This window comes from Gastrolobium bilobum, unplaced genomic scaffold (genome assembly GCF_033153095.1).
Source record: "Gastrolobium bilobum isolate Gb01-03AN ecotype WA unplaced genomic scaffold, APGP_CSIRO_Gbil_v1 utg8265, whole genome shotgun sequence".
NCBI classification, from domain to species: domain Eukaryota; kingdom Viridiplantae; phylum Streptophyta; class Magnoliopsida; order Fabales; family Fabaceae; genus Gastrolobium; species Gastrolobium bilobum.
In genome coordinates this window covers 658,586-709,646 of record NW_026899064.1, presented here as the reverse complement: position 1 = coordinate 709,646, position 51,061 = coordinate 658,586, and the positions used below count along the sequence as shown (strand labels likewise).

Below are 51,061 nucleotides of genomic sequence, written 5' to 3'. Positions count from 1 at the left end.
TTTTATTAATTATTTCCCGAAAAGCATATTTTGTCCGTAATGCTCCCACCATTCAAAGTTCAAACAACTCACGAACGGTAGCTGCAGCCTGCAAGCCTATATCTAAACTTCAAACTCCAACACGATAACTCTTAATTTATTAAGTAACAATAAAAGAACAAGCCAATGTTAGTTCACGACGTTGCTCCACACTCATTCTTTTTGTTCTCTTTGACAAAAAGAAAAGAAAGAAAAAGCTTGAAGCTTTTCAACAATGGATTGGTCTGCCATAATAAGTCGCTGGAGAAGCCATGCAACTTTAAGAGTCCTTGGCCTAATCTTGCTGGGTCAACTAGTTTCTTTCTCCATTGCCCTCATGAGCCTCAGTTCCTCTCTCATAGCCCAACTTGGTATTCTTAATTTGGTTTCTGATTTTTTTTGGGGGGGTTTTATCAGCTATTTTTTTTAAAAATTTGACATGAAGATTACATGTTTGACTGAATAATGCTATATTCAGGTGTTGATGCACCTCTAACTCAGAGCCTGTCTACTTATGCATCTTTAGCTTTGGTTTATGGAAGTATATTGCTTTATAGGCATCACAAACCTCTGGTATCTACTATATATACAGATCTTTATTGCATTGCTTTGTCCATTAATAAAAAAAAAAAAATTTCCTTTCAAACTTCTGAAAGTGAATTTAAATTTGGGATATTTGAGATCGTGCACGTATATTTATGTGCTGCGCAGGTTTCTTGGTATTGGTATTTACTATTAGGTTTTGTTGATGTTCAAGGGAATTATTTGGGTAAGTAATGCTGATCCATCTCTCAAGTCTCAATCATTCACATATATTTTTCCGTGGTCATGAAATTATGAGAGCTAAAGTCATATATATATATATATATATATATATATATATATATATATAGAGGTAGGATCCTTTGACACCAGTGTTAAATTTGAAGTGTGACACTTTATCTGAAAGTCGTTAGATCAAAAAAGATCAATGGTGTCACAGGCTTACAAATGAGAGTCGTTGATCTTTTTTGATCTAACGGCTCTCAGATGAGGTGTCAAACTTCAAATTTGACACCGGTGTCAAAGGATCCTACCTGATTTGTAAGCACGTGACACCATTGATTTTCTTTAATTTAACGACTCTCAGATGAGGTGTCAAATTTAAAATTTGACACCTCATCTGAGAGCCATTAGATAAAAAAAATTAATGGCTCTGATTTGTAAGCATGTGACACCATTAATTTTTTTTTGATCTAATGACTCTCAGATGAGGTGACAAATTTCAAAGATCCTACCTCATATATATATATATATCATGACAAATTTGAAATTGGAGTTGTCTACTAGTGATAGTAGATTCTCTCATGTGTTAATTAACATGACCATATCATATTAGAGAATCATAATTATATATAGGTGGATCAATATTGATAAAGGAAGAAACAAAAATAGAAATAAGTATTTAGAAAATCATCACCGATGATTTTTCTTTCTACGGTAAGGATTTTGACATGATCATGAGATGATCCATTTCCTTCCCTAATAATTGTTGGCTTTTGTTTGAAATTTAAGGAAAACATGATAATAATAAATAAAGAGGGAGTTATATTTATAACTTATTTTTTTTTATAACCTCTTACACACATTTTTTATGGTTGTTGAATGAAAATACAATCAATTGTTATAAAATGATATTAAGCGAGAATTGTTAATTTGATTTTGACCCAACAACTATAAAAGTGTTATAAGAGATTGTAGAGAAAATAGGTCATAAATATAACATTTCTCGTAAATAAATAAAAACACTGGGACAACAAAATCAGGACAAAAGCTTCCTTAAATACCTACATCAAGGAAGAAAATAATTTGAGCTAAATGAGGAAGCAATTGTGGCATTTCATTACGCTTTTATTCCCTTTGTTTCAATATCAGAACAAACATTTCTTTTGTACTGGGCCTTAGAGACAGCCTGTGTGCACCGATGATTTTCATCAACAAAAGGGGAGATAGAAAAAAATAGAATAACGAACGACGATTTATGAGGTCCGTGAGGTTGAGATATATGTGTAAATATCGGTGCCATTTATTTTTGTGGCGAAGCATTTACTGCAAAACCAACACGCAGGTTACAAATTACATACGTTTCTCGGGGTCCAGCCCCAAAAGTATAATTTGTATTCCTTTTTTTTTTTTTTTTTTTTTTTTGGAGTTAATTGTATTCCTTTTCTTCTTGTATGCAAAAGACGGTTGGGTTTTGAGTCTTTTTGACTTTGAATTTTCCCCCTGCTCATTTTGGTTTGTGTGCAGTTAACAAAGCATATCAATATACGTCCATTACTAGTGTAACATTACTCGACTGTTGGACAATACCTTGGGTCCTTATACTCACATGGATCTTCCTAGGCACACGATATTCCCTATGGCAACTAAGTGGTGCAGCTCTATGTGTGCTGGGCCTTTGTTTAGTCATACTTTCTGACACTTGGGTTGGTGGTGGAGGTAACATTTAAGCTATTAGTATTTAGAACTAAGTATTTCGATTTCTGGGTAATAATAATCAAATTGAGTTTTCCAAGCAAGAATTATTGAGTCCAAGTCAAAAAATTTCAGGTGGATCAAGACCTATCTTGGGCGATGTACTTGTGATTGCAGGGACACTTTTCTACGGAATAAGCAATGTTGGTGAAGTATGTGAATCCTCGACTACTATTTAAATAACATTTTACTAAAGTACTTTTATGCAGTATAAGGTGTAACCTTAATTAGATGGCCAAATAATCTGCAGAAATAATTTTTGGGAGTGAGAAATATAGTTCCACATTGGTTGCATGGGCAATTAATGTGAGGTTTATAAGTTCCTTGGGCACTCTCACCCTTTGAGCTAGCTTTTGGGGTAGTGATCTCAAGGTTCTTAATATGGTATTAAAGCGTTCGAAATCTCATCGCCTCTCACTTTTTTTGTAGTAGAATTTCCACATGTAGGTGGGCTTGTATGTTGTCCATCCTTCAAGCCCAGTGGACTCTCGTGTGAGGGGGCGTGTTGAGAAATATAGTCCCACATTGATTATATGGGCAACTAATGTGAGATTTATAAAGTCCTTGGGCACTCCCACCCTTTGAGCTAGCTTTTTGGGTAGTGACCTCAAGGTTCTTAACAGGGAGTGCAATATCTCAGAGTTGTATTTGACTTTAACACGCTAGTCTATTTACATTTCATAACTTTTCTGGATTTGCTAAGTTGCCTTCCAACAAATTGCAGGAATTTTGTGTTAAGAGGAAAGATCAGGTTGAAGTAGTTTCCATGCTTGGTCTTTATGGATTCCTAGTAACCATTGTTGAAGTGTATCCTTGGTGGTCGATCATTGAGGCTGATACATCATACATGATTTTTGTAACTTGCCTATGACGTTTTTATACACATATTCCAAATATTCGAATTTGAACTTCCAAGGAAATGTAATGCAAATATAACTTGAGTTTCTGTCTCCAAAATTTCAAAAAGTTTCCTTGATTCATTGGTCTTACAGATCTGTTATAGAATTGAAGACTCTGGAATCTGTCAAATGGTCTACAGATATTGTAAGTATTCAATTCCCATTCTGTTTTAGGTATAATGAACAATCTTTTCTGGTTAATATTTCCCCTTCCCAAAATAAGCTAAGCCGCTGTGAAAATATGTTAAGAGAAACAAATTGAACAGTATTGTTTCAGAATATTGACATTGATAGCACAAAACATAAGCAGTGAGACAATGTCAATTCTTCTTTGCGAGACTCCAACTTGATAAAAAATTATGAAATTTCAAAACATGAATAATAGAAGAACTTGACTTTCTCACATTTATGTATCTGCGTATCCCTGCTTGTAAAGAATCCCAACTTAGAGATAATAATTTTTTGCTGTATAAGATAATTGATTCCAAAGGGCTTAAAATTTTCACCTTGCCCTCATATTTATAAAATATCAATCGAATTTGATATCCTCTAATTTCTAATTGTAGCAATATTATACCGAAAAATTATGCTTGCCTAGTTGAGTGTTTAAGCAAGATGTTAAAATTCTTTCTTAGGTACTTGCTTTTGTCGGCTATGCTCTGTCAAGCTTCATGCTTTACACATTTGCTCCTTTTGTTTTAAAGGTTAGTTTCCTTCACATGTACTTATTTGACGCAGTTCCTTTCTCCAGATAAGTACAGAGATTTGCATAAGGGGGATTATTTACAATGCTGTCCTGTTTAAGTTCTCGGATAATTTGATTTTAGATCCACTTGGAAAGCTTGTATCATCTGCGTATTGATTATATGGGGTTAAAAAGAATTTATTTTTTGATTAATTAAATTAAATAGATTTCGTCCCATGCAGTTGAGTGGAGCAGCAATGTTTAATCTTTCTCTTCTAACATCTGATATGTGGGCAGTGGTTTTTAAAGTCTTCTTGTACCACCAAGAGGTATTATTTTCTCAATTGACAAATTAGGTGTGGAGTTTTGGTCAACATTAATTCATTTATCGGTTGCAAGTTCCATATGCGAAAGCTTTTGCACTTTGTAGATATATATGTTAGTAGAGTAAATAATTTTTTGTTACTAACCAAATTTCACGATGCCCGTTTTAGTCCCTAGCAAATAAAAAGACCTATCGTGGTCTTTAAAAAATTCAAAATGAACCTATTTAGTTGAAATCGTGGTCCCTCACAAATTCAAAAAAGACCTATATTAGTTCCTAAATGACTAAAATGGGCCCATTTTGAATTTTTTAGGGACTACGATGGGCCTTTTTATTTGCTAAGAAAGCGGGTATAGTAAGATTTGCTGAGAACCAAAAATAGTATTCACTCATGTTATTATTGTTGCTCAATACAATGTGACAATGTTCACAGGTGGATTGGTTGTACTTCCTCTCTTTCGCACTTGTAGTTATTGGACTCATCGTTTATTCTGCAACGTACGTTCTCCATGTCCATGTATAGATGTTTTCCTTATTTAATTTTTGACTCTAGTTAAGTCCTTCCTCTAAAAAGAAAAGAATAACAATTGGGTGTGCTTTTCTTCATACTTACATATTTTGTTTGTAAATATCATCCATTGTCTTCACATAAGTGCTGTTACTAACTATTTGACATTTTTTAATATTTTGTTTAATTAGAGAGAAGGATACTGCTATTCCTGCACCTGCTACCGAGGATGGGAATCTGAACACACAATACCAAATGCTTCATGATGAAAGCACGGTCTCTGAAAATGGTTCTTTTGCTTCATGAGGGTGATCACATTTTGCACTTGAAATGGGAAAAGTACAATCTCGTATTCGTAGTATTCACAATGTTACAATATTAGGCAGTTCCTGTTGAGAAATCCACTGAGATTATTATTTCTTCGCTGCCCTTCCTCAAGGTGCTAATTGTGTTTCCGTTAGAATAGAAAGTAAAGAATTCTGTAGGTAAAAGAGAATAATACCCAAATAAGGGGTAAACATTGGGAATGCATGTTCAAGCTTCTATGCTTATAAGTTATAAGAACTAAAGAAATCGCTCAACTCAGTTCTTTTATGTAAATATATGTATTTAATTAGGTTTGTATTTACTTACTACTGCGATTACCAGCAGTCCAGCACAGTCAATGAGCCAAGCGATTAACGGATAATGTGTGAATAAATTAAAATAATATTTTAAAAATATTTAAAATTATAACAAATATATGCATAATTAATTCGAAAGAATTTTAATTTTTTTTTTAAAATAAGTTAGAATGAAATTTACTATTCTTTTAAAGAGAGTAGACTAAAAAATAAGCCACTCTCAAGATAACGTACTATAATTTTATATATAATAATACAGGAATGGATATGTTGAAATAAAATATATATTTTTATGTAAAATAAACTTTAAAAAGATTTAATTTGATCATATTATTAGTAGCTATAATTTAGGTAGAATAACGGATTTTTTATGTAATAAATAAAAAATAATTATTTTAAGAGTATAAGCAGTTAAAATTGGAAAAGACAAAAAATTATTGTAAAAAAATTAAAAGTGATTAATATTTTGAGTTTTTCTTGTAAAACACAAAAAATTGTTAAAACTATGGTAAAATCGCATGCCTTAACGTGGACGATGGTACAATAGAAGGATTATATATATCTTACCCTTAATTTTGGTAGTTGATTCAATTATTTAAGTCCCGACCCTCAATCCCTCTCCCTTTCTTTTCCATCCCACTTTCCTTCAAAGAATGCTAACATTGGAAATATATATTCTTGATATTGGACCATAACTTGAATAACACAAACGTACTGAGCTTGTTTCGTACGGGTGAAGAAACCTATTTCAAGAATGTGAAGAAAGAAGCATGACTCAGATAATGTGTGGTTGGCTAGTGCTTTTCCTAATGTAAGAACTTTTGAGCCATAAGGCCCATATGACTTTGGATTCGGGCTATTTGCACACAAGACTGGTAGATCCACTTCTGTATTGTCTTTCTCTGGGATGGATCCTAAGTGCCCTTAGGTGTCGCTCATAATCTTATAGTTGGATTGTGTATAAGCAAGCGTTACTTGTTTTCTTGTTAGTTTTGTCTGCCCTGCTTTTTTGCTTGATTGGGCCGGTTTGGTATTGTCTAAGTTCTTTGCTTGCCTAGCCTTTGTAGCATCTATCTAATTGAATCAGGTCTTTTTAACACAATCGTCAAAGTCTTCCCTGAACAACAACCAAGTGTAGCTTATCACTTAACCTTATTATTTGCAAAATAGTATTTTGGAAGTTACTTTTCACTATATCCTAAAGTTAATATTAATTTCTACGCACGTTCATTTAGAGAGTTTTTGTTGGAATATTTAACGGAGTCTCACATTAGTTGGTAATAGATTAGGTGAGTTCACATAAATAAAAAAATTCTTAAACATAAGACCTTAAGATTTTTTTTTTTTTTTTTTTTGATAACAAGACCTTAAGATTTTAGATTGAGAGATAATGTCAAACCAATTTATTATGATTGGAGTAGTTTACTCTATTGACAACCACCATGAGTTCTCCTTTTTTGCATTTGGTTGTCATGTGATTTTCACTTATATAGATTCATAATAGCTATTGAAGCTAGAAAATTGAATGTAGTTGAGAGGGTTGTAATCTACTTCTAATTTTTCAGCTTATATGTGTTGGCACCGAACAATTACAGTCTTACAAACACACAATCATAAACAAAAAGAGAGAAAGGAAAAAAGTAGACACAGATTTATCTTGACTCACCCAATGTGAGTTATATCTAGCAATATGCATTATATTTTACTCATCACACTCGTTAGAAAGCACTCAGTTTACAAGACGAATATAAATAGACTTAGATACTCTAAATAACGAGTTAATAATGACTATTCATGAGGCAAAGCCCAAACCATTCAAAAAGAAATAAAATAGAATAAATCTTAGGCCCATAATAGTACTAGACCATGTTGGCTTTCTCTGCGTCCCGCCAGCCAAGAAGGATAGTTAACTGAATGCGAAATATGAGTCAAAACCAAACAATATGGGATGAAATTAAATTATTCAGAAGTTTCTTACTTCTAATTTGCATTAAAAATGACGAAGAAAATATTGTCTTGTAAACCCATATCAATCAAGATATCAATATCACTAAAAATATGATCAATAAATTAATTTATGATATTATTCTATGATCGTAAATAAATTTATTATTAATAAATATTATAAGTGCCAGAGGAAATATAAAAATAAACCAATGCAAATTTAAATATAATTATATTGAGAAATTTAAAATAGTGTAATTAAAGAAATAGCTCAAGTAATTTAGATACCTTTATCCAATTGTGATATAAATCCACCATAATGAATTAAGCTCAATTTAAATTATAAAAATAAAATATATTCTACCTTTATATAAGAATTTATCTAGTTCAACCTAACTTCTTAGATCCAAGTCCTCCCGTTATCGCTAGATAACTGACCCCTATTGTCTATTTTGACAACAACTATTGTACCCAACTAGACTTAACTCCAAGCTCCAGAGTACAAGTCCCCAATTATCACTAGATGATTGCTCTTCTATTATTTATATCGAAAATAGCTAAAACAAGATAAAAAAATACAAATGAACAATTTGAGAGTTATCTTCCGAACTTTTAATAAACAAACAAATAGGTACAAATGAAACCTAAGAATAGGACTTAGTTAATATGTTCAAGCCTTAGATTAAGAAGAAAATTTTTCTATCTTCCTTTCTAAAATTTTGAAACTTTAAAATAATATAACCTAAAACATGATCAAGATTCATTTCATTCACTTATTACATGAATTCTAAGATTTTATCTTGTATATTTGATCTTTACAATTTTGTGATAATTTTGTTACTTTCATTTCTTCATATTTTATCGTATATTAAATTTTGCAACAAACTTTGAAAAACTCAAGAAACACTATTAGATGACATAAACATCGCTTGTTTATTATCTTCAAAACTAGATAAGTGTGGGATCTAACAATTATATCTTGATAATTGATTTTGTCTTTCATTTTTCATAGAAAGAATTCAAATATTTAATATTATTTAAGTTACATAAATAATATTGAGCTCAATGATTACTTGAATGCTATAGTTATTCGTGAACTATTATGATGATTATGAAATGATTCCAAATAATATACTTTATGCGGCACTGAGAGTTTGGGTGCTATTGTTAGGTGGCCGTTTAGGTTAGGCGAAAAAAATCACAATAAATGGGTTAAACAGTACATCCTAATATTAATATAAGATAACGGTCTTTTCACCCATATAATAATCGTTTATTCATTTTCAATTAATGGAGAACTCCTCACACTTCAATTTTCAACTAAATAATATGCTCTATTCAATTTTTCAACTCAAAATAGAGGATGTCCATACTCGATACCTTGGGGCCAACGAAGGTTTCATAAAATAGTAATAAGAAGATATTGTCTGATGACTCTGATGCATGACGTCATAGTTTCCAGTATATTTTGATGATATCGACAGATATATAAAAGTCACCATCAGTGAAAGAAGAAAGGAAAATAATTAAGAGCATCTCTTAAACTGACTTTGTTTTGTTACCTTAAAAAAAGAGAAAATGGCTCAAAGAACTCCAAGCAATTCTGGATGCCTGTCAAGATCTGACACTGATAGGTTATTTTTATTCGTTAGAAAAATATTTATCCTTTTAAATGACATAATTTGTATTCTTTCATTCTCATAAAGAGGTGAAACTCACACCTTTATTTTTTTTTGTCAACTCTGTTTCTTTCTTTATCTATCTCTTTCTCTCCCTTAAAATGACACAATTTTCCATCTTTTAAAATAACACATACTTTCCCCTTTATTTATTTATTTATTTATTTATTTTGAATAAAAGGGCTGATAGGTTTTTGACATGTACTCAACAAAAAAAAAAATTGGTGGGGCCTCTAGGAGAAAGTTGAAAGATAAATATATTTTCCAAAAAAAAGTGGAAAGATAAATATAATATTTAAGTTTAACCATGCAAGAGCATGGCAGCATGCCACCCTTTGCCATACTGAGTTAAAAACAATGTGTGAGGAACGAGGGGACCTCGTGGCTCGCGGCAGATTTCTTCTTAATATACGTGAGTCTTGACTGAAACGATGACTAAATAGAAACAATTAAAGTAATAAAGAGACATTTTTCGTTTTCAATTATAATTATTACAAAATATTCATTTTTTTTATAATAAGGTCTTAACTCTTAAGTATTACTTTACAAGAAAATCTTAGATTAATCAAGATTAAATAATTAAAAATAAAATATAATTAAAATTAAATTAATGAAAGGCTTTATAAATAGAAACTTATTTCAATCAATTAAATTCAAAATACATAATAAATCTTACTGCTCAAAATACGTCTTTTTACATGATGCACCTAAAGATTGGTTCATTAAGAATGGAGTTTGATTCGAGAAATCCGATTTAATTAGATTCATGACTCATTAAACATGGCCATGTGTTCAAAGAAATTGGCGTGTTTTAAGTTTCATTTATTGAAAGTTTGGTTGGTAAAAATTTTCATTAGTTATTAGGGTTAGTTAAATTCCAATTACTTTCTTGTTTTTAAGCTATTTGATTTTTGATTAATCTATAAAAATGTGTTTAAGAATCATTGTAAAAAATCAAATATTTTATTCTTTTGATCGATAATTATATCTAAGAACAAAATGTTTCTATATATCAATCCAAAACGTTTCTGTTTAGCCACTTTTTATTTCTTCTTCATACATCAAGGGTTGTAACTTGTACGTGACAATAATTTTATTTTCTAGCAATGTTTCCAAAAATAATTAATTTTTTATTACTATGCTTGGGAAGAGTTGCTGGAAAAAAATATATATTTGATAATACAATTTATTTCTATACCCAAAAAGAGAGAGTACATTTAATAAATAATTTTCTTAATAAATAATGTATATTTATGCTGATAACACATTCTATTATGTCTGTATTTAATAAATAATATACCAAAAAATAAAAAAGGAAAGAATAATTTCTTATTTCTGTCTCTCGGGTAACAAATTCACAATAGAAAAATAAACTAATTTTATCAAACATTATTTTTAATTATTTATATTCTCCAAATTAAAAATTGAAAAAATGTTTCTAACGTTTATCATGCAGACCTCAAAACTCCAAATTCACGATAAAAAAATATATATTTATTTTTGAAAAATTTGCTAACACTTACTCTCAAATTGGTACGTTACTTTTGTGTGAACAGAAAGAAGAAAAATGAAGATCGATTCTATCTATTCCGTTGGATATGAATCGCAAATTTATGCAATTAAATAAAGGAGTTATAGCACCCACTTTCTATTAAATCAAATCTATTTAATTCACCCAAAAAAAATCTATTTAGTGAATAAGACAGGTTAAAGGTTTTTTTTTTAAATAATAATAATTATATAAGTTAGATTTAACGTCATTTAAAAATAATTTTAGACTTATTGGTCAGCTTGTTTCATTAAATATAATATATTATAATATTATCATCTGTTGATATATTTAAATGTCTAATCTTACTAATCTACTCAAAAGTCTTACTGTAAAGTAAGTTTTTGATTAAATTTTTAAATCAAGTCAAACCATAAAAAAATTTCAAATCAAATAAATATGTAAGACTTAGTACTTTGAAAAGACGGGTCAAATTTATTTAATGCAAATCCTAACGTTTTCATCCATATCAATTCCTTATTTCGCATGGAAGGAAGAGATATAGGAGCAGTGACTAAAATGTCATGTTCATCAATTTTTTTATCTAAATATCATGCGAACAGTTTTATTTCTCAATCTGCCATAGGACTGAGTTCGTTATTCGGTGTAGCGAACTCGGTTTGCTGACGTGTCACGTTTCTAGTGGACACCAAGTTTGCTACACGGGACCAAGTTCGCTACCCTATGTAGACCTTCAAACTTTTTTTTTTTTAATTTGGTACTTGTTATCCACTAGAAATGTGAAATGTCAGCAATCCAAGTTCGCTACACCGTGTAGAGAACTTGCCCCGTGGCAGATTGGGAAAAAAGACTGATCGCGTGACATTTAGGTAAAAAAATTGATGAACAATGACACTTTGATCACTATTCCAGAGATATACATGTATGCGATTTTTCTAAGTTCACTTGTTTTGTATCCCTCCCTTACTTATTAAATAAGGGGTGATTACTAAATCACTAAATTCTCCATACAAGCATCAAGCTTACAACTCAAAATCCTTGTTGTATTCATATTGTCAGGCTTTGTTTGGAAGTTAGTTTGATGAAAGAAAAAAAGAAAAGGGAGAATTTTAGTAAATTCTTCTCTTGTTTATGAGTTAAAAAAAATGAAGGGAGGAATTGGAGATTTTTACTAAACCCTCCAAAATCTTCCTTCTTCTTAAAATTGAAATTCTCCCGATTTGGGGGGTTTAGGGAAAAAAATATTAAAAATTACTTATCTATCCTTAGTATTAAAATGTGAAAACAACACAAATGTGAATCATTTTTAAATGTGACATTATTAAAAAAGTCTCATCAGAATTTACCGACGAAAAATATTTTGTCAAAAATAGTTATGAAATTTTTGATGAAAATCATATACGTCAAAAATTTTCGTCAAAACTAAAGACAAAATTAGAGACGGAACCAGATTTTGCCATAATCACTGACATAAATCTTTTATGAAAAAAATTCAGTCAAAATTATTGATAGAATCTAAATTCCGTTGACATTTTCAACAAAAATATTTTCGTCCAAAATTTTGACAAAACACATTTCTATCGAAAAGTTTCAACGTAAAACAATTACGTCAAACTTTTTTACGAAAAACATTTTCAACAAGATTTTTCTTAAAATTTTCGACGAAAAATATTTCAAACCAAATTTGTGACTAAAAATATTTATGTAAAAAATTTTGACGGAAATTTTTTTTGTAAAAATTATTTACAGAATCTAAATTTCGTCAAAACATTACCCTCAAAATATTTCACAATAAAACGTATTCACTGAAATTTTTGACGAAAAATATTTTCATCAAAATTCTTTACGGAATTCAAATTTCGTTGAAAGTTTTCGACTGAAATATTTTCATTAAACTTTTTGACAAAATAAATTTTCGTCGATATTTTTAACAAAACACATTTCCATCAAAAAAATTCGACGAAAAATATTTTCGTCAATTTTTTTGATAAAAAAAACATTTCCATCAAAATTTTCAACGAAACATAGTTCTGTCAAAAAATTTCGACATACAATAATTTCGTAAAATTTTTTGAAGAGTCAAAAATTTTTACGGAAAAATATTTTGTCAAAATTCTTTACAAAACTAAATTTTGTCGAAAGTTTCGAATGAAACACTTCTCTAAAAAATTTTGACAAAAAAATTTCCGTTGAAATTTTCGTTAGAACATATTTCCATCGAAATTTTGAACGAAAAATATTCCGTCAAATTTTTTCACAGAATTCTGTTTTCGTTTATAACATTTGATGGAAGAAATCATTTTTGTCAAATCTTTTGACGGTAAATTTGTATTTGTAAATATTTTCATGGAATAAAAAATTTCATCGCTAGAACATAGTAACAGTTATAAATAGGTGCAATCTCAATTAAAAATGAAAAGGGGGGAACATGTACGGGCACGGTGCTCTGGATTTTAACATAGTAACAGTTTATAAATATATATGGCAATTTTCATATGTCTCCTCAATAGAAGATGAGCCTAACCGTTTTAGCTCACTCCTCACTACTGTAACTGATGAATTACTCTGCTAATAGATGAGGAGAGTGAAAGATTCTCTAAGCTGAGATCTATGTACTCTCACTGTGAAGAGATTAATAGGCTTTTGTAGATCAACCCATATGTATTAGGAATTTAGGATGTTAAAACCAGCCCGGAACACATTCTTTTAACATTTGTTCTCCTTATCAACGCGAATAACCAACCAGAGCTTAATGATAATCCGTCTAGTGTGGAATATTTGTGGTTTCTGTTGTGTAAGGGTGGAAAAAGAATGGTTTTGTGGTCTGCACAATGCTTAGATAGGGTAAAAGAGAGGATGCAACACGTGAATGGCGAGAATTAGTAATATATTATTTGCTTCTTTTCTCTCTCCAATGAAACCAAAACAAATATAGATTTTTTTAATGAAATACAATTTTCAGGGAATAATATCCCGGTAATGGCGGAAAGATGGATACTACTCATTAATTAAAAAAGAAGAAGTATTTATCCCGTATAAAGGATGCCATGGATGATATTTTAATTTGGGAAGATATTCTTACTACAAAAAAAATTCACTATGAATCCATTACCTCCATAACGATCATTGGATAAGTATTTTCTCTCTCTTCAAAAAATTTTCATCATTCTTTCTCTTTGATATAATGGTGATTATGAAAGTAGCGTGATGGTAGTAGATTTTTTTTTAGTAAGAATATTCCCCCCTTCCCCCCTTTAAATTAAGATAAAATAAATTGAGGGATGTTTTAAGATTACTTTTTTTTATTACCTCTTATTACAAAATCTTAACGGTTAATTTTCGTCAATCTAACGGTTATAATTTATTGAAAATTAATAATTAATTAATAAATGTGACACTATAAATTATAACCGATAGATTGCCGAAAATCAACGACTAAGATTTAGTAGTAAAAGATAATAAGAAAAGAAGGTAGTAAGTATAACCTCTTCCAAATTTAAAAGCATAAATTAAATTTTCTTTTAAAATTCTAATAAATGCATGCATAATTATTTTACGTAGAATCAAAAAAATATAAATCAAATGAAAACATTAAAATTATAAAAAATAATGCAAAATTATTTCGAAAATATATAATATAAAATAAAAAACTGATAATTACATGTATTGGAATTTTCTTTAAGCTGCTTGAGACAACTTTATTTCCGGCTACTAAATCATAACCATACAAAAATGAATCAATGGTGATAAAGGAAAAGAGCGAAAAAGAAAATCATAACTATTTAAAGGTGAATCAATTAATATAATAAAATAAATAAATAAAACGACGTAATTTCTGAGTGACTGGAGATAAATATATCTCAAGCAACTTGAGAAATATTTTTCTCATATATATATATATATATATATATGTATATATGTATATATATTGGTAAACTATTGTTATATATTAAATTATGGGGTAGGATCCTTTGATACTATTGACAGAATTAAAATTTAACATCTCATCTGAGAGTCACTGGATCAAAAAAATCAACCACTTTGATTTGTAAACATGTGACGCTATTGATCTTTTTTGATTCAACGACTCTCAGATGAGGTGTCAAACTTTAAATTTGACATTGGTGTCAAAGAGTCGTACCTTAATATATTCACAGTGAAATAATATAACATATAAGAACTAGTTTAAAAGTAAAATAGTATATCGAAATGTTGACATTTGATAAGTTAAAATGACAAAATACGCAAAATTTATAATTAAGATAACTTAATAATAAAAGTTGCAAATAAATATTATCTTACGGCAATTTAAAATCATAATGTGTATAAAATTCATATTTTATAGTTTAAATCATTGTTGTTTATTTGAAATTCTATAATACATTCTTGTTATTGTTATTAATAATAGTATCTAATTTTCCTAATTTGTTTTATTTTTATAATATTAAAAGAACTGGATTTACATTTGATTTATTAGATTGTTCTAATTTTATTATTATATAAAAGTTGTAAACATATATTTGATTAATTTTAATTTCTCTTTTGATAATTAATATGGATTGGTTGAATAACTAAATACAGTAGATGTATCCAATGTAAAAAAAAAAATCAAATAAAATACCTTTCAAGTTGCTAACAATATGTTTGGGACATTAATCGTACTGCCCTTTTTGCCAAAAAAAAAAAAATTTGTCAGAATGCCACCCCAGCTCGAAATTTTGCCAAAATGTCACATGACACATTGGTTGAGGCCACCAAACTTGGTATAAGTTGCAGCGAGTATGATGGTCAAATTGCTTAAAATTGTTCTGCAAAATTGGGAGACGTGTGGCAGACACACAAATATTCGCTCTCAATGGCAGCGAGTATTGACTCGGTGCCATTGACAGCGAATATCTGTCAGTCTGCCACGTTGCCATAATCTCGCTAGTGGTGCCAGCGAGTTCATTGGTGTATAATCCCCCATTTTTCCTATTTCATACTTCCCTACGTTCATATCTTATTTCTATCGTCTCTAGCAAACTTCTTCCTACTATTTTTTTTAATTCTAACAAAATGAGTTACAATAACGATTCAATTATTGCCATTGTGTGTATAATGGGAGGAGATATTTTCGTCCCAATGGTGAGGATTTTGAAGGAGAAACGAAAACGTTTCGCATGAACCCCCGACGTAGTTATAATGGGCTGATGAAGACAATATGCAAGAAGTTGAGATTACAACAAGGTCAATCGTTGTATCGGTTGACTGCTAAATGTGCCTCTGGAAAAGAAATGGGGAAAACACAATCTCGTAGTCGCAGGATTCGTAATGTTACAATATTAGGCAGTTCATGTTGGGAAACCCTGTGAGATGATTTTTTCCTCTCTTCCCTTCCTGAAGATGCTAATTGTTTTTCCTATTGAGATAAAACAATTCTACCTGCTTGAGACTTAGTTTTAGCTTGCCAACTAGTCAATCTTCCTTTTACTCTATCCACCACGCTAGCAAAAGTGGATTTAGTAACCCCACTATTCTGAATTAAAGCTCCAAGATACTTGCCGATATTTTCCACTCTCTTAAAACCACTGATTTGAATAATCTTGTCAGCTGTTTCAGCAGGAGTATTTCTAGAAAAAAACACACTGGTTTTCTGATCACTAATTTTTTGGCCAGAGATTTCACCAAACAGGTTCAAGCAGCGGAGAAGGATGTGCATCTGATCCTCACTATCTTATAAGAAGAGCATTAAATCATCAGCAAATAATAAATGTGAAACTTTCGGACCCCCTTTACCTGCTTTGTTAGGGTGCCACAAATTACCATCTACTGCAGTTTGAATTATATGGGATAGCTTCTCCATAGCTAACACAAATAAATACGGGGATATTGGATCCCCCTGACGAACCCCTCTACTAGGCTGAAATTCATCTGTAATGCTCCCGTTCCATAAAATGCTGGTTTTAGGATAGGAAACAGCAGTCATGATTAACTCAGAAAGATGCCCAGGGATTTGAACCTCCACTAAAACATTTCTGAGGAAGTTCCAATTTAGGCGGTCATAAGCTTTTTCCAAATCCACTTTGATCGCCATAAAACACCTTTTACCTCTCATCTTCCTCATAGAATGAACTAACTCTTGGACCACAATAATGTTATCCTGAATATGACGACTAGGCACAAAACTAGACTGGGCAGGAGACACCACCTTATCCATAATTGTTTTAAGCCTGCTGACAATAATTTTACTGACTATTTTATACACCACTGGGCACAGTGAGATAGGTCTAAACTGGCTAATATGAATCTGATTCTGCACATTTGGAATGAGACCCAAAAGTGTAGAATTAATTGAAGCCAGAATATTTGGATAATCCCAAATCTGATAGATCAGAGAGCAGACTTGCTTTTTAATCAAATCCCAATTTTTTTGGAAGAAAATTGCTGGATAACCATCTATGCCTGGTGCCTTTAAAGCACCAATATTAAACAAAGCTTGTTTAATTTCAAGGTCACTAGGACACCTCTCCAGATCATTTTTCTCCAAAATCGAAAGTTTAGGCCAGAGATTTTCAGAACTGATCCACCTTCTATCCAAAAAATCCTCATTGAATAGACCCTTAAAATAGTTCAGCGCCATCTCTTTCAGGTCAGCAGCATTTGTTACCCAAGCATCATCCTCACTTTTTAACTTAAAGATTTTATTAGTGCTTCTCCTCACCACTGTGCTAAGATGATAGAACTTGGTATTTCTGTCACCATCAGTGATCCACTTCTGTCTTGATTTCTGAAACCAAAACAACTCATCTTCAAGAAGGACCTTTCCAAACTGCTATTGACAATCTTTCTCCATAGCATGCAAGTGATCCGAATCATTAGCTTTCCTTCTACCCTGAATATAAGCAATCCTCTTGATAAGCCAATTTTTCTTCCTATCAATATTACCAAAGACTCTTCTGTTCCACACATTGATTTCAGGAATCAATCGATGAAGCATATAAGGGAGGTCAAAATTCAGATCCCAATTTGAGTTAAGAAACTGAACAAAATTTTGATGTTCTTGCCATGCAGCAAAGAATCTAAATGGCTTCTTTTTATCACTACTCTGGTCTTCAAAAAGCTTGATAAGGATTGGATTATGATCTGATAAGAGTCTAGGCAGAGAAGACACTCTTGCTCCATCAAATAACATTCTCCACTCTACATTAGCAACAACTCTATCAAGCCGCTTGTAAACTCTCTTCAAATTAGTCCACTTAGGACCTTGCCAGGTAAAGAAGGGGCCATCACAACCCATATCAGCCACCTTACAGTCTTCCAACACTGAAGCAAATCTCGCACACTTCACAGGATCAGCTATAGTACCTCCTTTCTTCTCATGAGAATAAGAAATTTCATTAAAATCCCCTCCAAGTACCCAAGGACCAGATATAGAATTACTAAGAGCCCTGAGATCCTCCCAAAGATTGTTTCTGATGTTTTGGGAAGGACTGACATATATTGCTGTGAAGTCAAAACAAATGCCATTAGGAATATTAATTCTACAGTGGATAAATTGAGATGCTTGAGAAAGAACAGTTATACTCACCTTCTCACTATGTCACATGATCCAAATTCCACCAGCAAAGCCTTGAGCTTCTTCCACTACAAAACTTTCAAATCCTACTTTCTGCATAATATTTTTACAAATCCCACTTTGAGTCCTAGGTTCAAGCACTACAGCCACATCCACCATATTCTTCTTAACTAGAGTTTTGAGGGCATCACCAAACTCTCGTCGAGCAGCCCCTCTAGAATTTCAGATTAAAAAATTCATTAAAAACTTTGAGAGTAGATTACAGGTCCTGACAATCCCTGTTTTTCATTCCCTCCCAACATGTTGCTGTCGTTAGCACCTAAAACCTCCATATCTTTTGCATCAGCATCCTGTTCACAATCCTCCATCATCGGGTCAGGAGGTTTAGGATCCAGTTGACCAGTCACACCTCTCACAACATGAACATTAGACTCATGATTCAGAATGGCAGGGGTCATATTAGTCATTCCATGATATTCTGTACTGTTAGTATTTACCATCTCAGCACAATTAGCTTCTCCATTCTCCTTTGACAACCTCAACTGATTCTTCTTTTCAGATATTTTCTCACTCACTAACTCCTGACTATGATGTCCCTTCTTCAGCTCCTGGGTTATACTGCTGTTTTCTATTTGGTTGCCCACCAGGATAAATTGTGATGAAGTTTCCACCATTTCAACAGCAGCAGGCACATTCTTCTTATCTTTGGATTGAAGGGACCTCAGACTTGACACCTTATTCATGTTCTCACCCCCTGTATCATCCTGTTTCTCTGCCTGCATATTCTGATTGTTCAAACTAGTAAATGAATTTCGCATCTGAATAGCTGGCTTATTCCTATTCCCTTTCTTTAAATCCGATCTTTGATCCTGATTCCCTTTATTCCTTCTCCCTTTCAACACCTGCATCCAAGGGCCAAATTTAGAAGTTTCCACACCCGCAGCTGAAACATCTCCCACAACAGTTTCCTGACTAGTCAAGTCCTTTTCCATTACAGAATTTGTCTGATCAGGAACTCCACAAATTTTATTTGGGCAATTTTCCAACCTGTGACCATATCTTCCACAACCGTAACAAATGAGATTCAGCCCCTCGTATTCTACCTTTTTCAATCTACCCTCAACCTTATACTCCACTTGAAGAGGCTGAGTCAGATTTAACTCCACACACATTCTTGCAAAACGGCCTCTAGCTAATGAAGTAGTGGCAGCATCAATTCTCACGAACTTTCCCAGCCAATTCCCAATATTCTTAATCAATGAAGTATTAACATATTCTATTGGAAATTCAGGTAGTCTCACCCAGGCCATAATACGAGAAATAGAGGCCTGATAGGGATGGAAATCAGGTTCCCAAGACCTAATGGCTAGATAATGATCAAAAATTGACCCATGGACCTGCTGTAAGAGCAAAATCCATGTCTTTTTTATCTGAGAAACGAACTAAAAAATAATCATTTTCAAGGTCAGTGATAAAGACCTTACATTGCCGTGCCCACAAATTCTCCATCTTCTTCTTCATAAAGGCAAGAGAGACTTTTTTCCCCATCAATTTCACGAAAAAGGACTGATGCCAAGGCTTCCAGGCTTTCTTCTTGAAGGAGTCTGACAATTTGAAATTCACTTTACCATCCGCATCCTCTTCCCTAACCACTTCTGGTGTTTCTGGTTGGTCCTCCAAAATTAGGTCTTCTGTAGGAGGTTCCTTATCTTCTGAATTACTTTCTTCAATTCAATCCTCCCACTCTCCATTATGTCTCATTAACATCTCCTTGAAGGACATGTTATCTCTCATCCATTCTTCATCACGAGGAGTCATGGTTTGCTCACTGGAGAACTTGCCATCGCCTCCCTTACTCTTTTTCACGCTTCGTTGGAGATTATCCTCCTCTTCAGTTGAGTGCAAACGACCGGTGGCTGGATTCATCGTAAATCTCTAACCCTAGCAGAGCGATTCCTATTATCTTTTGTGCCATGTGTCTCACTTTTATAAAGAAAGGTTGAGCAATTTGACTATTTTATTTGCTGTAACTGATAGTGAGTATGATGACCTCAAGTAACGTGCAACGTAACCTAACCAAACTCGCCGACAATTATAGCAAATTTTGAGAGGTGGCATTTTAGCAAAATTTCAAGCTAGGGTGGCATTCAAACAATTTTATTTTATTTTTTCTTCAGAAGAGGGTCAATGCAGTCAATGTACCCAATATGTTTTGAAGAACATATCCTTTATGAATATACTAAGGAAGCAATAACGTATTCACGAAGAGCATACTCTGCAGGCATTATCAAGTTTCCAAGATTCGTAACTCCATGCAAAATACATTATCAATAAACAATGAGGCCTAAAATTGAAAAGGCCTCATGGCGTACCAAGAAAAATTATGAAAACAATCCCCACTCACCACTATTTTTTCACAAATAATACAATCAAAATATTATAATTGTTCTTGTCTTGCCTCACAGATGGCATCATCCGCTACGGGAGAATCGCATACTCACTTTAAAGGATACCAGCCAATAAAATATGGGATATCTTAACCATATTTTGCTTTAATCTTCTTGTAATTTTTGTGGCCAAAACCTTCAAGTTAGATTCTATGATTTTTATTTTATTAAGAGTAGTTTAACTTCTGATACCAACAAGTATTAAGATGTGTGTGGTTATTGATCGAAATTAAATTAAGACGTTCCTAGCTATTATGCACTCTACTAATAATTAAGAGAACTAGCAATTAATGTCTAAAAGAGTTCATTTTCATCCAAAATCTGCCATCTTTGACCACAATTGTGAATCAATTTAACTTCAAATACCCTCTTAATAAAAGGAGATAAAGTTCAAAAACATTCACTAAAGAGAAAAATATTACTACCTGTCTACCCCAAATAGTTCACCTGTGTCACTCCAGAAAATCATTATAAAAGGTAGAATTGCAATATAGAATTTCTTCTTTGCAAGTTACCTTTTTTTACCTACTATTCCAACAACCAAATATTTTTTTTAAGTAGACTCTTTGCAAACATAAAATGGTGTGATACCAAATTTTTTCTACTTTGTGTCATTATATGCATTATACTTATTTATTTTATTTAAATTTTTACAATTTCAATATTTGCAGGAAGCATCCGAGCATAGAGGAAGCCCCCTCCTCGCTTTGGAATGGGGCATCTAGCTGTTTTGAAGTATGTGCATGTGGCAATTTTATCATATGGCACATGAACCCCCCGTCACTTTTATAAATACTTGCGTGAACCAAAATTTGTGTTGGTCCTATTGTTGTGATTTTTTCTTTAACAATTTGAACCAAGCGATTTTTATTATATACAATTTAAAGGTTGCATTGAAATTTATTAATCATTTCGACTTTCTCGTTCGCTTGAAACTTTCTAGGAATGTTATTGATATATTTATTTAATAAATTTTATAGGAACCTTAATAAATAAAAACAAACTTAAATTTTTTAATAAACTGTACGTAAAAAGTTTACTTAATAATAATAATAATAAAGGGTACATTAAAACAAGTATATCAAAACATATATTCCTTCAAAACTTTGTTATACCCACTGTTCTGAATTTATATTTTTAATTATAAAACTGCACCGATCCCCGCTGTAATTCTTATCCTCCATGTCATTCTTAGCTGGGAACAGGGAAAAAATTATTTATAAAATAAGAAAAAATAAAAGGCTGTCACTTCATTCTGTACTTTTTTTGAATTGTTTATTTCTTTTAATTTCAAGTAATTATTAAAAAAATATGAAGAATGTATGAATTAAACATTCAAAAATAGTTTAGATTGTACATTAAATTTCTGAAAAATACATGCTTCTCAAATAAGATCATGAAAAAGTAATTATTTCACTTAGATTTTTGAAATATTGTTAATAAAGTCTATAGCGTGTAAATTAATAAGTCCTTGAAATGTTAATATGATATATAGCTCGACTGAATAATTTTATTTAAAATATATTCAAGTTTTTTTGTACGAAAATATATTGAAATTCTAACTTACTAAATTTTCAAGATAAATATACACTTAATTCCTTTCAGTTCTTTTTTGAGGAGTTTTTTTCTAATTTTTTTCTCTCTTTGTAAACAAAAACCTAGTCAAACATAGTTATAGAAAAATATTTTTATTATAATGAGTAAAAAAAATTAAATATTCTCATTAGGAGCTTTTTTAAAAAATATATATTATCTGTTTAAATTTTCATATTTATTTAAATTTAATTTATTAATTTTACTTAATATTCTAACAATTTATCGAAATAACAAATTATTTCATTTTTTTTTTGATAAATTTATAACAAATTATTTTACTTAATATTCTTCACAGGAAACAATTCAAATTTAAGATTTTAAATTTTCTAAAAAATAATACTAAATATGCTGTCACCCATATTTCTATACACCAGCCTGAGTTACCATTAATTTTTGGCAAAATTATTGCATCTTCGTTACTTGAAAAGCCTCCGAAAAACTTTAAATCAATCCGCTTTGTGTACTTTTCTTGTGCTTTTTGATGAGAGAAAGGATATTAAAAAAATGCGATATGGATCCGCCACGTTGCTTGCGTTGATTGGGTTGAATTACATAGACGAGAGAAGCTCGTGACACCAACCATTATAAATTGATAATATCGCATTCCTTTCTCTGCATCGACTTCAACTTCATCGTCCAACAAAGCCTCTCTCTGCATATTCCTTCGCAATTCCCTGCGTGTGTATGTGTGTATTTGAAGCACGCACACATACACACACACACACACACACAGAGAGACATCAATAAATACCAAAATTCCAAGGTTCAAGTGTTGTAATTCTTCTTCGCTTTTCGCCTCGCAATCCGCTGAATCCCTAGCTGTGAATTGTGATCCGATTCAATCCCTCGATCATGGCCACTCTAGTCAACAATGTTCACGGTGCCGGAAACGGTGTACTTGGAAACGCCGCCGAGAAACTCATTATCGACACCGACCCTGGGATCGGTTAGTTTCAACTCATGCCTTTAGTCATTTCATTTTCCCCCAAAAAATGTCCATCATCATTCGAATAAATCCGAAGGTTACTTTGCTTAGACTCCTGCACTGCTTTCTTCATGATGTAAACAATTAGAAGAACTCACAAAAAAGCGATAACAACAATTTCACTTGTGAATTTGGAGTCTTAATTTGGCTCCAATTGGTCTGATTTTTCAATAATTTATATTTGGGACGAAGTAATTATCGTGCGTTTAGATTAAAGTCAATCTTAGGTAATTTTTAATAGTTTTATGAAGTGTTTTACTGTGAATGGTGGTTTCATGAGTAAAGTAGGAATGGAAATTTTATGATTCTGCAGATGATAGCATGGCAATCTTGATGGCATTTCAAACTCCAGAGGTGGAGGTCCTAGGTTTGACATCCATTTTTGGTAATACCGCTACCGAAGATGCCACACGCAATGCCTTGATTTTGGTACGTGTTTGTTTTCAAAATTCCCATCACTTTGGCCGGTGAATTTCTATTTCAAATTTTTTTTTCCATGTCTTGCATGCTTTTGGAATATGTTCTTGATTGATTTCTTAATATGCAAAAAGGATAGTGTGAGATCGCAGGCTGTCAAAATGTTCCAGTTGCAGAGGGAAGCTCTGAGCCATTGAAGGTAACTACTATATTAATGTATAGTTTTGAGCTTCTCCAGTATTAATTCAGTCAAATTAAGTTTTACTTAGATATGTGCTTTGCACCCTTTCCTTGTATCATCTTTCTGGCTACATACCTCTGCACAGTGCATGACATGTTTCTCTCCTGCCTCAGCCCCTCGGTTTTTTCCCCCTTTGATTTTACTCCGTCTTTCTAGTATTAATTGTACTGTGTTTTCTGCAAAAGGGTGGAAAGCCTTGTGTTGCTGATTTTGTTCATGGTAAAGATGGACTGGGGAATATATTCCTACCCCAACCTAAAGCTCAGAAAATTGAGAAGAGTGCTAGTGAGTTTTTAGTAGAGAAGGTCTCTGAATATCCTGGTGAAGTATCTGTACTAGCACTTGGACCACTAACAAACTTAGCTTTAGTAAGTTGTACAGTGCTCTCTCGTACTTTATTATACTTGCCTTCATAACTTCCAGATTTATAATTGCATACATGTGTTGATCTGATAGTATCACTTTCATTGTTAGGCAATCAAAAGAGATTCTTCTTTTGCAAGCAAGGTGAAGAGAATAGTTATACTTGGTGGTTCATTCTTTGCCTTGGGGAATGTGAACCCTGCCGCAGAAGCAAATGTAAGTGGCGGATTCCTGTTTGTTATGTTTCTTGCGATAAGAAAAAGATAAAAAGAATAATTTCCTTTGGGCTTTTCCATTGATATTTTGTATGTTTCATATGTTTCAAAAAATAAGCAGCTGAAAATTCTCAAATCCAATATTGAGCTCCTTGACTTGCTCTATTGTAACAGGAATTTTTTTTTCTTCTATTTTTTGTTGATGTTTTCTATTTCCTTTTCTACTTTTACCTCTCTTTTTCTCGAAGATGACCTTGGAAATATGTATAATAGTAATTTAGTTATCAACTAAATCAATTATGTTTAAGTATAACAGTAATTTATCAGATTAAAACTAAGCCTCCATTCTTTGTAGAGTTTACTGAAATTATGCATTTCCTAATTTTCCATTCTTTGCTTTGTACATAAAGTAAAACAACTTGCTTCAGTTATGCATAATTGGTTGAATTTTTGCGTTGAGCTTAGGTGACGGGCAGCAATTAACTGTTGTAGTTGCTAATAATTGGTGAAAAGTGCCTTTGATGTGATCCAAAAAAAAATCTCCATTTTTGAGAAGGAGAAGACTCTTTTTGGTTTCTTGAAGTCTATATACTATCTATTCTCTCCACGCCAAACATTACATCAGGCGGATATTATTTCCTAGGAAGTTGTTATCCAAGAAATAAATGGATTCCATTTTATGCTAATCTCAATGATCTGATTTCAGATCACATCAGTCCTAGTCTTGATGACAATTCTTCAATTTGCAGATCTATGGAGACCCAGAAGCAGCAGACATTGTGTTTACCTCTGGAGCAAATATTGCTGTTGTTGGAATAAACATTACAACCCAAGTCAAATTCACAGGTGGGGTTGTAATCCCAGTTTGCTCCAATTTCTGGGCTATCTTGAGCTACTTGTTAGTATTCTGGGTGAGGTACTGGATATTGAACAACGTTATCTTTTGGTTTCAGACGATGATCTCCTTGAACTGAAGGAATCCAAGGGAAAGTATGCTCCTCTCTTGAGTGACATGTGCAAATTCTATAGGGATTGGCATGTAAAATCTGACGGTGTCTATGGTAAGCAAGTTATGCTGTTAAGGTCTACATCTTTAGTTAACTATTAAAGTTGGCATGGGAATGATGATTTGATTTGTTCTTTTAGGAATTTTCCTCCACGACCCCGTCAGTTTTGTGGCACTTGTGCGCCCAGATCTTTTCACGTACAAAGAGGGGGTAGTGAGGGTAGAGACACAGGGCATCTGTGTTGGGCATACACTTATGGACCAAGGATTAAAAAAGTTTGTCCAAATTTGAAAACTAATATATTTATTTACTTTATTTTTGGTGCTAATAATTTTATGCTTTATTTCATACAGATGGAATGCGAGCAACCCATGGACGGGTTATTCTCCTGTTTCAGTTGCTTTCACTGTGAATGTCGAGGAAGTTCTTAATTATATTAGGGAGCTCTTGATGAAACCCTGAATTAAAGGCATTTGTACTACCGTGCTGTCAGATGTCAAAGCTTTGCCAAGTGATAGCATAATAGCATCTTAATTGCCTAAATTATGTATAAGTTAATTTTCTTTATTCCACGCATTGTCGACCAGAACTTTGGGTCTAAAGGATTCACAGTGGTTCCCATTCTCATCCTTCAAGCTGATGAGTTCTTACCCCTTTTAATCCAAAAGTTCACGTGCTAATGAAATTCTCTTTACATGATATGAGATTTGAATTTGGATTTTATTGCTCTTCTTTAAGATGTAAACAATCTTCGGAACTTATATGCCGCTTTTCACTCTGGTTTTATACAACAATTTCGGTTTGAATATTTAAGTAAAAACTTCTTCGCTCTTGTTTGGCAATAAAATTCATAATTCTGTAACTATTTCAGTTCAGATGGAAGGGCATGAAATCAAGATGGGAGTTGTTTGGCTATGATGACGTTATTTATTTATTTATTTATTTGGATATATCCTATGCCGTCGTTTTCATATGAGCATGCTAGATACTCGAGAATCTGAGGAATTGGATATCTTTGTTTTTGTTCAGGAAAGTAACGTAGTACTAAAATATGAAAATAGAACGAACTCTTTTACCAATTCATATAAAAGATGGATGTGAATCTATAATTTCTCAAGTCTGTCCATTTCAAAACTCGAGAATTTTGGGTAATGTTCATTTATTTGTCATAAATATGAGATATTAAATTTCATAATTCTTATATTTGACTATTTTATACCAGGTAGGAGATTCAAAATCCTTGCTATTTTTTTGGTAGACAAGAGGGCTCGCTCACACAAGCAGAAACCAGGAAAAGAAAAACACACTTACACCCCTAATCTGCAGAAATCAACCGGGGTCTCCCTACCCCAGCGAAATTCTTGCTCCTTTTATCTGCCTCCATTTTATTTCTTTACTCCTTTTTCTTGTAAATTCCACGTCATTTAACACCCCACGCGGCCACGCCTTCCTCTGACCACTTTTCCAACCACCACCTGAAGTTATATTTTTCCCTTCGTCATTTTCTTCTTTTAACACTCTTTCTTTTCCTCCCTCACCGTAACCCACCTTACCCAATAGCATTACATTACATGCAAAGTTTTACCTTTCTTTGTTTCCTCTCAAATCAGCCAAGGACCACTCACACACACTATTACATGCAAAAGCTCTCTCTCTTATTTCATTTTTTATTCTTAGCTGTGAGAAACCCACATTGGACCACCATCACCAACTTCGTCTCCTCACTTCTTCATCTACGTAGCCTTAAAAGTTGAACCACCCAATCGAGATTTCCTCTCCTTTTCCACCCTAGGTTTTTCCATTCCTTTAAGTATTAACTTCATTGAACTTTTAACTAAGTCCTGAAGATATTAGCAACCAAGGTTAGAGAGAAATTGTGAAAGCTTAAGCCACAACTGGTGTGAGTAGGAAGATTACTTTCTCCTTGGTTCTGCTTCATTCTCAGATTTTACTAAGAGAAGGTGAGGGAGGCGATGTGGAACTGGATAAGGAACCAAAAATCTTGAGGGAAACATCACCATTAGTTAAGTTATATGGGGTTCTTCTTTTTCTTTTAATACTTTAAAAATCGATTCTGGGAAGGGTTGCATACTTGCATGTATACTTTCCTGAGGTATCTGGGTTTTAAAAAGAACTATTCACTTATTGGTAGTTTTCTACATTAGGAATAATGATGGTGCTTGCATGCATATAGGTTCTTTAATTTCCTTGGATTAAAATACAATAAATCTGTTTTCCTACTGTTTCTGTTTTTTCTGAAACACTTGGGTGTTGTTTATATAAAACATATATGACAGGGACGATAAATTTAAGTGGTCCTACTTTGGTTTATGTTTTGGGTCGAAGTTGTTCTGTCTGATTCCGGATAATATCCGGGCCAGATATCTAAATATATGTCAGGCATATATTCAGATATGTAATGTCAGATATCCGAATACTTTACCCTGAATATCTGGATATATTTGCTTGCGGAAAACCAAAATTACCTCTTTCCAATTATATAATTATGAAATGAATCCAGACATGCATTGATGACTTTTCGGAACAAGAAATTGCTGCATATTACATATATTACTCATGTATGACTTAAAGATTCTTATGATGAGAACATGTATGCATTATATCTTGTTAAATGATTAATCATCTGTGCCATATTCCATGAGATAGAGGAAATGATAGTTGACAGTGTGGGGGACGCTATAGGTCAACTAGCTATACACATAGCTAGTGTAAGGTGGGAAGAGAGTTCTAAAGTCACAGAATATCCGTTTGTGTATCATGTTACTTCAATTGTAATGCTGTTAATTTTAGTTGGATGTTAGTACAACACTCTATTCCTGTATGCAAATTGGTATCATGTGACTTCTCCCATTATATGATTGGCAAGTCTGAGGGTTAGAACCTCCTCTAGCTTATTGAGATAATTCCCACCCTTCATGGGATGTTGTGGCAGATTCGAAGTCTCAAGGTGCAGGCTCCCAACCGGAGTGATATGTTTATGCTTTGATCTCTGTCTTTAAGTTAAATGTCACTTTTCTAGGCAGTTTGAAATCTCAAGTGACTCCTTGTTGTATAGGAACCCATGTGAGACTATTTCTAAACTAATGTATTACTTTTGAAGAGCTTGATGTATGCCATTTTCTTCCCTTGTGTATTCTACTTCTTACCCAAGTTTCCGTAAATTAACCTATACTTTAACCATAACGGCGTAACCTTTATTGTGTGTAATTTACAAATTGCAATCTTAAGCTTATTCTTATTATGTGTAACATTCTATGTTAGTATTTATTTAATGGATCCTTACTTAAGGAAACAATTTTGAGAGTTACTAATTTGCAACTATATTTTCAAATAATTAAATTTAAACTATCCAATGCCTCAAGAAACCAACCACCCACAATTTAGCGAAGGAAAAATTCTAGTAATTTTTTTTTTTTTTTTTTTACATTTTATGTATTATTGAGTGAAATCTTTTTTATCTCCATTAAATAACTTGAACTCAGTTTCTATTAGTAGGATCAGCACAAGATTTTACTTAATCATAAAAGAATGATAAAAAGAGAGTATTAAATAATACGCTACTAACAATTCTTACTTAACAAACATTAACATAATTAGGAAATTTAGAGTGCAATATTCAAAATGAACAGAGACTAAAAGATAACAAAATATACGAAAAGGTAACCCTTAATTATCAAGTGATAAGGTTATAAAGACGAAATGAACTGTAACGTCAATTTCAAAACGCCCTTCCGCATAAGAAAACCATTATATGTGTGTTTAGGTTATTTTTTACAAACTTAATTTTGAATAATTTTAATTTTATAAAATTAATTAAAAGTAAGTTTGAAGCGAAGTAATTTATCATATATGTTTAGATGTTTTTATTTGAAAAAAATATTTTAACAGAAATAATATTATTTGGACAATTTTGACTAAAATCACTTCTAGATAATTAATTACCAAATTAGGATTAAAATAAATATTTCTTTATCCAAATTTCTTTTCTATTTGATTTCATTATTTTTAAGTATACATTAACAAATGAAATAAATAGATACAGGAACTTAGCATCTTTTTGTTATGTTATTAAATTAAAACAAATGCATGGTATTTTAACTTTTGAAGAATGCACAGTCCTATTTAAAATTATAATTTAAGTGAGAGTAAATATTCTTTTTGGTACTCAGCAAATTTTACGATGTCCGTTTTAGTCCCTTGCAAATAAAAAGGCCATCGTGGTCCCTAAGAAATTCAAAATGGACCCATTTAGTTGAAATCGTAATCCCTCGTAAATTCAAAAAAGATCTATATTAGTCCCTAAAAGGACTAAAATAGGTCCATTTTGAATTTCTTGAGTACCACGATGGGCCTTTTTATTTGCTAGGGACTAAAGCGGGCATTGTAAAATTTTTGCTGAGGACCAAAAAGAGTATTTACTCTTTAAATGAAGTGGAAATAAAAAATATTAAATTAGCATGATTACTGTCTAATTATAATTATATAACAAGCTATATACGGCAACTGATGGCAAAGAAAATGGACCGTCACTCTCTGCCGTAGAGTGAAAGCAAAAAAACACAAAAAAAAGGTGTACACTGAGTACTTATTGAGATGCTTTTATTTTGGGTTTGGTGTTTATTATATTATAGGAGATAAATTTATTTTCTACATATATATAAAAGTGTGTGGGCTATGTGAAAAGAAAGTATGAGTCACACATACTTTTATCTCCTACAGACCTACACACATAAAAGTGTTTGAGACTCATATTTTTTTTTATTTTTTTTTTCATATGAGTTCCATATAGTTTTATACGTGTATTTGTAGATAAATTTATCTAATATGAATATTAAACCCTTTATTTTTACTATAGATCACAGTACATATATAAACGCAGATAAAAAAAATGCTTCGGGGACAAAATCAAGTTTGAGAGATGAGCTTGACCCCTAAACCAAAAAAGTGTTAAAATGAGCAAACTCCAATTTGAGGGAACTAAAGCAGGTTTGCCTACCCAAAGATGTAACGTAGCTACTAAGTTTGTGTCTTGCAAATCATTCGAAGCTTTCTACTTGAAATAGTTGTTTTTTTTATAAATCACGTGTATTATTTATGGAATACAATTCTGTTCGAGTTGGGAATATACATATCATGATGAGACTAGCTCTTTTAAAGGGAATTTTTTGCATTCAGAAGAAGTTGAACCCATGACTTTACTTAAACGGAATCTAGCATATACCATTTGAATCAATCCTTTTAATTACTTGAAGTAATTGTAGTGTGTCATCCACAAGATGTTCTGTAGTAGTTTTTACTCATTGCTTTTAGGACTGTTACTGTTTCTCAAGTCAATTTATGCACAATTATGGTTGTGAATTGTTGGTGACATTTTCTTGAATGATTTTTGTATTAAGTTTGAACAAGTGGTTGATTGTAATTTGTAGGCATCTACACCCTTATCAGCCATTTCAAAGCCCTGCTAGATCAAGAGACAAGACTGTTTATAATATTCCAAATTTTGGTAGATCAAAGAGGCACCTCATCCATTTTGCTCTCTCCATGTATCATGAATGAGTGTTGAGTTGACTTTCAAAGGAACAGAGGTAGATAAAGTGCAGGTTGAAACTTAAAAAACACTCACTATAAATAACAAGGAAAATCTTGACCCCAAAAGAAGCTAAGTCAAACCAAATATCAACCCCATTTAATAAAACAGTTAAACCAACTCTTGACTCTTCCCCATTTTTTAGTTCAACAATTGGCAGTTACCTACTTCACTGAAGGAACCATCTCGAGTCTCAACACCCGCACAGAACTATACCCACTCCAACAACCAGCGAGAGAAACCTCCTCTCTTATTCAATCCGTATATATATATATATATGACTCTTATTCAATCCAAGGATGTGCTATGATTAGGATATTCATTTTTAATATTTATCTAAAGCTAAACCTTCAAGAAGCTATAGTAGCAGCAAACAAGGAAGTTGAGGTTGAAAAAATTGTTATAAACAAGTTAGGCATGGCTTGTGGGTGTTCTTCAACAGCAATGGCAGAGAGAATATCTTGGTACTGTGCTCTGCTTGTGGCACTGATGCTTGTCTTGAGCAGCTGTGAGTCAAGCACAAGTAAGTTCACGGTTCAGCAGATGCCGCAGAGGAATACCAAAAAGGCGTGTGATGATATATACATGGTTCGTGAGGGAGAGACACTGCAAACAATCATTGAAAAATGTGGGGATCCATATATTGTTGAAGGGAATCCACATATACAGGACCCGGACGATGTTTTCCCTGGCCTGCTTATCAAGATTAACCCTTTCACGAATCTATAGAAGTCTCAATTTTTTTTATGGTCTTGTTAAAAGAGATTATAAGAGCAAGTTGTTCTTTTTTACAGAAAGAATAGCCTATCATCTGTGTTCCATTCACGGTAAGAAATTATATTTATGGGAATTTACTTTTAGTAAATTAAATTATTCCAAAAAATTTAGTAAATTAAATTATATTTATGGGAATTTACTTTTACATAAAATATTCCAAATTTTTTAGTAAATTATTTAGATTAGGGGATGGTATAGCCGTATAGGGATGAGGATGACCGCTCATATCTCATTAATATTCCATTTAATCAAGTGATAAGTATTTTATATCATAGTTGCATAACTAACGTTTGAAATCAGAAATCTCTTATCTTTGTTAAAGGGTTATTTGTAAATTTCTTTTAGGTACTCGTTGATCCTAATAACCTAATTGACATGGGAGTGGATTCTCTCGTGTTAAGAAAGACATAATATGGTCGTATGGATAATCATAACCATACAAAGATGAATCCATAATAATAAAAGAGAAGAGAGAGAAAATATTAAAATAAATAATTATTAAATTATAACTATTAATTTACCTCTGAATGGTTATCATATCATATATTTTCTTAAACACGAAAGAACTCATTTCGAGTGAACTACATCAATCATTCCCGTCGTATGTTTTTTTAATCAGAACTGGTAGCATTATAGGATCAATGTTATTAAAACCGGCTTGGTCATTGACCCGGTCGAGGTACTGAGTCACTGGATCACTGGTTCAACCAGTGAGTCATTGGTTCAATCGCATGACCCGATAATTATATATAATTTTATAATTTATATTAAAAAATTATAAACATACTCAAATATCTAAAAAAATGATTAAAATTTCAAATATTTTAATATAAAAAATAATAAATCACATATTATTATCCAATAAAAGATCAAACAAAAATATAATGTTCGTGATACGGGACTTTAGGTTCAGAAAATAACATCCATAATTATAAATCAAATCAAATTTTTTTGCATAGTGCATAATTGAGATAACATTAGTATTGTAAATACATAACTTATGTAAGTTAATAAGCAAAAAAATATTCAATTATGTTCATTATGATTATTTTTTTTGAAAAAAAATTGGAATTTTTTTTTGTGACCGGGCCGGGTCACCGGTTAACCGACTGGGTCACCGGTTTTCATAAAAACCAACTGGGTCGGACCGGGTTACACCGGTTCTGATGCATGACCGGTCCGTTGCTTCAACTAGATCAGTTATATGACCAGTTTACCAATTCTCGGATCGACCCAGCCGGGTCGATCCGGATTTAATAACACTATGACACATATTAGGGGAATCCTATATTTTTATTAAAAAGGGATACTAACACTTTGACACAGCTCATGCCCATTTGTTAAGTTGTTAACAAAGATGGGCTCAACTAACATGTTACCGTTTAGCATTTTTGTTGGGCCATGACAAAAATATAGAATTTCAAAATTTTCATTTTCGCTACTCGAACCTTTGATCCAAAATAAAATAAAATAAAATAACTTTAACCCTTTCGCCAGCGCACAAAAAGACTAGGGTAAACCATTTTAGAATCTGGTTCTTAATAAAAATACAAGATTTGTACTATGCCTTTCATACGGAATTGCCTCTGTCAAACTGTTTTCTTGTTTTATTATGGTTGCTAGTACCTTTTGACAGTGAGATATTGGGCACGGGTTCTGCGATGCAGGGAGGGAGAGTGATGTTTACCTCGTAGCCCCTCCACCAAAAAATAAAAGGAAAGAAAAAGACATGTGATTATTGTTTTTTAATGGGGAGTAATGGGATCTTTAGCCACGAACAAGCCACGCAAGTTGGTCAATTTATATATGGATTTTATTAATCTCATTTTAGATAAGATAAGTATCTTATGTTGTAGAGAGGAACTAGGTGGGTCCCACCATTACAAGAAAAAAGAAAAAAAAAAAAGTGAGGGGCGGAAATCAAAGTGAGAGAAAATGAGATAAGTTACCTCATGTAAAAGGAGACTAATAATTCTCTTTATATATATATATATATTTTATAAATCACGTATATTCTTTACGAAATATAATTTTTTTTTTTTTTTTATAACAACGAAATATAATTTTATTCGAATAGAGAATATTAGCATTATGATGGGAGAATAATTTTCTAATTTTTTTTTTTTTGCATTCACAATAATTTGAACCGATCATAGTTTAGTTTAAGGATTCAACGTTTCTCTATACGTAAAAGTTTGTCAATCTGTTATCAAAAAAAAAAAAAAAAAAAAAAAGTTTGTCAATCTCATGTGAGATCATATAAGAAGAAAAGAAAAAGAAAAAAATTGGATCTCACATCACCAAAAGCTAGCTCAAAGGGTGGGAGTGCTCAATACCTTATAAACTCCACATTAGTTGCACATACAACCAATGTGGGACTATATATCTCAACAATAAAATTATCTCATACACAATAAACACTCAATTTAATGATACTAATTAACGTTATAAACGTTGATTCGATCCAAACTAGTGCGTTACTGATTAATAAAAAATATTATATATTAATTCCTGCACTTGAAAATACTCATGCATTCCCCTCGTCAACCTTATTCTCTTGATAACAAGAATTAGGATCTTTTTATATTTTTTCACTTCATAACAAAAATTTGGATCCTTTTATATCTTTCTCTCATCTTTTCTTAGATACAAAAATAAATTTGATGGACTGTACATAAATAATCTTAAGTCTTATTATTAATATTTTTTTCTATATTTTCCCTCACAACGTAAAAATTCTAAATTTAGATAATAAATGATATAGGATTCCCTGACATGTCATTTCTTCGTGATTTTTCGCATAAATTGATTATTTTCACTTTTCTTCTTAAATTTTATCTTAGCTAATAAAATAACATGCATGATATTAAAATTTGATTTATTTTCTATGTTCTCTTAATGAATTAATTTAGTAATAAAAAATGTTAAGACTATATAATATTACTCTTTAATTACTTTATATTATATTTTGGAGGAGCGGGATTCTTTTATGTGCTAGTTAATATTACTATATCATGTGAGAGGATCCTAATCATTTATGAACAAATTAATAGTGATAAAAAATGAAAAAAATATTAATTAAAAAAGCAAGTGATAAAATCAACACCATTAATTTACCTATAAATAAATAAGATTCTCTCACGTTACATAATCATGTTAACTAATAATCTCATTGGAGGAGCATGTATCACTACAGGTATTCGTATTCCCAAATGATACGAAATGAAAGAGTGATTTATTTAAAAAATAAAAAAAAAAAAAAAAAATGAAAGAGTGATTAATTAGATAGGCAAGTAATTAATTAAGTTATTCCTCGTAAGTTGTAAAATCAGTTAGATAAATAGTTATAATAATTAGTAATTCACTTTATGCGCAGTTAATAATTTCAGCCCAAAATTCCAAAACAAATTCAACCATGAATGGATTTGAATCCAAATCCATGAACCAGCAGCCATTCTAAAAATTTATTTCTAGTTTAGAACTCTGATATGTATTTTCACAGTCCACAAGACGAAAGAGTAACCAAAATGCTACTTTTATGTTCTTATTTACCCAACTGCCGCATGAATAATGTTATTTTTCAATATATCACGCGTGCAAGTTAGCTACAGTGGCTAATGAACTTGGTTTGGTGATATGACACGTTTCTGGTAGACAATAAATTCGCTACTGAAAGTAGCGAAGTAGGTTGTAATAAATGCCACCCCTGTCCACCACCTGCCATGCCACGTGGCAGATATAGAGAAGTTCGCTGCAATAGATAGCAAACTACGTATAACTGCTAGTAAAAAAGTAAGCAACATGTCTAATGTGCAACAAGTTTGTTGGGGTAGGTAGCGAACTTGGTACAACGACTACCCATCCCCAATGTATATAAACCCTCTTCCCTCACCCCACCAAACTTATCTCACTCTTACTCTCTATCTCTCTATACATTATCAATGTTAGTAATTTCAATATTGTTAATTTTACAGTTTTTTAATATTAATTGTTTGATATTACTTATTTATAGATAGAAACCTTAGGTTATAAGATTAATTTGATTATTGTTATTAATTTTAGTATTTTATATTTATATACTTATTTATGCATTATCTAATAATATTAATTGTTTGTTATTATTTATTTATAGGTAGAAAACTTAGGATAGAATAATTTTATATTAATGTTGTTAAAGTTAGTATTTAATAATTTTTTAATTATGCATTATTTAATAATATTAATTGTTTGATATTATTTATTTATAGGTAGAAAACTTAGGTTAGAAGAATTTTATATTAATGTTGTTAAAGTTAGTATTTAATAAGATTTTAATTATGCATTATTTAATATTATTTATTTATAGGTAGAAAACTTAGGTTAGAAGAATTTTATATTAATTGTGCCTTATTATTTAGTGGGGGTGATGGTGGTGGGGGTGACACATGCCTACCTTCCGGATTTACTAGCGGTTCCCTGTTAAAATGTTGAGTGCTTGTTATCAAAAATAAAAAATAAATGTTGAGTGCTTGTCTCTCCACCAGTGTTTAGTTCCACATACATTTCGATGAAGGAGACTCTCCATGCTGTCGAAATGCGTCTACTACTAACGTTATATCTTCATCCTCGACAACCTCCACAGCAACCCATTGCACCGGGTTAACGGAGGTGCAACTGGAAATCAATCGAGAGAGAGATTGACCATGTTATAATCTCAACTTCTTGTATATTATTTTCTTTAGGTCATTATATTTGCAATGGGGGCTCATGTGGAACATCTTCATATCTCCTTTAAACACTTGACCTCGTATAGTGGCTAAGATACAAGCACTCATCGGTCAGGATTGAGAGGTAACGCTTTCTCATATTCCAAGAGAAACTAATTCTTGTGCAGATTGGTTAGCCAAGTCTGCTCTTCGTAAAGATACTGGATTCTGGAGTCATAGAGTTATGTCGTTTCACCTTGCTCAGTTATTTGATCACGATCTTCAGGGAATCTCCTCTTGTAGGGATATAGACCCTGAATAGTTATTTTTTGTTTCTGGTTGTTTGTTTGGGGCTTCGCCCCTTAATGTTATCAAAAAAAATAAAAATAAAATATCTCCTTCTATTGTAATATAAAATGGTGATTAAATCGTTGTTACTCTCATTCATTATGTCGTCAAATATGAAATATAAAATGCAAGAAACAAGAATATACCAAGGTTCTTTGGAAAAAAAGTACCAGATTTACAAATTGAAGGTGGGAGAGCAAGGGATATAAGTAGCACTGAATTAACTATATGTAATAGCGAACTATCATTGTTCCCCACAAGACACTATCGTCCTTTTTCAACTCCTAGACATGAGAAGTTATTCTATGTATCAGTCCCATAGAATTTACAAATGCTCCATCTCACATGTAAAGGGCAAAAAAAGGAAAACAAAAGAAAAAGCAGGGATAAAATAGTCAAAAAAAAGTTTTGATTGTGAGTGGGACTAGAAAAAAATAACATGGGCCGGAATGTATAAAATTTTCCCCCTAGACATCTAGTAATTAAACTTTTTTCAACATAACACGAAGTTGCACATATCCAAAAAATTAAAGACATCAAAGGCTGTAAACTCGGAACGTTTAACAGCAAATGCATAGGCCATTTTAACGTTATTTAATCCAATTTATGATATGTAGGCGTAAGACCTGGCTGACCCAATAAATTTAATTGGATTGATTTTTTGTTCTAAAGTTTAAATTCGATATATTCAAGTTAGATTTAATTTACATTTTGAATTGATTGGGCCAGGCCTAACGCCACATTATGACCGTAAACAAAATTTACATGTAATATATTCGGATACTGAGAAGTGATGAAGAACTTTTTTTTTACATGGTGATCTTAATTACTTTTTTTTGAGACGAGTCGATTTTGAGTATCTTCAAATCTTTGAGTTAAAGTTCTAAAAAGTATTTGGTGTAAATCAAATTCATATTTTTTTCCACCTATTCAATTTATATTGTCAAATGAGCTATTATTAGTGGGGAAGGTTATATTTATAAATTTTTTGTTTATAAACTATACTAAGTATGACCGGCCATACTTCAATCAAGAATTTATGATCGGACATACTTTGTGTAATTTGTAAAAAAAAAATTTATAAACGAATCATTCCCTATCATTAGTTATAAAACTTTTGTATATCTTGAAAGCAATAAAGTGCAGCATTGATTGACCTTAAATTTGAAATTCTGATTTCTTATATTAGCTCCCCGCAACAATTTTGACTTCATTTTATTTCTTTTAATTTTTTTATTTTTTATTTGGTTATTTTTCAGGTTACGGATCATCACCGTTGTATTTGGCCACTAACGGAACGAAGCAACCTTCCAAATGATTTTGGTTTAAACAGAGGTTAGCACATGTGGACAAAAGATTTTTAATTTTGTCAAGTAATCACAATGAGTAAGGCGTTGAAACTAAACCGACCCACCCGCACTTTCACCGCAAAATGCCCAACGATAAAAAATCAATCCCCCCAATATTAACTTTTTTTTTTTGAATTATTAGGCGAAAGCTGAAGCCAACTTTTTAAAATAAAAAAATAATTTTAAGTTATTTATCAAGAGTACACAAATTTTTTTAACTAATAATTAAAAAATATAGTATTAACATTTTTCGTACGTCAATTCTATCGTATGAGATGATTTTTAATCATTGGGCTTTGTCGTGAAAGTGCGGGTGGGTCGGTCTAATTTTCGACAAAGATAAGTGTTGTCACTATTAATATGCTAGCATCCCACAGTCGCCGAGTGGAGGCCATTTTTCTTGGGTCTCATCTCATTTATATGAAAATGGATCCTCTCACGTGAAAAAGTAGTTATGTGATCATGTTATTTGATTACAATCACTTATTGATGATGAGATAAGAGAGAGAAAAATATATAATATTTAAATGGATGGTAGTGATCAAATAATATGACCACTCTTTCACATAAAAAAATCCATTTCTCATTTCTATAAAACTAAAATGCATATCCACGTGTTCACTTAGCTTCCTTCACTTACGATCTAGCTAGCAAGTAGCAAGTGCCAAGTAGTAAGTAGCACCCTTTTCCTCTCTCCACCTCGATCTTCTCTCGCCATTCCTTTTCCTTTAATAAGCTTCATTTGAAAACACTCCCACTTTGCTCCACACCTGCTCATGATGGACTCGCACAAGCAGCAACTCTTTTCCCTCCTCTCTCTTTTCCTAATTCTACATCTCTCAGGTAAAATTATAAACAAAACATTCCCACCTCTACCTCAAAAAAGACTTATGTTTTTGTTCCTCTTTTTCTTATGGGATGGGATCATTCTTAACTGATTGATGAAATATTCAAAATTTACCTTATGGGTCTTATTATTATTGTTATTATTACTTTTATAGGACAAAGGTTGCTGCAAGCAGAGGCTCGCCTTCAACTTCGCCACCTTAATGATCAGCCAACGAAATTGTTTGTTTTCGGAGACTCCTATGCTGACACAGGCAACATTAGGAAAGGTTTATCTAATTCCTGGAAAGATCCTTATGGCATCACCTTTCCCGGCAAGCCGGCCGGTCGATTCTCCGACGGCAGAGTCCTCACCGACTACATCGGTAGGTGCAATGCAAGTGCTTGCTTTTTATGTTTTGCTATTTTAATCTTTAGCTTTCTTTCTCAACAAAAAGCTTTGCTTTTGTACCTGCATGCTTTGGCTTATTGGATATAAAATTATTATATATTAAACTGCTTTACCGGTACACTAAACTATTCTTTTTAATTTTTATTTTTTTTGGGGTACTTTACTAAACTCTTCTTTATAGAAGTTGTAAGTGGTGGGGTTCATTTCTCTGCTATGGCTTGCCACTTTTCCTTTTTCTTGTGCTGAATTGTCTATCTATTTTGACGTTGTGCTGTTCTCTACTTTGGCAAATGCTGCATTATTGTGTTTATGGCACCTTTTTTCCCCAATTCTTTTTTACTCAGTTTTGGTTTGCATATCACGTTTGATCTGCATTTTATCTCTTTTTTCGTCACATGGAATTATTAGTAGCATGTTCTTTCACTTCTTTGCTTTCTCGCGTGACACCAAGCTTTCGACGCAGACACTGTTGTCTTTATCATTTATTTTGGTAATCATTACTTTAAACATGCAGCGCTCCTCTCCATTGATTGTGTTTTTCCCATTACCATTTCCTCTTAGGTCTCTTGACGTCCTTTCACCTATGCTGCCACTATGTTAATTTATTGAACTTTATGGTAGGTTTTAATTGGACCAATAATTGTGCCAAAAGGGAGTAATGCGTAGATAATTGATTTATTAATGCCATTAAAATTTAATTAATATCGTGTATTCTGCAGATTTCTCCAATCAAATTATTAAATTATCAAATCATCTTTATCTTTGGAATATCCTTATTTTTCTTATCCCGAGATACGAGCCTTTATTACCAGTGGTTCTGATCTAGACCTCTGCAGCCTTTCAGTAAAAGTAAAAGCATTGTCTTACTTTATCAGTAATGTATAAATTGACTTAAAGAAAGAAAGAAAGTTAAAAAATTTATTATATGTTGTCACTTTTATCATATCTATTTTAAGTCTTTTTCCCCCCTTTAATCATAATTGCTTATGGGTCATTATAATAGCTTTCGTATATCAATTTTTGTACCTGATTAATAAAACTACCGTTTATGTGTGTGATGCAGCTAAGTATTTGGGAGTGAAATCGCCAGTCCCCTACAGATTGAGGAAACTGATGCCGCAACATCTGAAATATGGGATGAATTTTGCTGTTGGTGGTACTGGTGTCTTTGACACCTCAGCTCTAGGCCCAAACATGACAACCCAGATTGATTTGTTGCATCAGGTCATCAACGACAAAGTGTACACTGCTTCAGATCTTAGCAACTCAGTGGCGCTCATTTCTGTGGCTGGAAATGACTACAGTCATTACTTGGCCACAAATGGCTCTGCCCAGGTAAATTATTTTGAATTTTCACTATACAGATTTCTATGAACTATGAAGTGCTTTACACATGATTTCTTCTAAAATATTTTAGTTATAATTATAAGTGGTACAAATTTGTTAAGTTAGTTTATTACAAAAAAAAAAAAAAAAAAATTTGTTAAGTTATACTTGACACATTAAATGATCCCATTTACGCAAGAACTTGACAGTTTAATCTGGATGACGATCGTTTGTAGGAATATAATTAGTAGATATAATTAAGAGTTCGCTTTTTTACAGTAGATAAGTTATCTGCAGTAAGTCAATACGATGTCGTTTTGGGACAGAAATCATGATGTTTTTATAAATTTAATTTATTTCAGGGTTATAATAGTCTTTATATTTATAATTTTTTAAAATTTCAATACCAAAGCGACGTCGTTTTGGAAATAAATACAGATAACTTATCTATAATTAACTGCAGAAACATTTTTCCCTATAATTAAAGGAAAAAAACCTTTATGTATCACTATCTATTTTTGCCTATCACTATCCAACATCATTAGATCAAAATCTTAATAGAATAGAGAAATGATAAAGGTAGTTGAGATTATGATATAATAATATTAGAGAATAAAATGCAAAGATAAGCATAAAAAAAGGTAAGTAGAATAATCTATCTTATATATATATATATGAGGCAGGATCCTTTGACACCAGTGTCAAATTTGAAATTTAACACCTCATCTGAGAGCCATTAGATCAAAAAAGATCATCGACTCTGATTTGTAAGCATGTGACACCATTGATCTTTTTTGATCTAACGGCTATCAGATGAAGTGTCAAATTTTAAATTTGACACCGGTGTCAAAGGATCCTGCCTCTATATATATATATATATATATATATATATATATATATATATATATGGAAAAAATATTTCTGCAGTTAATGCAGATAAGTTATCTGCATTTATTCCCAAAACGATGTCGTTTTGATATTGAAATCTTAAAAAATTATAAATATAAAGACTATTATAACCCTGAAATAAATTAAAATTACAAAAACACCATATTTTTGTCCCAAAACGACGTCGTATTGGGCTTACTGCAGATAACTTATCTACAGTAACTGCGAAAAAAAGCGATATAAAATTATGTCTTTTAAAATAATAAATATATTTTTTATAATTAAATACTATTTAATTTTTTAATTTTTTAAAATTATCAATCCATCAGAAAAAAGCTTTGATTCTTTAGAAATTAACAAATAAAAAAAAAAGATCATAAATTTTTTAATTGAATTCAGTATATATATGTTTTGAATACGAATTCAGTATATTTTAAAATTGTAACAGAAGATCCAATGTGCCTCGTGTTTTCTTTACAATTATCATTTATAGGCTTAATTTCCGGCCCAGTATCAAATTTAGGCGGGTTAGGTAGACACTTGTCCACTATTTGGAAGTAAATGGACAAATTAGTGATTGCCAAATTGTTAACAATAGCCCAAAGGCATAAACTATAATATATTTAATAAAGGCCATAATAATTCAATAGATACATTGGACTCCAATGAAATTGTCTATGGGCTCGTCATGGTTATGGGCGATTCACTTACGCAATGGGTCATGTCATGATCATCAACTAACATATAAATAAATAATTTAGCAATTTATTTTTTAATAAATCAGAATTAGATTTTGATTATTTTCTCCCCGTTAAATGGTACCACCAATACTGAAGAATTTTGATGAATGATACCCATAATAATGATGTTGGATGGATATGTATGTAGGGATTACCGTCTTTCGTGGCCTCGGTGGTTAATCAGACAACAACCAATCTGATTCGCGCCAAAGGGTTGGGAGTGAAGAAAATTGTTGTGGGTGGTTTACCACCCCTTGGATGCCTTCCTGAGATAACAACGACATCCTCATTTCAGCATTGCAACACAACCTTTAACGCCCTCGTGCTTCTCCATAACAACCTCTTAAACCAAGCTGTGACCAGATTGAACCAAGAAACCAAGGATCATTCGGCCTTCGTAATTCTTAACCTTTACGACAGCTTCATGTCAGTGCTGAACCACCCATCCACACATAACATTCAGAACCAGTTTAAGCCATGCTGCGTTGGGGTAAGCAGTGAGTATTTTTGTGGGAGTGTAGACGGGAACAATGTGAAGAAATATCAGGTCTGTGATGAGCCCAAATCCGCTTTCTTTTGGGATCTGGTTCACCCCACCCAAGCAGGATGGCACGCCGTGTATAACAAGTTGCGAGCCATGAATGCTCTTCAACAGGTTCATTACTAGCTCGGTGGAAGTGCTTGAAGCTTTTGGCTTGTTCTTTTTTGATTGTGTTAAATAATACACGCCCTTTTTTTTTGTTAAATTGTTCATCCAACAACGTTTCGTTTGTAATTATTCCAACTGCTTTTGGGAATCTGAGTGCCATTTGCTAATAGAATGTTATTTTTTTTTATTAAAGCTATAACATATTCGTTGCAAACAAATTTTGCTTAAGTAGATTATTTTCAGCACCAATATGTGTGTTGGGCAATGTCGCGACCTGGTTTTACTTATACAAATGCTAATCATTAAAAAGATAATTTGGCCCGACATATTTACATTTACATAATAGTTAAATCTACTATTAAAATCAAATTATAACATAACGTGTGTGAGCGCTTTCAATTTCTTTAATCATAAACTACCTCATTACTTTTTTTTATATGTTTATTAATGTTCGGTCCTAGATAACCGTATTGCTATACCGTATGGTACGCGCTCAGAGACATCTTAGAGATAGATATCTTGATTGACTTATAGCCAATATTTCAATCAATTCGCACAAGCAATAACTTATAGCTAAAACGTGAGTGTGTGCACAGTGTCAAAGTGTGTACCTCGGGTTTTTAGCCTCATATTTATAAGGATTACCTTCATAGGCCTCGCAGTTGATATGAAATCTGCCTTGATTTGGGATAGAGATCTTATCCCTTGATCTTCTCTAGATTATATAGTTGTGATATCTCATCAATCTTACTAGTAATAGGGTTGTTAAGATATGGATCGAGTCCATAACAATTAACATAGTCCACAACTAATAACATCCTTCGTTTATATTTCTTCCCATTAATTACCCTTAAATTCTACTTTTTTCATGCCAGTTAAAGTGCTCTATTATAATTTTCAAAATAAAAAGTGCTCTATTATAAAACTATTTTTAGTTTACAAAAATTTATTATATTAGCAATCACTCTTAGATCAATATTTATGACTTTCTTAATTTTTAAAATTAAAAATAATTCTATCACATATCTTTCAAATATTTCCCATAATTTGCACATATTAGTAACAATTTTCAATGAAATCTGGATGAAACCCAATATAATATACATGCCGGGTCTCATCGTTGTTTATAGGAGGAGATTCGAAGTCGAGAGGTGCCTAGGCCCTAGTGATGTCAAACCCCAAGCCGTCGGTGTCTTTTAAAATTAACATATTTTTCCTATAAAATAAATAAATAACTATTTCAAAATTTACTCTAAAATAAAGTATTTTTTGAATCCTAAACAAATGTTATGGTACATATTTTAATCTTTTAGGAAAAAAAATCAATTTGTAATCTCTCTAAAATTCAAAATAGACTCATATTAAGGGCCCGTTTGAATGAGCTTTTAAAAAATGACATTTTATGCATTACTTTTTTTAAAAGATAAAGTTATTTTACGTTTGAATGTATGATCTTAAAATCACTTTTATATTAAAAAGTTATTTGAATGTTAAAATAAAAAAGTACTTTTATATATATAATTACAATAAATGAGATAAAATAGCACGATCGTGGGATAAGAAGAGATAAAATAAGTATGATAGAATGAAGTTAAAATTATATTTTAAAAATCTACTATCTTATTTCCAAAAAAAAAATTAAATTTTCTTTTAATTTCTGCTTTTTTTAAAAACAACCATCAACTGAGAAAAAAAACAGCATTTTAACTTTTATTTTAAATTTTTTTTTTTTAAAAGTTGTTATGCAAACATCTAAAAATTCCCAAAATGAATTCTTATTTTTAAGAATAAAAGCTCATTCAAACGGGCATTAAGACTTTAATAGACTAACGGGAGTATTCATGGCATGAGACGTAACTTAATTAGCCGTTTTGTGTGAGTGTAGGTCTTTTAAGGCTTTATTTGTGATGTTAATTTTGATGATTTAACCAATTCTCTATCAAATCATTTTTTTCCCTTTCCTACTAATTAAGTATGATATATTAGATTTTTTTTTTTTTTTAAATAAAGAGGGACTAAGCCCCAAGTATGATATATTAGATTGGGAGACAAGAGAATCAGAGAATTTTTGGAAAGCAGCAATTTTCTTGTCCTCGTTCCATTCAGCTAATTCTCCTTTTATAAGAGTGATTTGAAATATAATAAGTGTTATAAATACCGATTCTAATTTATATCAAACAGGATTAATTGTCATCAATCTAATTATTTTTATTAATGCTAATTAGAATGCAAAAAAGGTAAAAATAAAATAATGCTAATTGATATTAATAAATAAATATAATTTTTATTTATTTATACACTAGCTAGGTGAATCTCACACTTAACCCAACCTATATACACCACTACCACTCGCTAATTGTTGTTTGGTAACGCTGATAAGCCTTTTCAGCTTCTCTAGCTCCTACTGCCAAGCTCCTCCTCTCACTAGTGCTAACCTTACCTTCCTTCTCAGATTTCAAATTACCCCAACCACGAGAGAATGACCAGTGATTTAGGGGAAGATTTAGAGTCAGAGATATTGGTGAGACTGCCGGTGAAGTCTTTGATGCGATTCAAATGCGTTCAACAATCATGGAATGCACTCTTTAAAACTCACCTATTCGTGACGAGGCACATGAAAAATCACATGCGTGTATCGGATGAGCGGTTCATGATCTTTCGATTATATACATGAAAGATTTCACATATCACTTCTTCGCTATGACTCCTCGCAGCCACCTCAACACGTCGAATGCTCAATGCCCGACAAGTCCTTGCACACGGGTAAGTCATACGGTTTTTGCAATGGTGTTTTCTGTCTCTATGGATACTACGGATACAGTGGACGTGGACGATTCATTCTGTGGAATCCCGCCACCAGGGAGGTCAAGTTTATTCCCCTCCCTCCTCACAATCCTTTTGAACTCGAAGAATCCGGACTCTTGCACGGGTTCGGTGTTGATCTCAACACCAATGACTTCAAGTTGGTCAAGTCCAACATCGATTTGGACAATCAGCTTCATCCTGTTTCATCTGCGCAGGTCTATAATCTCAGCACCAATTCCTGGACCCTTATTCATGATGTTACTCTCCCTCCTATCAAACAGGTATGCTTAGGCCACGAGACACACAATGCTCTTTCTAATGGGATTTATCATTGGTTGATTGGATATGATGATGGTGGTTTTGCTTATATCCTTTGCTTTGACTTCCGCACCAACAAATTTAGTAAACTCAGGGGGCCAATCGCAGCAATTAATGATGGTTTGTTTATGAGGGATTACGTTGCTGAGATTGACGGTTCCATTGCCTATGTTGCACTCTATGATAATCCAAAGCTGTTGACAATTTGGGTTATGAATCAACACGGCTGGGCTAAAAAACACACCATTTGGCGACCTGATCCCAGAGATTCTTATCTTTTGCATTTTGAAGGATGGTTCTCAATTCATCGGAGGAAAGCCCAGAAAACCGCTGACACTATATAACTTTGATGCTCAGCCGGTGCACCAATTTCAAATTGAAGAAGGTGATTCTTACCAAATTCATAAGTATGTGGAAAGTATGGTTCCCCTTGCAGCCCAAGCCCGCTCTAGGAGGGAGACCGAGCTGCCTATGCATCTCAAGGATCGTAAGTTCGGCTGAATATCATTGAAGGCCCAAGTTCATTAGTTAGAGAATATTAGGATTATAATTATCAATTAGTTACAATATTTTAGGATTTAATTTAAGGATTATATTTTCTTATGCAACAGGAGATAAGATATTTTATGTTGCACTTGCAAATTTATGTGGGTCCCACTATACAGGAAAAGAGAAGGAAAAAAATTTGAAGTGGCTCCCATATCTTTTTGAGTGTGTAGAGGAGACTTGTTATCTCCAATCACATGATGCTAATATATTTCTCTTTGATTTATCTTTGAGCTTGTTTATCTTATTTTATCCTTTTATTCCATTTGAATTGTTTCAATCTTCCCTTGGTTTATTTAAAGTAATGAAATAAGAGAAATGTTATACTTGCAACTTTTTTTTTTGCTTACAACCTCTTACAACTTAATGTTAACCATTGATTTCCTCAAATCTAATTGTTATAATTTATTAGAATTTAATAATAATAATTCAATAAACTATGACCGTTAGATTGATGAAAATCAACGGTTAAGATTGGGTTGTAAGAGATTGTAAGTGAAAAAGTATAACCTCCTTTATGGAATAATACAAAAGTTGCAGAAAAATTATGCCACAATTTCTCTCTTATGCTCTTTATATCCTCCTTCCTCTCTTTCTGTAGTTTCTTATTTTAATCACTTTTTTTATTTACATTAGAAGTTTTTGTCTCTAATACCATGGAGCTCGTCATAACACACAGATAGTAGGGGTGTTCATAAACCGATCCAAACCGATTTAAACCGCAAAAATCGAACCGAAAAATCGAAAATCGAAATAACCGAAAACCGAAAAACCAAAAAGTGAAAAAAATCGAAAAAAATTACTGGATTGGATCGGTTTTCGGTTTTGATGTTGAAAACCGATCCAATCCAAACCGATCCAAACTTTTTTTTACCAAATTATACATATTACCTATCCCAAATAATAGCCGGCCCAAAGTTTTAAACCCACCCGTGCGTTAGCCCATCAGTTTTAAACCCACCCAAAGTTCTAAACCTAATCCATCCAAACTCACTCTTGTCGTCCTCTTAGTCTCTCACTCTTCTCAGTCACTCACGCTCTGGCACCAGTAGCATATCTCTTTCTTCTCAAAAATCAACGTTTGTCTCTTCCGTTAAACAGCCAAATAAACATATAACAAAGGTACTATAACACTTGATTTTATTTGCATCAAGGGCATGATAAAGGTATAGCAAAGCAGATTTCTAAATTTCTTCCCGTTATTCGTGTGATGAAGCAATAATATTTTCCTTCATTTTTCGTTGGTTTCAAACCATCGCCTTTTATTTTGTGTGGCTGTGACGTAACGTTTTTAAGATCTCTCGCGTTTTCTGCAGTTCTTCTGCTTCTAATCCATGTGAACCAATTCTGATAACCGTTTCACATAATCTTTGATTTTGTGTGGTTGTGACATAATCTTTGAGCCTTTAACTGATGTACAAGACATGTGAACCAATTCTGATAACCGTTTGAATTTTGAAATGTTTTGAAACATCGTCACTTTTTTAAAAGTAATTCTTTTAAGTTTTTGTTTTTTTGGCTTTTCAAAAAACCGAAAACCGATCCAATCCAAACCGAAAAAAATTGGATCGGATTTGAAAAAAAATTCAAACCGATCGGATGATGTAATGACCAAACCGAAGGAATTGGATCAGATGGTTTTTTGCTTCAAAACCGATCCAATCCAGACCGCGAACACCCGTAACAGATAGAGTGTGTGCATCTATTTCATTCATTACAGAAGGAATATGTATCAGTACCATTATATCAAATATTAGCACCTCTAACATGATGCATCTACTTTTCGTTAGCCGATAACTTAAGAACTTTATAGTTAAGCATACTCTTGACTTGGAGTAATTCCGGGATAAGTGACATCTTGGGAAGTTTATCAGAATGTGTTTAAGTGAGGACAAAACACACTGAAAAATCCTGTGTTGGTTTATGGGAACAGTCATTGATCCTACGAGTGGCCGGACGTTACACATCATTTGTTGTGGGTTAAACAGGTGAACTCGATGGATTTAAGTCTTATATTTTCAGCTCTAAACATTAATAGAATAATGTTTTACTAAATTTATATTTATTTATCAATTCAAATGTTATTTTTTTTATAGGACATTTAATATAATTTTATGTTAATTTTATTTTTAATAATAAATTTTTAAATTTTGTTGGTCTTCTTGCATTCTATCAAGGAAAACACATTCGTTCCTAAGATTATGACTTTGTGGTCTCTTATTTGTTCAATTAAGGAAAACCAATTTGTTCCCAAGAATGATGATCAATTGCGTCGGCGCACACATCAAGTAATAAATGGGAGTTTTTAAATCCCAGATTATCGTTTCGACAGGAAAAGTATTATTAATTGATATTTTAAACTACGTTTAAGAATAAAATAATGGGTTAACAGTATTGAACTGGTCAGTCGTTCCCCAGTATAACAGTGGCATCCCTCTATGACAAAAGATGTAGAGCAACTTAAAAACAATTCCTCGCGTCATTATATATTTAAGTTCTTCCAAATTCAAGGAAGAACGACAAGTCATAAGAAACGATAATGGTTGTGGTGTGGTGTGATTTCGAAATAAAATATGCAGAACATAAAATGAGCAGTCGAAAGCAGTAATAACAAGATTAACACAATGGAATGATAAGCGGAATGACGATTTAAAGAAAAGGAATGGATACACTAATCCACTGTTAAACCAACTATAGTCTAAGCTCAAGACCTCATCCAAAGGATTTGTTCAGGTCTCCTTAGTGCCAACTCTGATTACTCAGCTCATAGGCTACATGGTATATGAAGTCATATATTCCTATGGCGAATTCATTTTAAATGCTTACTCTGCACAGAGCCTTAGTGAACGAGGGGTCCCTTATTCCTAAGGCAACCAGTGAAAGTGTTTCCACACTCTTCACCTTCCTCTCATTGATCAACTATCTGAACTGTTGTCCTTATGGAAGTTCCTTTCTGAGTCATGTTCAAGTTCCATTGATACAAGATATTATTTCACTTAAACAACAGAAACCCCATTGAACTAAATGCAAGAGATTCAACTAGAGATTTAACAGTTTCTCAGCTTCTCCGATCCTAAAAAAGAAATTAGCTCATGTTCAAAGACATGGCTAAAAATACAAACATAATCTTAACAACTTGATATTCCATAGACCCAAGATTCAAGCTGTAGAAACGAGAAATGATAGAAGAGAAGTCTACAAACTCAAAACCTTAAAACATAGTAGCTAAATACAATGATAAAAGAGAATATGGATAAGATGGTGGTTTGCTTGTGAGGAGTCTCAAGGAGAGAATAGAACAGAGAAGGGTGTTTCTCCTAAGTTACACTAACATGCAAAAGCTTCTTGTGCCTTCGTCTGATCTTCTATTTATAGGCTGGGAAAGACAGTGGAAATCTTATGATTATTACGAGTCATTCCCTACACCATTGGATCGAAGATGTCTCTTTCTTTCTTCAATCTGACAATTGACTTTAAATTTAAGAGGATAAGATTGGAGTTGAGCTGTCTTTTTCCTTTGCTTTCCCAAGGACGATTATCTACACTCGGGCGCGTCCTACATCTTTGTCTGCATTACTGTATGTCACGTTGTCCTTCTCTGTTTTTGCTGCGCGCGTCTGTTCTTTTTGGTGCGCCTTGCAATCGTACTCTGCAGAAAAGTAAACAGCAGGTGTGAGTGGAATCAAAATGTAAAAATAAGGACATCTCACCACTCTTTTGTCTTTTTCTATTCTCACATTTCCACGTTGGCAATCGTTTCGCAACGAAACTACCCTTTATTGTATTTGTACAAATATTTATAAATAAACCTATTAAAAAGGGCAGAATGACTTTCGTTCCGCTCAGAAAAGCGAAGCAGATTGACACAAAATTTTGTCCTATAAATCTTTTTTTGTTAATTTCTGAATATAATATATAATATTTAAATATATAATTAGTTATCATCAATTTAATTATAACTACATCAATACATTATGAGTCAATACTTTTACGTACGAATTGAATAACCAGGCAGATTTTAAAATTCATGGCCCCAAGAGAATTTTCTTTCTAATCATGAGAAATGTTAATCAATACCATTAAAAAGACTATTGTTATTTGTTAATTATGATTCTACGAGATGCAATGAATTATCTACTATTCAATAAATGATGTAATGCATGACTCGGTATCCTTCCTTCAGACCCTTCATTCCTTCAAGGCTATGTTACCCACTTGAAATAGGATTGAAGTAGGAGACACTAAACATGG

General features: G+C 32.4%; 6 protein-coding genes across 10 annotated transcripts; 5 read left to right on the top strand and 1 right to left on the bottom strand.

Annotated features, from left to right (window-relative positions):
- The first annotated feature begins 156 nt into the window (after window positions 1-156).
- Window positions 157-5,525, top strand: LOC133286829 (uncharacterized). Of its 4 annotated transcripts, none has more exons than XM_061484321.1 (11): window positions 157-389; window positions 497-591; window positions 730-787; window positions 2,404-2,499; window positions 2,611-2,687; window positions 3,260-3,342; window positions 3,528-3,579; window positions 4,070-4,138; window positions 4,362-4,448; window positions 4,878-4,942; window positions 5,144-5,525. In XM_061484321.1, exons 1-11 carry the CDS (start codon window positions 254-256, stop codon window positions 5,256-5,258), a joined length of 933 nt encoding a protein of 310 aa, XP_061340305.1. In that variant the 5' UTR covers window positions 157-253; the 3' UTR covers window positions 5,259-5,525. The 4 variants fall into 4 exon arrangements, with proteins under 4 accessions (XP_061340305.1, XP_061340303.1, XP_061340304.1 ...); XM_061484319.1 differs by having other exon boundaries at window positions 2,308-2,499; XM_061484320.1 differs by lacking the exon at window positions 4,362-4,448 and having other exon boundaries at window positions 2,308-2,499.
- Window positions 5,526-17,519: 11,994 nt separating this feature from the next.
- LOC133286803 (uncharacterized) lies at window positions 17,520-20,189 on the bottom strand. The gene is made up of 5 exons (XM_061484255.1): window positions 20,093-20,189; window positions 19,743-19,987; window positions 18,537-19,660; window positions 18,308-18,477; window positions 17,520-18,190 (listed from the first exon to the last, which is right to left on the bottom strand). The coding sequence occupies exons 1-5, from the start codon at window positions 20,187-20,189 to the stop codon at window positions 17,520-17,522; spliced, it is 2,307 nt and encodes a 768-aa protein (XP_061340239.1).
- Window positions 20,190-22,938: 2,749 nt separating this feature from the next.
- LOC133286812 (uridine nucleosidase 1) lies at window positions 22,939-26,273 on the top strand. The gene is made up of 9 exons (XM_061484269.1): window positions 22,939-23,252; window positions 23,605-23,720; window positions 23,848-23,907; window positions 24,135-24,317; window positions 24,424-24,528; window positions 25,277-25,373; window positions 25,481-25,588; window positions 25,674-25,809; window positions 25,888-26,273. Exons 1-9 carry the CDS (start codon window positions 23,159-23,161, stop codon window positions 25,994-25,996), a joined length of 1,008 nt encoding a protein of 335 aa, XP_061340253.1. The 5' UTR covers window positions 22,939-23,158; the 3' UTR covers window positions 25,997-26,273.
- Window positions 26,274-31,559: 5,286 nt separating this feature from the next.
- LOC133286802 (uncharacterized) lies at window positions 31,560-31,871 on the top strand. Its single transcript, XM_061484254.1, has one exon. The coding sequence runs from the start codon at window positions 31,560-31,562 to the stop codon at window positions 31,869-31,871; it is 312 nt and encodes a 103-aa protein (XP_061340238.1).
- A 7,206-nt stretch (window positions 31,872-39,077) lies between these two features.
- LOC133286828 (GDSL esterase/lipase At5g03610) lies at window positions 39,078-43,170 on the top strand. Of its 2 annotated transcripts, none has more exons than XM_061484317.1 (4): window positions 39,078-39,144; window positions 39,321-39,512; window positions 40,602-40,873; window positions 42,641-43,170. In XM_061484317.1, exons 1-4 carry the CDS (start codon window positions 39,078-39,080, stop codon window positions 43,157-43,159), a joined length of 1,050 nt encoding a protein of 349 aa, XP_061340301.1. In that variant the 3' UTR covers window positions 43,160-43,170. The 2 variants fall into 2 exon arrangements, with proteins under 2 accessions (XP_061340301.1, XP_061340300.1); XM_061484316.1 differs by having other exon boundaries at window positions 39,303-39,512.
- A 2,709-nt stretch (window positions 43,171-45,879) lies between these two features.
- On the top strand, window positions 45,880-46,608 carry LOC133286801 (uncharacterized). Its single transcript, XM_061484253.1, has one exon. The coding sequence runs from the start codon at window positions 45,880-45,882 to the stop codon at window positions 46,606-46,608; it is 729 nt and encodes a 242-aa protein (XP_061340237.1).
- Window positions 46,609-51,061: the final 4,453 nt, after the last annotated feature.

Bases quoted from the DNA above. Each gene is read 5' to 3' on its own strand.
- LOC133286829 (XM_061484319.1), top strand. From the start codon at position 254: ATGGATTGGTCTGCCATAATAAGTCGCTGGAGAAGCCATGCAACTTTA. The intron at 592-729 runs GTATCTACTATA...TGTGCTGCGCAG, and splicing joins ATAGGCATCACAAACCTCTG to GTTTCTTGGTATTGGTATTT. The intron at 2,688-3,259 runs GTATGTGAATCC...AACAAATTGCAG, and splicing joins GAATAAGCAATGTTGGTGAA to GAATTTTGTGTTAAGAGGAA.
- LOC133286801 (XM_061484253.1), top strand. From the start codon at position 45,880: ATGCCCGACAAGTCCTTGCACACGGGTAAGTCATACGGTTTTTGCAAT.
- LOC133286828 (XM_061484316.1), top strand. From the start codon at position 39,078: ATGATGGACTCGCACAAGCAGCAACTCTTTTCCCTCCTCTCTCTTTTC. The intron at 39,513-40,601 runs GTAGGTGCAATG...TGTGTGATGCAG, and splicing joins AGTCCTCACCGACTACATCG to CTAAGTATTTGGGAGTGAAA. The intron at 40,874-42,640 runs GTAAATTATTTT...ATATGTATGTAG, and splicing joins CCACAAATGGCTCTGCCCAG to GGATTACCGTCTTTCGTGGC.
- LOC133286803 (XM_061484255.1), bottom strand. From the start codon at position 20,189: ATGAATCCAGCCACCGGTCGTTTGCACTCAACTGAAGAGGAGGATAAT. The intron at 19,661-19,742 runs GTCTTTATCACT...CTCTTACAGCAG, and splicing joins TGTGGGCACGGCAATGTAAG to GTCCATGGGTCAATTTTTGA. The intron at 18,478-18,536 runs GTCAGGACCTGT...CTGAAATTCTAG, and splicing joins GGGAATGAAAAACAGGGATT to AGGGGCTGCTCGACGAGAGT.
- LOC133286812 (XM_061484269.1), top strand. From the start codon at position 23,159: ATGGCCACTCTAGTCAACAATGTTCACGGTGCCGGAAACGGTGTACTT. The intron at 24,318-24,423 runs GTAAGTTGTACA...TTTCATTGTTAG, and splicing joins CACTAACAAACTTAGCTTTA to GCAATCAAAAGAGATTCTTC. The intron at 24,529-25,276 runs GTAAGTGGCGGA...TTCAATTTGCAG, and splicing joins ACCCTGCCGCAGAAGCAAAT to ATCTATGGAGACCCAGAAGC.
- LOC133286802 (XM_061484254.1), top strand. From the start codon at position 31,560: ATGGCTTGTGGGTGTTCTTCAACAGCAATGGCAGAGAGAATATCTTGG.